We start from the raw sequence: 69,695 nt of genomic DNA on the forward strand, positions 1-69,695 counted from the left end.
GTTACTATATAGTTACTATATAGTTACTATATAGTTTACGGCTCCTTCTCACTATATAGAAGGGTCTGGCAACTTCTGTTTCAGTGTATCTGAAGAAGTGTGCATGCACACGAAAGCTCATACCAAGAACTAACTTAGTTGGTCTTTAAGGTGCTACTGGAAGGAATTTTTTCTTTCTTTACGGCGTTTCTTTCTTTCTTTCTTTCTTTCTTTCTTTCTTTCTTTCTTTCTTTCCTTCCTTCCTTCTTTCCTTCCTTCCTTCCTTCCTTCCTTCCTTCCTTCCTTCCTTCTTTCTTTCTTTTTTCTTCTTTCTTTCTTTCTTTCTTTCTTTCTTCAGATTAATAACCAACAGAGGAGACAGGAAGAAAATAGAGCACATAAAACATAATATAATGTGTTAAGTATACTATTAAATGTAGAGTTAGATTAACCCGAAGTACTACAGTGGTACCTCGGGTTACATACGCTTCAGGTTAAAGACTCCGCTAACCCAGAAATAGTGCTTCAGGTTAAGAACTTTGCTTCAGGATGAGAACAGAAATCGTGCTCCGGCGGCGCGGCGGCAGCGGGAGGCTCCATTAGCTAAAGTGGTGCTTCAGGTTAAGAACAGTTTCAGGTTAAGAACGGACCTCCGGAACGAATTAAGTACTTAACCTGAGGTACCACTGTACTTAACCCGAAGTACCACTGTATTTCTGGATTAGCGGAGTCTGTAACCTGAAGCGTCTGTGACCCGAGGTACCACCATAGCTTTGAACGTTCCCCTTTTTTAAAGGGAAATCCCATTATTCCGAATAGGATTCCTCGCAAGAAAAGGGAAAAATGGACAGCTAAGGGTACCACTGTAAAGTCCAAAATGCTCCCGTGAAAGCCAGACGGCAAAACCCGGCAGAACGTCTGGCGGCAAGCGAAAGCCGGCGGCAAAGACCCCAGAGGAAAGTGGTGTGTGTGTGGTGGCAGGGAATCTCTGTAGGAAAACGTCTGTCTGGGCCCTGCAGGGGCAGCGTGGCATGTGGCCAGCCGTGCCCATTTCTAGCGTCGGCCCTGCAAGCCCCTTGCGCCTTTGGGGCGACTGAGCCAACATGCAAGGAGATGTGTTGAAACGGAACCACACACAGGTGCGCAAAGCGAAGGGACCAAAGGCTCGATGGGAGGAGATAAACAGCTTGGCATATGTCGAAATGTGTGTGTGTGTTGTGTGTGTGTGTGAGCTTCAGGGTTCGGCACCTGTGCCTTTGCCACCCTGCCCCTCCCCTGTCCGTGCCTGGCCATGCAGATTTATTTAAATTTCCCCCAGCCCTGCGATTCGCAGAGGTTATAGAAGCCAGGTGAGGACTGTTCCCTGAGACAGAGCCATCTCTCGGCTTGCTGCTCTTGTCAACTTCCAGTCTGACTTCCCTGAGGCTGGTTCTCTCCCAGCCAAGGGAAGGTGGCAAGACAGGTTGCAGCGCCAGGAGATACCCCAGGAACGCCTTCCAGAGCTCTTTTGACGTCTGGAGTTTCGGCTTTGCGGAGGGAGCAAAGACACCGCAGGTAGGCAGAAGGATTCACCTTCAGCCCAGGAATTCCAGATCTATAAAAGCGGGTAACCTGAAAGCCTTTTTTTTAATATAACTTTTTTATTCAAAATTAAAACAAAACATATTATCCAGAAACAGATCATCCTTATTCCCCCCATTTTTCCTCCCTCCCCCCCACAGAACCCACCCACCCCCCAATTTCCCTCCGTTCCAGTCTTTGATTTCTCTAGAAATGCTGTTTTCTGCATGTTACACAGTTGTATAGATCCCAGTGGCGTAGCGTGGGGGGTGCGGGGGGGGGGCGGCCGCAGTGGGCGCAACATCTGGGGGTTAGGGTTAGGGGGCGCAAATCCACGGGTTAGGGGGCACAAATTACTTGCCTTGCCCCGGGTGCTGACAACCCACGCTACGCCACTGATAGATCCTCAAACTATTTAGCTGATTATTATCAATAAAAAGTTTGTGAATGTTTCTTCAATGCCAGCCAAGGAGTCCAGTTCGCTTTGTTGCGTCTTCAGATACTTTTTAGGGTTCCCATTCATCTTTAAAGTCACAGTTATCCTTGTCCCGTAGCTTGTATGTCAGTTTTGCCGGTTCTGCATAGTCCATCAATTTTTCTTGCTGTGATTCTTTAGTTGGGGTTCTGAAAGCCTTGTTTTGTCTGAAATCCCGCAAGGTGTCAACGCCCCCTCTACTGCTTCGGCTCTCTGCATATACCCTTTGCCACTCTGCGCATGCTCAGGGGAAATCAGGCTCTGGTTGCTCTGCGGAAAGATGCTCCTTCCATCGATGTGCATGGAAAGTGATGTGCAGGTGATGGATTGGTAGTAATAATAATTTATTATTTCTACCCCGCCCATCTGGCTGGGTTTCCCCAGCCACTCTGGGCAGCTTTCAACAGAATATTTAAAACACAATAATCTATTAAACATTAAAAGCTTCCCTAAACAGGTAGATGAATGCTGGTTTTATAAGCAAGGGTTGGATTTGAAAGGTGCACGTTCTTTTCAAACAATCCCCGTTTTAGAAGTTGCAAAGCCATTGGGCTCTGCTTGCCTTGCTCAGAGTAGACCCATTGGAATGCGAGGGATGAAGTCAAAAGTCCGTTGCTCTCAGTGGGTCAACTCCAAAGTTCGGGCTTCATCAAATGCAACTTGTTCTTACTTCTGTTCCTTGTATCTTTGCAAAGTTCAAGGGGGCAGGTCTCTGCCCCAAAAGGCTTACAATCTAAAATGCAGCACTCTAGGAAGCCGCAATTTAAGAGGATGGAGGTGTCAAACTGGCTGGTTGCAATTTGAAACTTTTCGAAGAGTTGGAAGCCGACTCGAGTGCAGGAAAGAGTTTCAATCATGAAATGAGCAAATTGCTTTAAAAAAACCTCACAAGCTATGCATGCTTTTAAGAATCACATTCCTATATCACTTGCTATTGAGGTGACAGATGGGTTTTCATTTAAAGAAGAACCTTTCAGATTTTACCGTCCGAAATATTTCACAGACTGAAACACAGGCATCCTTTGAAATCTGCACTTCTCTGAATTTTGCAACACAATTCCTTCACCAAGTAAGGTGTTGAAAAATCGCACAAACTGGGGCAAACTGTATGTAAAAACGCATAGACCCATAAACTTGGGAGGGACTGTGAGGGTCATTCAGTCCAAACCCAGCATATTCGTAAAAATAACATGCAAAAAAGGGCATTATATTAGGAGAAATTGCTTTGCAAAAATATAAATATCAGCTAAAATGGCAAGCAAACATAGGTATTCTAGGATAAATGCACACCTGCTACACCTGACTTGGCAGTAAGCGTCATTACACAACAGATGAAACATGTACAGACAGTTTCTTCTTTCTTTATGCTTCATCTTGTTCTTGTTGTTTAGTTGTTTAGTTGTGTCCACCTCTTCGCGACCCCCTGGACCAGAGCACGCCAGGCCCTCCTGTCTTCCACTGCCTCCCGCAGTTTGGTCAAACTCATGCTGGTAGCTTCGAGAACACTGTTCCACCATCTCGTCCTCTGTCGTCCACTTCTCCTTGTGCCCTCCATCTTTCCCAACATCAGGGTCTTTTCCAGGGAGTCTTCTCTTCTCATGAGGTGGCCAAAGTCTTGGAGCCTCAGCTTCACTATCTGTCCTTCCAGTGAGCACTCAGGGCTGATTTCCTTCAGAATGGAGAGGTTTGATCTTCTTGCAGTCCATGGGACTCTCAAGAGTCTCCTCCAGCACCAGAATTCAAAAGCATCCATTCTTCGGTGATCAGTCTTCTTTATGGTCCAGCTCTCACTTCCATACATCACTACTGGGAAAACCAGAGCTTTAACTAGACGGACCTTTGTCGGCAAGATGCTGTCTAAGTTTGTCATTGCTTTTCTCCCAAGAAGCAGGCGTCTTTTAATTTTGTGGCTGCTTCTACAGAAGCCTTAATTTTATTCTGTGCTCCCCAATTGGACCCATGGCTACTCCTGACTCCCCAGATTGTTCCAGCGCCCCCCAGGTGCCCACTTTGGGCAGTACTGTTTCAAAGGATGCTTTGATTCAATAATAATAATAATAATAATTTCATATCAAGGTTCTTTCAAGGCTGAATGCCCCCACAGGTGCAATGCTCAGACTCTCAACTCAGATTTTGCCAAAGGTCTTAAGGCTTATATGTATGGTTTTGTTGTTGTTGTTGAGTCGTTTAGTCATGTCTGCCTCTTTGTGACCCCCTGGACCAGAGCACGCCAGGCACTCCTGTCTTCCACTGCCTCCCGCAGTTTGGTCAAACTCATCCTGGTAGCTTCGAGAACACTGTCCCACCATCTCGTCCTCTGGCGTCCCCTTCTCCTTGTGCCCTCCATCTTTCCCAACACCAGGGTCTTTTCCAGGGAGTCTTCTCTTCTCATGAGGTGGCCAAAGTCTTGGAGCCTCAGCTTCAGGATCTGTCTATGTCTGGTTAGAATAGGCCAACTGAATTTGCCAGCAAGTTTCTCCCACATTTTGTCTTCTGAAGTCTTCCACCACCCTCCAATATACTGGGCAATTTTCTATTTAAAAAACAAATTTATTTTGAAATTTATGGACTATGCAGAATTAGATAAGATGACAGGAAGGATCCGAAAGCTGCGGGACCAGAGATTCTCAGAGGACTGGAGTAACTATTTGAACTATTTGAAAAGCAATTGCAATAAACAGATTACGCTAATAGGACTGCAAGAAGTTTTGTAAGGAGGACGTTGCAAAATATTGCAATGAAGATCATGAGGAGAGTTATTTGTTAAGGATGATTAAAAGTAATAGAGAAATTAAGAAATGTAGCTAAAGTGATGAACATTGAAAAATCTTCAGATGCGAAGTGCAAAACATTGAATAAAATAAGAAAATATGTTAAATGATTGTTGGAAATGATATGTTAATTTAAAAAAAAATATTTGGTTTTTCAAATTAAAGTTTTACAATCACAAACATACAACACACAACATAAAAACAAGATTCCAAAGAAACTTCTCCCTATTATTAATCATTATTAATTATATGATTAATCATTAGTCATTATTAATCATTTCCTCCTGTATCTTTTATAATAATCCAAATCTTTTACCTCTCCATTACATCCAAAACCCACCATTAAACTACAAGCGTTATTCCAAATCCTACCTACAATTTTAACTGCAATGGTTTTTTAAGGTAAATTATAAATTCCCCCCATTCCTTATTAAAATTTCTGTCTTCCTGATTTCTGATTCTTCCGGTCATTTTTGCCATTTTGGCATAAATCCATCAATTTAATCTGCCATTCTTCTCCGGTCAGAACTTTGTCCTCTTTTATCTCTGGGCCAATAACATCTGTGCAGCCGTAGTTGCATACATAGCCTTCTCTGTTCTGTTTGGATTTCGGCACCTAATTTTCTATATTACACTTTCAGCAAAGCTATCAGTCTTCCGCAACTCATCCCAGATGCCACCAACAGCATCTTTCATCCTCATATTGAGGTCAGGGATGCGGAACTTGCTGTTGCAGGGAAGGTTATAAGAAGGATAATAATTTTAATTTTTATACCACACCCATATGGTTGGCTTGGCAGTGTATTATAATTATATAACAGAGGGCCTTCTCGGTGGTGGCGCCAGCCCTGTGGAACACCCTCCCATCAGATGTCAAAGAAATAAACAACAACCTGATGTTTAGAAGACATCTGAAGGCAGCACTGTTAAGGGAAGCTTTTAATGACTGATGTTGTAATGCATTTTTAATCTTTTGTTGGAAGCCACCCAGAGTGGCTGGGGAAACCCAGCCAGATGGGTGGGGTATGTACAGTGGTGCCTCGCAAGACGAAAAGAATCCGTTCTGTGATTCTCTTCGTCTAGCGGTTTTTTCATCTTGCGAAGCAAGCCCATTGACGGATTAGCGGGTTAGCGCTATTAGTGGCTTTTAGCGGCTTATCTGTTGATCGGATCAGCTGATAAGCGGCTTAGCGGCTTAGAAAAAGGGGGGGGGAGGAAAAAAAACCCAGCAGGAACTCGCAAGACATTGTCGTCTTCCGAAGCAAGCCCATAGGGGAAATCGTCTTGCGAAGCACCTCCAAAACGGAAAACTCTTTCGTCTAGCGAGTTTTCCGTCTTGCGAGGCATTCGTCTTGCGGGGCACCACTGTATGTATGTATAAATAAATAAATAAATAAAATAATTACAGTGGTACCTCAGGTTACATACGCTTCAGGTTACATACGCTTCAGGTTACAGACTCTGCTAACCCAGAAATAGTGCTTCAGGTTAAGAACTTTGCTTCAGGATGAGAACAGAAATCGTGCTCCGGTGGCGTGGCAGCAGCAGGAGGCCCCATTAGCTAAAGTGGTGCTTCAGATTAAGAACAGTTTCAGTTTAAGTACGGACCTCCAGAACGAATTTAGTACTTAACCTGAGGTACCACTGTATCATCATCATCATAATACCACCTTTCCTCACATGATCTCAGGGCCATTCACAAGGTAAAACCACAACGGACGCCCAAAAAATTTACCGTACTTCGGTTTCCATTGTGGCTCTTCGAACTCGGAAAGGCCAGAGCTCAATTTCTCTTCCATCACCTCAGCTGTTTTCTTTTTAATATTGTTCTTGTTTTTTATTTATTTGCGTTTCTGATATAATTCCCTATCAACAAAAGATAAACAAAAACGATGCGAAAGGAAAAGAATATCTGAAATAAAATAAGAAGTAGCGTTTTCGGATATCAAAGAATAGACAGAAAAGAGACTTCCCACCCTCTCCTTCCATGATTCCCTTTTCCCCGCTTTTTCTGCCCCCCCCCATCTATTGCAACTACTTTTTAAAACTTTAGTTATTTCTTACAATGCTGAAACTCTTACCATGTGGCTAGGCCACCTCATCTGTTTTCAGACAGAATCCTAGAATTGTCCGACCAAAGTGGGACGGCTTCTAAAATGGATGGATTATGCAAAATCGGCTGCAAAACTAAGAGATCGAAATGATGAACTGTGGAAAATTGGAGGCATTTTCCCCCCTGTTTCCATCGGAAAAATGTCGGAGGGTATGCAATATGAAATCGCGAGCAGGGTTCGAGATACGAGCGGCAGAGCAAAGACAATAAGATGGAGTTAGCGGGGTTACCAGCGAGTTGAATGCAGCAATAAAGGATAAGAATTAAAACGTCAGGGTGGGAAGTAAGAATGAATCATGGAAGCATAGAACTGTAGAGTTGGAAGGGACCCCAGCGGTCATCTAGTCTAACCCCACGTAATGCAGGGATCTCAGCTTAAAGCGTCCATGACAGATGACCACCCGACCTCTGCTTATAAACCTCCAAGGAAGGCGAGTCCACAAATGTGTGAATGATATACTGTAGGTGAAGTCAGTTTGTTAAAACCTTTGAATAATCTAATAAACAATACTAAAGGTAAAGGGACCCCTGACCATTAGGTCCAGTCGTGGCCGACTCTGGGTTGCGGCGCTCATCTCTCTTTATTGGCCGAGGGAGCCGGCGTACAGCTTCCGGGTCGTGGCCAGCATGACTAAGCCACTTCTGGCGAACCAGAGCTGCACACGGAAATGCCATTTACCTTCCCGCCAGAGCGGTACCTATTTATCTACTTGCACTTTGACGTGCTTTCGAACTGCTAGGTTGGCAGGAGCAGGGACCGAGCAACGGGAGCTCACCCCGTTGCGGGGATTTGAACTGCCGACCTTCTGATTGGCAAGCCCAAGCACCTCTGTGGTTTAACCCACAGCACCACCCGCATCCCTAATAAACAATAATATCCCTTTAAAAAAGAACCGTAGAGTTGGGAGGGAATTGCGAAGGTTAACAAGTCCGACCCCTTTGCAGTGCAGGAATATTTTTGCCCCATGCCGGGCTCGAACCCACGAACCTGAGATGAAGCGTTCTCTATTGACCTAGCCATCCCACTTCGCAGGTTACAACGCACACTGGCCCGCAGGTTCAGCTGGGCACAAGGCGTTGTTCCAGCTTTAATTTGAAGAGCAGAATGAGCACAGTCCTATGTGCGTTTGTTGTCCCGAGGACCAGAATGGTGCAAGGCCAGTGAATGTTCCCTTGAGTCAGCAGGGTTTGCTGAAATTACCGTATTTTTTGCTCTATAAGACTCACTTTTCCCCTCCTAAAAAGTAAGGGGAAATGTGTGTGTGCGTCTTATGGAGCGAATGCAGGCTGCGCGGCTATCCCAGAAGCCAGAACAGCAAGAGGGATTGCTGCTTTCACTGCGCAGCGATCCCTCTTGCTGTTCTGACTTCTGAGATTCAGAATATTTTTTTTCTTGTTTTCCTCCTCCAAAAACTAGGTGCCTCTTGTGGTCTGGTGCGTCTTATAGAGCGGAAAATACGGTATACATTTCAAGGGTTGAAAACATGCTTCGGACCCCATCGTTTTCATCCTTACAACAGCCTGGGAAAGCAGACCAGGCCATGTGGTCCCTGCCATGGCAGGTGGAAGGGAAACAGGACAATTGGAGGTTGCAAGAACAGATGTTCTCAGCTAAGGCATGACAGCAATCTCTCCTGGGTTGATGTTATCACAGTCTCAGTGAGGCAAGGGATGGGTTGATCTGTCAATCCCAATTTCTGATTCCCTCCCCCATCTTAAATCCAGTACTCCACACTTCCACATCAATCTGAGATTTTATTTTCCCTCGCGAAAATTCATCAGCACCGTTTTCTCCAAGCCTTTGCAATTTTGCTCCGTGTAAACGTTTTCGCAAAGCGTAACGCAATGGATCTGCTATTTTGTTTTCACTCATTTCCACACGCGCTTTCACCCCGGAATATGCCTTTTTTAGACGCATCCCTTTGGCTGGATAATTTCACGGCAAAATTCGGAGAAGGGCGGATTTCAAAAGAGGCTGTGTTCGGGTTTGTGTATCTTTCTGCACAGCAGTTGCCTTTAAACGGGGACGGATTCGAATTCCTTTCCCCTCCATCTTTGAGAGTGTGAACTCTGCCCTGCTCTCCTAAGCACCTTGCAATTGGCCAGACGAAACCGACTGCATGGCAATAAAATGTGAATTGCCACCAATTTGCGCTTAGCTAGCTCTACAAAACTCGTTTACAGCCACCCCTGCCCACCGCCTTCATTACTGTGGAGAGGGAGGCAAGAGGCGTGGGAGAATCTCTTATCTCAATGCAGTGAGAGAGAGAGAGAGAGAGAGAGAGAGAGAGAGAGAGAGAGAGAGAGAGAGAGAGATTCTTGCATAATTCCAGGAATATATAATCTGAAACAACGGCTTGTCTTTTCCTTTGCCGATTCCAGGTGTAAGGGAACTGCAGGCTACCACCCTGGCCTGCAAACCTTTTCCCCAAACCATGCCCACCCACCAGGAATGCCAGCTTTGCACCGTAACTGTGGGTGCCCAGAGCCAAATTTTGTGGGTGCCTGGCCCCTTGATGGGGATTTTGTGGGTGCTTGGGCCCACAGGGAGTTGGCACCTATGCCTCTCACCCCTGCTCATCACGGCAAACGCGATGCCAGGCGTCGTTGTTGTTTAGTCGTTTAGTCGTGTCCGACTCTTCGTGACCCCTGGACCAGAGCACGCCAGGCCCTCCTGTCTTCCACTGCCTCCCGCAGTTTGGTCAAACTCATGTTGGTAGCTTCGAGAACACTGTCCCACCATCTCGTCCTCTGTCATCCCCTTCTCCTTGTGCCCTCCATTTTTCCCAACATCAGGGTCTTTTCCAGGGAGTCTTCTCTTCTCCTGAGGTGGCCAAAGTCTTGGAGCCTCAGCTTCAGGATCTGTCCTTCCAGAGAGCACTCAGGGCTGATTTCCTTCAGAATGGAGAGGTTTGATCTTCTTGCAGTCCATGGGACTCTCAAGAGTCTCCTCCAGCACCAGAATTCAAAAGCATCCATTCTTCGGCCATCAGCCTTCTTTATGGTCCAGCTCTCACTTCCACTCTCACTGCCAGGAGTCAGATGGGTACAAATTGAGGAAGGGGCATAGCTCAGCGGGACAACACCTTCCTTGCAAGCGGAAGGTGGAAGAGACTTCTCCCCGAAATTATGGAGAGCCTCTGTCAGTCAGTGTAATCAACCCTGATTTAGTTGGACCAAATGTTCAGTTTCTGCATAAGACGGCTTCCTAATGGTCTCGCTCAGGAGGTAGTGGGCTCTCCTTCGTTGGAGGTTTTTAAGCAGAGGTTCGGTGGCCATCTGCCAGGGTGCTTTAGCTGAGATCCTTGCGTTGCAGCGGGTTGGATTAGAGGACCTTTGGATGTCTACCATTCTATGATTCTACGTTCCTACAGGTAAAGATTCCCCCTTTTTTAAAAGTAATATTTATTAAAGTTTCATAAACAATCAAAAGCTTCAAAATTTAAACATAGAATACAAAAACCAAAAAAGCTACAAAAATGAGAAAATACAAAACAAAACACATAGAGGTACACAATAGAGAACACTTAACAAAATAGAAAAAAGAAGAAAAAACACCAAAAATCAAAACAGAAAAAAGATTAGTATTTTCATATCTTATACTTCATTCACTAGTTTCTTGACCTCCTCAAACCTCCCTTTTTGTATTCCAGTTCAGATATTTAGTTCAGCAAATCCTTACCCTCTATCATTTATCCTTACTCAACATCTTAACCTATAATAAATATATGTTTTCCACCATTATCAATCCATATTTACATATTCTTATTAATCTTTTAACCAACACCGCTTGTTTTCAATCCAACATCCCTTTAACATTCATTAATTTTACAGTATTTCTGTAGATAGTCTTTAAATTTTTTCCATTCTTCTTCCACCGCCTCTTCTCCCTGGTCCTACAGGTAAAGATTCCGAGGGACAACCGGGAACTCACCTTGAGCTCCCGGTCATTCTTTTGCTCGTTCCCACTGGTCCAATCATCTCTTAAAAAAATAATAATGATATTTATTAAGAATTTTAAAATTACAGAGAAAACAAAGAGAAAAAGAAGGGGAAAAAAACAAGAGAAAAACAAACAGCAATCAAACAATACAAATCGATAAAAAATCAAAATCAAAAAACAGAAACAAAACACATAACACATCAAAATCAAAATCAAAAAAACAAAGATAATCCACAAAAATTTAAAAACAGATCCAATATTCCCAAATCTTTAACTGTCATTACCTTATTTCATCGACCTCCTCACACCTCCCTTTTTTGTATTCTAGTTGTTAATTTATCACAGCAAATCCTTCCCATTTTTCATAATATTCTGTCATTAAATTACCTTAATCTATTTTAACCTTATCTTACTATAAAAAACCCTAAAACTTAAAACTTAAATCTTATTTATACCAATTTCTCATAACCATAGCATATTCTTGCATAGTTCTTTTTAACATTTCTGCTAAAGCCAAATAATTTCATTCCAACATTTTTCTGATACTCATTAATTTTACAAAACAATCCTAAATAATTTTTTTTAAAACTTTCTTCCAATCTTCATCCAACGTCTCTTCCTCCTGGTCTCGGGTTTTGTCAGTCCTTTCTATCCCATCCATCTAGTTCATTAACCTGGTAATCTTATGTCCGAGGCCCTTAAGTCTCTTCCATGTCCCTTCCGCAGATCTTCTTCATATTTATACCTGGACTTTACTTTATCTGCTGGTCCTTTCACTCGTGGAAACTCCAACTTGGCGGTATTTTTGTCCCTTCTCGACAGATCAGCCCCTTTTCCATAGTCCACACTGAACTCCATGTGGTATTCAAAAACATGTTTCAAGGTCCCTCCAGAGTTGAGGACCCCCACAACCCCAAACTCCTCACGGCCCATTGCCAGACTTGAAAAGTCAAGACATCCCTGCATAGGGGGGTCTATCCAGCCCCCCATCTCCAAGCCAAGCAAAACTCCAAATCTGGCTTTTTCCAAGTTCGTTTGTCAGATCCAACAACTCATGTTCCTGCTGGGCCGCAGCTCCCTCCATCTCTGCCATCCGAGGTCCAGCAACAACCTCCTCCCTCATCTGATCTGTCAGAGCACACTCCTGAGTTGATTCCTGGGTGGGTTCTATATAGATACCCACTACCTGTCCAAAATTTCTAATCGCAACAGTCATCAAATCCGTCTTCTCATGTAACTGTTCCAATAAAGCATTTGTCTTGCAGAAAGCACGCACCAGAGCCTCTGAGTACATTGTTATGCAAGGTCAGAAGTCTGTTCCCACGATCTTAATCTATTGCAGCTGCAAAGCTCCCCAGTTCAAATTTAATAACAGTTTCACAAGCTCCCTCTAGGGGAAGAACTTCTATTTGTATCCATCTCTTTTCTTCTTCTTCTTTTTGTTAACAGCAGATCTAACAACAAAGTTTCCTTTTTCAAATATTTTGTCAATATTTGTTCCTTTAAAATGCGAAAGAGAACAATGGAATCACTATGTTTCTCTTCTTTTAACTGTCTGTCAAAAACATTTGTCTATAGTCAATGAACTTCCCAAAAACATCTGTCCTGACACCCCGCTCCCAGGTTCAAGACGGTGGAAAATTACTTTTCTTTCACTCTCTTCTGCAGGTTTAAACAATCCGAAAAAAATCCCCCCTCTTCTCCTGCTTCTGAAGGGGGTTCAGTAATTTTAGATGATGAAAGTTGATCCTTTACAAACGATTTTCTAAACTCTAGTTTGCCATGTCTTTGCTTTAATCTATCTACAAGAAACGGAAGGCTGACTTCCTGTTTAGACCTTCCCGCTTCAGTGCCAAATTAAGAAGAATTTCTTAATCCAATTTTCCATTCTACTCACAGATCATTGTTTAAAGCCCAATTGTCCAAATTTGATCTGCTCACGGGTAGTTGTTTTTGTAGCCAAATTGTCCCAGGAAAAAGGTAGCGCTCTCCGGCAACGGCTATGCGGCTTCGCTACATGGAAGAAGCAGTTGACTCTCAGCACCGCGCCACTAGCCCCTCTTCGCTCTGGAGCCCGTAATTGGGTTCCTTTTATGAATTGAGGGGGCGCGAAAGGTGCCTGCCAAGTCCCATGGTCACAGGCTTCATCCGCCTGTGATTTTTAAAGGGTCCCCGCTTCGCCGTAGCGGAACAGACCCGTTTTCCATAGAGCCAGTCCCTCCGGATCAGAGGGAATCCGCCATTACCGATGGCGCCACCCCGGAAGTGGTCCAATCATCTCTTTCTTCCCCTCTGCCTGATCCGAGACCGAGATCCATGGGACCAACCCTCTCGCACAGATTCTCTTTCTCTCCTTGCCTGCTGCCACTTCCGTCCGTCAAATTTCTCTGTCCCTATGGGCAGTTGCATGGCTTTTGCCTGGGATGTTTCCAGATCCGTGCATTAAAGATCTGTGCTGGATACCAGTCTATTGCTAAGCTAATTTCAAGGCGTTACTGTTCAGGTCTTAAACAGCCTGCAACCTGCCTTGCCCCTCGTAAACCGGCCAAACCGCTGCACTCCTCTTCTGACCATCTCCTGGTCCCGTGTCCCTATGGAGGTAAAAAAAGGTAAAGGTAAAGGACCCCTGAGGGACGCGGGTGGCACTGTGCGTTAAACCACAGAGCCTAGGACTTGCCGATCAGAAGGTCGGCGGTTCGAATCCCTGCGACGGGGTGAGCTCCCGTTGCTCGGTCCCTGCTCCTGCCAACCTAGCAGTTCAAAAGCACGTCAAAGTGCAAGTAGATAAATAGGTACCGCTCCAGCGGGAAGGTAAAGGTGTTTCCATGCACTGCTCTGGTTCGCCAGAAGCGGCTTAGTCATGCTGGCCACATGACCTGGAAGCTGTACACCGGCTCCCTCGGCCAATAAAGTGAGATGAGCACCGCAACCCCAGAGTCGGCCACTACTGGATCTCATGGTCAGGGGTCCCTTTACCTTTTTAAAGGACCCCTGACAGTTAAGTCCAGTTGTGAACGACTCTGGCAATAAAAGCCAACCTCTCAGTTATTGAAAGCCCTGCTTATCCCAAATGCTCCATGTCTCTTCTTCTAAATAGTTTGGCTTGCCAGGTATCAAACACATAGGCTTTCAATCCTATCGTGACAGGCTTGACAAAGCAAAGTTCTGCTGAGATTGTTGAGATTGTTGACACGGCCAACACTGCATTCTCTGTTATCAGCGTTGCAGAGATGCCTCTTGCAGAAAACGGCATTTTGCCTTTTTGGAGGATTACACCGAACTCCTGCCAAACAGACGCCCCACTTGAAAGCTTGTGGGGGAATTAATCCGAGAATGACACGCAGTACAAATTCAGCCCCGTTATTGTTAAGAAATTGGGGAGGACAGATTTCACTTTAACCTACAATTGTCACGTCCTGTTGGACAATCCACTTGTTGTTTTTTAGCCGTGTTCGACTCTCCCTGACCCCATGAACCAGAGCATGCCTTGGAAACTCCCACTTTCTTCTCAAAAATTCTCCCTGAGTTTTCTTGGCAAAAGACTGGAGTGGTTTGCCAGTTCCTTCTCCAGGTGGATCACGTCTAGTCTAAACTGTGGGTAGGCAAAGTAAGGCCCCGGGGGCCGGATCCGGCCCAATCACCGGACTATATTTTGGAGGGGGGGAAATGAACGAATTCCTACGCCCCACAAATAACACAGAGATGCAGTTTAAATAAAAGCACACGTTCTACTCATGTAAAAACACCAGGCAGGCCCCACAAATAACCCAGAGATGCATTTTAAATAAAAGCACACATTCTACTCATGTCAAAACACGCTGATTCCTGAACGGTCTGCGGGCCGGATTTAGAAGGCGATCCGGCCCCCAGGGGTACCCCTGTTCTAAAGCTGTTGTCGCGCGAAGAAACACTCTTTTGTTTTCGTTTTGGATGCTTATCGTTAAAATGCCTTTAAAAAAAAGCTTCAGGTTTCTTTAGGAATGTATATTTTAGCATTTATTTATTTTTAAGTTCCTCATATATCATGTCCCAATTTTTTTTGATTTGGGGACCAGTCCACCACATGTGGAATAAGGTTCCTTCATTTTCTTTGCATCTTCCCGGCAGATTCTTGTACATCAGCTCAGAGCCATCGCCGGGCATCAAAGTGTGTGCTGCAATATTTCAGAGGGAAGGAGATATGGAAAATCTGGATAGGCAGGTTATTTTTCTCCACCGCAACGCTCTGTAGGTACTAAGGTGTTGTGTTTTTCTTTTTTTAAAGGTGTTGCCAGCATGCCTAGTATATTTGCCTACCAAAGCGCTGAAGTAGACTGGTGCGAAGACAATTTTGCGCAGTCAGAGTACATTGCAGAATACTACAACACGGTAAGCCGCCGTTCTGTTTGCCCTCATTTATTTCATCTTATTTATTTATTCAATAAACAAAATGTACTTGTTCACCAGGACCTGGCGAGGATGTGCTGAGAACCTTGGCTATGGTCTAGTGACTAGACTCTAGACTCTAGTCAAGCAGATCCGAATTTTCAGATGCTCCCTTGCAAATGAAATGAAAACTCAGGGTTCCATCGAGGCATCAGAGATGCTTTTGTGCTCTGGGCGAGGAGGAACCAAGGCCGTGAAGCAGCTCTCAGAAGCTGTACATGTTTTCTTCCAGACAATACAGTGGTTAATAATAATAATAATAATAATAATAATAATAATAATAATAATAATTTATTATTTGTACCCCGCCCGTCTGGCTGGGTTTCCCCAGCCACTCTGGGCGGCTTCCATAGAAACCCCAAAACACTAAAATATCATACATTAAAAACTTCCCTGAACAGGGCTGCCTTAAGATGTCTTCTGAATGTCAGGTAGTTGTTTATCAGTTTGACATCTGATGGGAGGGCGTTACACAGGGCGGGCGCCACTACCGAGAAGGCCCTCTGCCTGGTTCCCTGTAGCTTTGCTTCTCGCAAAGTACCTTGGGTTAAGTACGTAACTCGTTCCGGAGTTCCGTTCTTAACCTGAAACTGTTCTTAACCAGAAGCACCACTTTAGCTAATGGGGCCTCCTGCTGCTGCCGCGCTGCCGGAGCACGATTTCTGTCCTCATCCTGAAGCAAAGTTCTTAACCCGAGGTAATACTTCTGGGGTAGCGGAGTCTGTAACCTGAAGCGTATGTAACCTGAAGCACATGTAATCCGAGGTACCACTGTATTTTGATTTCAGAAAGGCTTTTGACAAAGTGCCCCATGATATTCTCGCGAGGAAGCTGGTAAAATATGGGTTGAACGAGGCAACGTTTAGGTGATTGACTGACCAAACTGAAATATACTCAGAGTTGAGTGTTGATTTCATGCTCTTCATTTCAGCTCATGGTAAACAGTGAGCGAGTGCTTTCCCCCCAAAACCTCTGGCTATATATACATTATTTTCACAATGGGTCCCCTGTGATTGGCTGATTCAACTCCCCTCCTGGAGCCGGATTGGGCAGCTCCTGCAGACCAATCAGGTTGCTGCCTTCTAGGATCCCGCCTGTCTATTGTTCTAGGATCCAAGCTGAGTGCATAACACAAACCCAAAGTTTTCTTTGTCATCCTGGGAAAAAGTGACAAGTGAGGTGCCATAGGGTTCTGTCCTGGGCCCGTTGTTGTTCAATGTCTTTATAAATGACTTGGATGAAGAATTGAGGGGGTGCTGATCAAATTTGCAGATGACACCAAACTGGGAGGGGTAGCTAATGCCGCAGAAGACAGAATCAGGATTCAAAATGACCTTAATGGATCGGAGAACTGGGCGCAAGCTAACAAAATGAATTTCGATAGGGACAAATGTAAGCTACTGCGCTTAGGCAGGAAGAAGCAGGTGCACAAATATAGAATGGGGGACACCTGCTTTACTAGCAGTACATGTGAAAAGGATCTAGGGGTCTTGGTGGACCGCAAGCCGAACATGAGCCCGAAGTGTGATGCAGCAGCAAAAAAGCAAATGCTATTCTAGGCTGCATCAACAGAAGTCTAGTGTCCAGATCAAGGGAAGTCATTGTCCCGCTCTATTCTGCCTTGGTCAAACCACACCTGGGATACTGTGTCCAATTCTGGGCACCACAATTTAAGAAGAATGTTGACAAGCTGGAAGGTGGGCAGAGGAGGGCGACTGAGATGATCAAGGGTCTGGAAGCCAAGCCTGATGAGGAACGGTTGAAGGAGCTGGGAATGTTTAGCCTGGAAAAGAGATGGGGAGATATGATATCTCTTCTTCAAATATCTCAAGGGAAATGGGAGCAAGCTTGTTTTCTCTTGCTCAGGAGGGGAGGACTTCAAGTTACAAGCAAGCAGATTCCGACTAAACTGAAGGTTCAAGCCAGGCATAGGCAAACTCCGGTCCTCCAGAGGTTTGGGACTACAATTCCCATCATCCCTGACCCCTGGTCCTGTTAGCCAGGGGTGAAAGGGATTGTAGTCCCAAACATCTGGAGAAGAAGAAGAAGAGTTTGGATTTGATATCCCGCTTTATCACTACCAGAAGGAGTCTCAAAGCGGCTAACATTCTCCTTTCCCTTCCTCCCCCACAACAAACACTCAGTGAGGTGAGTGGGGCTGAGAGACTTCAGAGAAGTGTGACTGGCCCAAGGTCACCCAGCAGCTGCATGTGGAGGAGCGGGGAAGCGAACCCGGTTCCCCAGATTACGAGTCCACCGCTCTTAACCACTACACCACACTGGCTTTCTGGAGGGCTGGAGTTTGCCTATGGCTGGTTTGAGCTGAAGGTTTCCTGGGTCCGAGTCGTCGCGGCCATTTGCACCTCGAATCCGGACCGGTAGCATATTGCACCAGCCACACACGGACCGCTTCCTGCAGAGACTGAATATTCCGATTGCAAATTCCACGGTGAGAAAGGTGCAAAGGTGAGAAACCAGAGGCCTTTCTCCTGGGCATAGTCGGCCAATTGGTGCCAAAGAAGGATAGAACCTTTTTCATGTATGCCACAGCAGCAGCAAGAATACTTATCGCAAAGCATTGGAAGACGCAAGATTTACCCACCTTGGAAGAATGGCAGATGCAAGTGATAGACTATATGGAACTGGCAGAGATGACCGGCAGAATCCGAGATCAAGGAGAGGAGCAGATGGAAGAGGATTGGAAGAAGTTTGAAGCTTACCTACAAAAAAGTTGTAAAATTTATGAATGTTGAAGGCTCTGAAAATGAAATGAAGGGGTTCTAGCGATTAAGATAAATAAGATTATAAAGGGATGGATAAAGGTCTAAAAGGAATATTAAACGATCTTGCTGAATTAACTTTTAAAGTAGAATACAAGAAGGGAAGGCGGGTGGAAGCAAAGAGAATAAGGTTTTGAAAGTTATTAATAACAAAAGAGTGTTCTTTTTTATGCTAAATTTTTCTTTTGTATCTTTCTTTTTTTCTGTTTCTTTTTGTTGGAATTCTTGATGTTTGTTGTTTGTTTTTTCTCACTTTTGTTGTTTTTTATGGATGTTAACTTTTTGGAAAATTTTAATAAAATATTATTGAAAAAAAAGAAAAAGGAAATATTGCAAAGGTGCATCCAAGGTAAATAAACTCCCCTCTCCCTCAGTCCCGAAGCTCCAAATTCTGGCTCGATGCCCGAAAAGGAAGGAGGGCGTGGTGTTTGCTTCAGAACTGCTTCTCCTGGCACAGAGAAAGTGGGGCGCCCATTTAAGCAGCTGACCACCCACACACCTTCACAGAGATCCAGAAAATAAACCGGCTTTACCTGCTCAGATTCTGGAGTTGGCTGGCTGGCGTCTGCCCCACGGCAAGGCTTGGGGAGGCAGGAAGAGGGCAGGGACTCCAGCAGCCCCTGACTTCACCTCCTCCTCGCTGCGATCTCGCGTTTAGGCTGCAGGCGCACAGCAGAGGCATATCTGAAACACCTCCACCGCAGCTCCCCAACCCCTGCCTCAAAGCAGATAACAGGGAACTGTGATGCGCTGACGTGTTTAAACCAGAGAAAAGTCACGTGAAGCATTTACTAAAGACCGGGAAAAGAAAACGCCGCTTGCGACACTCGGCTTGAGGAGCGACGGTAACGTTGCTTGGGAGAAAGAGTTTTCGCTGGGTGTTATCTTGGAGTGGGTGGGTGGGTGAAATAACATTTACCGTATTTTTTGCTCTATAAGACTCACTTTTCCCCTCCTAAAAAGTAAGGGGAAATGTGTGTGCGTCTTATGGAGTGAATGCAGGCTGCGCAGCTATCCCAGAAGCCAGAACAGCAAGAGGGATCGCTGCTTTCACTGCACAGTGATCCCTCTTGCTGTTCTGGCTTCTGAGATTCAGAATATTTTTTTTCTTGTTTTCCTCCTCCAAAAACTAGGTGCGTCTTGTGGTCTGGTGCATCTTATAGAGCGAAAAATACGGTATATCGAGCTGACGGACAAAGAATCGGAAGTTCTCTATATTTCTTCTTTCTCTGTTTCCTCTCTCATGTTCCTCCTGTACATTCTATCTTTCTAGCTCCCACCTCTCTTTTTGTTTTGTTTTTTGTTTGCGCTTTTGTTTAGATTAACGTTTTTGTTTTGATTTTTTTTTTTAAAAAAAAGTTTGATAATAATCTTGACATCCCTTTCCCCCCTAATTCTAATGAGATCTATTTTTGAAAAGGAGCTGGGATGGGTTAAAGGTGCTGGGAAATGGAGCTTTGTAAGGGACGCGGGTGGCGCTGTAGGTTAAACCACAGAGCCTAGGGCTTGCCGATCAGAAGGTCGGCGGTTCGAATCCTCGCGACGGGGTGAGCTCCTGTTGCTCGGTCCCTGCTCCTGCCAACCTAGCAGTTTGAAAGCACGTCAAAGTGCAAGTAGATAAATAGATACCCCTCCGGCGGGAAGGTAAACGGCGTTTCCGTGCGCTGCTCTGGTTCGCCAGAAGCGGCTTAGTCCTGCTGGCCACGTGACCCGGAAGCTGTACGGCCAGGAAAGCGAGTTGAGCGCCGCAATCACAGAGTCGGGCACGACTGGACCTAAAGGTCAGGGGTCCCTTTACCATGTTTACTAAGGGGTAAACATGGCTGAAGTATACTCAGCGTTGAGTATTGATTTCATGCTCTTTATTTCAGCTCATGGTAAACAGTGAGCGAGTGCTTTCCCCCCCAAACCTCTGGCTATATACACATTATTTTCACAATGGGTCTCGTGTGATTGGCTGATTCAACTCCTCTCCTGGAGCCTGATTGGACTGTTCCTACAGGCCAATCAGGTTGCTGATTCACTTCCTCCTGGAGCCGGATTGGGCGGCTCCTGTAGACCAATCAGGTTGCTTCCTTCTAGGATCCTACCTGCCTATTGTTCTAGGATCCAAGCTCAGTACATAGCAGTGGCATAGCGGGGTTGCCAGGACCCGGGGCTGGCGAGGGTTGGTGGGGTGGGAGGCTGAGAATCAGACAGCATACACATGTGCATACAACCGCTTCACTGCGTCCGCATCACCGAGAAGATCACAGCCACAGAGATAAGAAGAGTCGTTCCATTGTCTGGAAAGGTCACTTCCTGGTTCGCATGGAGAAGCCATTTTGAATGGAGTCTAGCTGTATTGTAATATGGTCTGAAGCTCAACATCAAAAAATGAAGATCGTGGCCACTGGTCCCATCACCTCCTGGCAAATAGAATGGGAAGAAATGGAGGCAGTGAGAGATTTTACTTTCTTGGGCTCCATGATCACTGTCTCCCTTCCAATTTGAAACCATACCGGACCTTGCTTAGCTTTGCAAATGTGCTAGCACTTTTATGGCTGTGCCACTGGGAGAACCAAAAAACCCCCAGCGCTCCTCAAAAGTTGATTGCGAACGGATCTTAATATACATAATAAAGAGCTAATTGTTTGATTTCGGATGGCCGCTGGAGCCACAATGGCTTGCTTCTGGAGACAGACCTTAGCAGAGCCCAATTTTCTTCCAGATATTCCTAGGGTTTGGGAACCGACTTTACTAGAAAACATGACCCAAAAACTATGTGTTTCTGGGGGACAAATAAAATAATGGATAGATTTGTAGAGGTCATGTTTGATTTTATTACACATGCCAGAATGTGGCCTGTCCCCTGCTTATCAGTGGATTTGGTTAATTCACAAATATTCTCTTTAATTCGCTTTTCTTTCTTTATTCTTAACAATGCTTTTTTCCCCTGGGGGTACGCATGCCCCTAAACATTTTGCAAATCTTTGTACTTTTGTCCATTCACTGTATTTATTTCCCCCCTGTTCGAACTATAAAATGGTGATTTTCCTGAGTCAAAATGAGAGTACCCCTAAACATTTTTTAAAGGGGAAAAAAGCACTGATTTTTAATAAGGGGGTGTTGTTGTTTTTTGTTTGCTTGTTTTTTTGAAGTTGATGGTTGCAACCAAGCGATTCAAAGTGTGAAACGTTCCAAATTACACGTTAAAAACAAGAACGACAAGAAAACTCTGTTCGCTGCTGTTTTGCAGATCAGCAATGTTGGTTTCTTCATCCTGCCGCCAATCATGATGTTCCTGAACCCACAGTACATCCAGTACCGACCAGTTCCCATCCCGGGTCTTACTATCATGTCAACATTGATTGGTATGTTCCCTGGGAGAATCAGAAGGGAAGGAATTTATTTCTTTACGCAATCATGGCATCCCGAATTATACATGCCCAGAAATGGAGAGACGGAACAATGCCAGCAAGAGGAGGAATTACAAGTGAAATGGTAGAATTAGCAAACGTAACTTATAGAATAGGGATGCGGGTAGCACTGTGGTCTAAACCACAGAGCCTAGGACTTGCCATTCGGAAGGTCAGCGGTTCGAATCCCCGCAATGACGGGGTGAGCTCCCGTTGCTCGGTCCCAGCTCCTGCCAACCTAGCAGTTTGAAAGCACGTCAAAGTGCAAGTAGATAAATAGGTACCACTCCGGTGGGAAGGTAAATAGCGTTTCCATGCACTGCTCTGGTTCGCCAGAAGCGGCTTAGTCATGCTGGCCACATGACCCAGAATCTGTATGCAGGCTCCCTTGGCCAATAAAGAGAGATGAGCGCTGCAACCCCAGAGTCGTCTGCGACTGAACCAAAAGGTCAGGGGTCCTTTTACCTTTAACTTTTAGAATAAGTCCTTTCTTTTAGCAGATCAAGATGATCTCAGGTTCTGGCTTGCACTCTTTACAAAGACGTGAGGAATGAGATTATAACCCCTCTTTTATTGTCCATTCCGGGTCGCCCAACCACTGCCCCAGTGTCCTTTCTCTTGGCAGATCAAGATGAGAAGGTGACAGCAACGGTGGCAAGGTTTTTAGCTGGGGCAATCAGAATAAGATCCACTATTTGATTCGAAACCCTAAAATGTATTTTATATCATTGGCTTTTTATTTCTATTCTTTGTATAGCGTATCGTTGTTTTATTGCTACGGCCGATGGCTGGCGCAAATAAAGACTCATTCATTCAGGTGACAGCAAAAACTGCAAGGTTTTTTAGCGGAGCCAATTAGAATGAGATCTATTATTTTACTAGAGGTTACCGCCCACCCACTTCTGTGGCACTTTTCTGCTAGGGTGGTGGCACCTCGGTAAAACGACTTCTTACTGTTTGTAGGAGAGTTTTCCCCGGAGGCAGAGGACAAGAGCAGGAGTCATACTCAAATTCACAGTCAAGAGCTTCTTTATTGCTCGACTGGTTGCACAAGCATTTCTGTTCCTATTATATACGTTCTTTCTATATCTCTGCAGCACGGTATAATCTCAGTCCAGTAATTTGACACAGCAAAGCTCACAGGATCAGCAGCACACATCGTCCTACTTCCAACATGGTGTCAGCATATGTGTTGACAGTGTGTGTGTGTGTGTGTGTGTGTGTGTGTGTGTGTGTGTGCTTTCCACGTGCGAAAAATTGCAGCCTGCAACTTCCTCCCTTTATTTGCACCTCCAGTTGACAACAATCAAGCCTACACTCTAAAGAAAATTCTGGAACCCTCTTTAAAGCTTCCAGGAACGTTTGCCTGTTTCTTAAAGAACGTTTCCCTAACATATTTGATCCTTGATGTAAACCTCCCAAAATGTATCTTCTATACAGTCATACAGGAACACAGGTGGCGCTGTGGGTTAAACCACAGAGCCGAGGGCTTGCCGATCAGAAGGTCGGCGGTTCGAATCCTCGCAATGACGGGGTGAGCTCCCGTTGCTCGGTCCCTGCTCCTGCCAACCTAGCAGTTCAAAAGCACGTTAAAGTGCAAGTAGATAAATAGGTACCACTTCGGCGGGAAGGTAAACGCAGAAAACAGTGGCAATTTGTTGTTGACAAAGGACAGCTGGACATAGAAAGGGCCCCATTACCTTCAGTAGCTTAGGGCCTCATCAAATCTAAATCCGGCTGTGGTCCAAATCCTTTTTTGAAACTTGAAGGCTTTGGTTCAAGTCCTGCCCTTTAGAGCAGAAGAAAACACGCTTTTCCCCTCTTCCATGTGACAACCTTTCAGATATTTGAAGATGGCTATCATAGATCTCCTTTTGAACCCCTCTTTCAGTGGCCGCGCCTTGGTTTCTGAATGTTTTGGAAGTAGAACAGACCCCCAGAATGGATTCTGTTTGACTTCCAAGGTATGACTGTATAAAGGTAAAGGGACCCCTGGCCATTAGGTCCAGTCGTGACCGACTCTGGGGTTGCGGCGCTCATCTCGCTTTATTGGCCGAGGGAGCTGGCGTACAGCTTCCGGGTCATGTGGCCAGCATGACAGCCGCTTCTGGCGAACCAGAGCAGCGCACGGAAACGCCGTTTACCTTCCCGCCGGAGCGGTACCTATTTATCTACTTGCACTTTGACGTGCTTTCGAACTGCTAGGTTGGCAGGAGCAGGGACCGAGCAACGGGAGCTCACCCCGTCATTGCGGGGATTCGAACCGCCAACCTTCTGATCGGCAAGTCCTAGGCTCTGTGGTTTAACCCACAGCGCCACCCGCGTCCCTATATAGCTTGTTTAGCTTATACGTAAATCCGGCGCTGATTCAGACTAAACATCAGAAGGAACTTTCTGGATGTAAGAGCCTTTCAATAGTGGAAACTGTCTCTCCCGGAAGCTGCCGGGCTCTTCCTCCTTAGAGATTTTTTAAGAGAGTTTGGATGGCCACCTGTCAGCGCTGCTCCAGCCAAGATTCCTGCATTGCAGAGGGTTAGAATCCTAGAACTGTAGAGTTTGAAGGGAACTCCAAAGATCATCTAGTCCATGTAGGAATCTCAGCTGAAGCATCCATAACGTTTAGCCCTCGGGGTCCCTTCCAACTCTACAATTCTGTGGTTCTACTATTCTTCTGGGAGCCCTAAGTTCTGGACTCCCAGAACTGTACGGTTGCATGGGACCTCGTGGGCCATCTAGTCTGACCCTCTAAAGAAAGGACCAGCCGCAGCCCCGTGGGAGAGAACCTGCTTTGAGTGCAGAAGGCGCCAAGCTAGATTCCCCCTCTTTTCATCCTGCAGGTCTGTTCTCCGGCTACTTCCATATGACTCTCAGCTACGCAGGGCAGATGCTGGACGAACTCTCCATCCTCTGGGCAATCGCTCTCTGCTACGCTTTCTGGTTGCCTGTTCACTATTACCCATCGTTCATCAAAAACAGGTAAGTGGGGGGAATAAGGGAACTGCTGGGGCACCTGGAGAACCAGGCAGAGGGCCTTCTCGGTGGTGGCGCCCTCCCTGTGGAATGCCCTCCCATCAGATGTCAAAGGAAATAAACAACTATCTGACTTTTAGAAGACATCTGAAGGCAGCCCTGCTAAGGGAAGTTTTGATGTTTTATTGTATTTTTAACATTCTGTTGGAAACCGCCCAGGGTGGCTGGGGAAACCCAGCCAGATGATGATGATGATGATAATAATTTATTGGTACCCCGCCCATCTGGCTGGGTTTCCCCAGCCACTCTGGGCGGCTTCCACAAAGACCAAAAATACACTAAGATATCACACATTAAAAACTTCCCTGAACAGGGCTGTCTTAAGATGTCTTCTGAATGTCAGGTGGTTGTTTATCTCTTTGACATCTGGTGGGAGGGCGTTCCACAGGGCGGGCGCCACCACCGAGAAGGCCCTCTGCCTGGTTCCCTGTAGCTTTGCTTCTTGCAATGAGGGAACTGCCAGAAGGCCCTCAGCGCTGGACCTCAGCATCCGGGCAGAACGATGGGGGTGGAGACGCTCCATCAGGTATACTGGGCCAAGGCCGTTTAGGGCTTTAAAGGTCAGCACCAACACTTTGAATTCAATGATGAGCAGGGTATAAATTATTATTATTATTATTATTATTATTATTATTATTATTATTATTATGTCTCTGCAGCCCTCCAGATTGCAAATAGAACTTTTTCCAACACACTTTCTATTCCTACGAAAACAAACAAACCCCAAACCCCACATGCATAAACATTCCAATGGCTGCAGAGAGATCCCGGACTATTAAGAGCACTAGGTGTCCTGGTTCAGTAAAGACAGGCTGATCTTTGCTAACTCATTCTGTCAAGTCCACAGCACCTTTTCCACACACTTGGCTTCGTTTCTTCCTGCCGACGGGAGAGGGCGCATAGGAATCTTCCCTCCTGTTCTGTAAAGGTCCCTGAGTTCTTCAGCGCTCAAACTGTGTCTTTTGTCATTTTTTATTTTGACCTGCTTAGGGATCAGTTCACGTGGCTGGTGGGCGTCGTGACTGTCTTGAGCACCCTGATGTCCTTTGTCAAGCCGACCCTGAACGCTTACGCCCTCAACTCCGTCGCCTTGCACCTTTTATACATGAGTAACAAGGAATTAAGAAAGTAAGTTGTGGGCAGAGAACCCTGCAAGCGTTGAACAGGCAATTTTAAGGGCCCCCTAGTGCAGAGTCCGCCTCCCACTTCAGTAACTTCACAGATAAGAATTAGCAAGCAGTTTCTATTTTAGGTAAAGGTAAAGGGACCCCTGACCATTAGGTCCAGTCGTGGCCGACTCTGGGGTTGCGGCGTTCATCTCGCTTTACTGGCCGAGGGAGCCGGCGTACAGCTTCCGGGTCATGTGGCTATTAGGACTAAGCCGCTTCTGGCAAACCAGAGCAGCGCACGGAAACGCCGTTTACCTTCCCGCCGGAGTGGTACCTATATATCTACAGTGGTGCCCCGCAAAACGAATGCCTCGCAAGATGGAAAACTCGCTAGACGAAAGAGTTTTCCGTTTTGGAGGTGCTTCGCAAAACAAATTTCCTATGGGCTTGCTTCGCAAGACGACAATGTCTTGCGAGTTCCTGATGGTTTTTTTTTCCTTCCCCCCCTTTTTCTAAGCCGCTAAGCCGCTTATCAGCTGATCCGATCAGCAGAAAAGCCGCTAAAAGCCGCTAAAAGCTGCTAATAGCGCTAATCTGCTAATCCTTCAATGGGCTTGCTTCGCAAGACGAAAAAACCGCTAGACGAAGAGAATCACAGAACGGATTCTTTTCGTCTTGCGAGGCACCACTGTACTTGCACTTTGACGTGCTTTTGAACTGCTAGGTTGGCAGGAGCAGGGACCAAGCAGCGGGAGCTCACTCCGTCATCGCGGGGATTCGAACCGCTGACCTTCTGATTGGCAAGTCCTAGGCTCTGTTGTTTAACCCACAGCGCCACCTGTAGCATCTTAGAGACCAACTAAGGTTGTTCTTGGTATAAGCTTTCATGTACATGCACACTTTTTAAGATACACTGAAAGAGAAGTCGCCAGACCCTTATATATAGTGGGAGGGTGGGGTGGGGTATTTCTCAGGAGGGTAGTAGGAGATGGGTGATTGACTCAATGGGTATGGTAAACCTGTTGACGACTGTTAATGAGTGCAGGTTTACCACACCGATTGAGTTAATGCAGTCATTAACCGTAGTCAACAGGTTTTTATTCTTATCCTTAATTTCTGCATTGTACTTCACGCGGGTGGCGCTGTGGGTTAAACCACAGAGCCTAGGACTTGCCGATCAGAAGGTCGGTGGTTCGAATCCCCGCAATGATGGGGTGAGCTCCCATTGCTCGGTCCCTGCTCCTGCCAACCTAGCAGTTCAAAAGCACGTCAAAGTGCAAGTAGATATATAGGTACCACTCCGGCGGGAAGGCAAACGGCGTTTCCGTGTGCTGCTCTGGTTTGCCAGAAGCGGCTTAGTCCTGCTGGCCACGTGACCCGGAAGCTGTACGCCGGCTCCCTTGGCCAATAAAGCGCGATGAGTGCCGCAACCCCAGAGTCGGCCACAACTGGACCTAATGGTCAGAGGTCCCTTTACCTTTAGCTTTACTTGATGCTAAAAATCCAGCTCCATTTTATTCCCCCCAGGCCTTTGGTTGATCTTATTGAAATTCGACACCCTTTTAGAATGTGGCTTTTGGGGGGGGGATGTATTGAGTTACTGCTTTCGGTTTGGTTTTATATGTTGTGGTCTTCTTGTGAACTGCCCCAAGACCTCCCGGTCTAGGGCAGTGTATAAGTTAAATTAATAATAATAATAATAGGTAAAAGGTAAAGGTAAAGGACCCCAGATGGTTAGGTCCAGTCAAAGGTGACTGTGGGGTTGCAGCGCTCATCTCGCTCTCAGGCCAAGGGAGCCGGCGTTTGTCCACAGACAGCTTTCCGGGTCATGTGTCCAGCAGGACTAAACCACTTCTGGTACAACGGGACACCGTGATAGAAACCAGAGCGCATGGAAATGCCGTTCACCTTCCCGCCACAGTGGTACCTATTTATCTACCTGCACCGGTGTGCTTTCGAACTGTTAGGTTGGCAGGGGCAGGGACCGAGCAACAGGAGCTCACCCCGTTGTGATCATAGTTATAATGCCCCTTTTGTCAATGTAACCCCTCCAGCCTCAGGCGAGTGCGCCAACTATTCCTGACTGCAACCTTTTCCGCAGGTGCAACAACGTCCGCGTTCACCGTCTCATCAGGACCATGATCGTGTGGTGGTGCATCGCAATCACCTGTTGGCTGACGGATAAGTTTTTGTGTAGCATCTGTCAGAGGGCCAATTTCGCCTACCTACACAGCATCTGGTAAGAAGGACCTGCTCTTGGCTGCCCTGGAGGGCTAGACGAAATGGAACGGTCTTCATTTATTGGGTAGTGGTGTCAGAAGCCAGCTGAACGTTGGCAAAAGCTTTGGGGTGGTAAGCACCGCTGGTACAAGGGAGCCCATAACCTAGCCATCTCGGTCATCTCTTGATGAAGCAGTTGCCTGAGGCAGCAAATGAAGAAGAATCTTTATTTGCTTTGGCCACTAGACATAAAAAGGTAAAGGTAAAGGGACCCCTGACCATTAGGTCCAGTCGTGGCCGACTCTGGGGTTGCGGCGCTCATCTCGCTTATTGGCCGAGGGAGCCGGTGTACAGCTTCCAGGTCATGTGGCCAGCAGGACTAAGCCGCTTCTGGCGAACCAGAGCAGCGCACGGAAACGCCGTTTACCTTCCCGCCGGAGTGGTACCTATTTATCTACTTGCACTTTGATGTGCTTTCGAACTGCTAGGTTGGCAGGAGCAGGGGCCGAGCAACGGGAGCTCACCCCGTTGCGGGGATTCGAACCACCGACCTTCCGATCAGCAAGCCCTAGGCTCTGTGGTTTACATAGCAATAAAATAAAATAAAATGTACTGCAGATTCAGTGGTACCTCTGCATATGCACACCTCTAGTTGCGTATCCTTTGGGTTTTGCATGCGGCAAATCCAGAAGTATTTTTTCTGGGTTTCGCCGCATGCGCAGAAGCACTCTATGTGCAGCGCATGCGCAGAACAGGCACCTCTGGTTGTGAATTCCTCGGGATCTGACCAGAGCTCCAGAATGGATCCCGTGTGCAACTGGAGGTACCACTGCAGAGGTAAAAACTTAACTGTAGAAAATACATTTTGGGGGTTTCATCAAATGCTTCTCAGTGGCAGCAAATGCTTCTCAGAGGTTGCTCCCAGTCTTAGGAACTCTCTCCCTGGAGAAGCCAGACAGGCTCCTTCCTTGATGTCTTTCTGCCAGGGACTTCTCGGTGGTGGCGCCCGCACCGTGGAACGCCCTCTCATCAGATGTCAAGGAAATAAACAACTATCTGACTTTCGGAAGACATCTGAAGGCAGTCTAGTTTAGTGAAGTTTTTAGTGTTTGATGTTTTATCGCTTTATTATTATAGTCGTACCTTGGTTCTCGAACGCTTTGGTACTCGTACGTTTTGGCTTCTGAACGCCGGAAACCTGGAATTGTTCTGGTTTTCGAACGTTCTTCGGAAGCTGAACGTCCGACGTGGCTTCTGCTTGAATTCAGGAATCTCCTGCAGCCCATCAGAAGCCGCGCCTCTGTTGTCAAATGTTTCCGGAAGTCGGGCGGACTTCCGGAACGGATTACTTTAGAGAACCAAGGTACAACTGTATTCATATTCTGCTGGGAGCCACCCAGAGTGGCTGGGGAAGCCCAGCCAGATGGGCGGGGTATAAATTATAAATGCTGGTGATTATTATTACAGTGGTACCTCAGGTTACATACGCTTCAGGTTACATACGCTTCAGGTTACAGACTCCGCTAACCCAGAAATACTGCTTCAGGTTAAGAACTTTGCTTCAGGATGTGAACAGAAAACGTGCTCCAGCAGCGCGGCGGCAGCGGGAGGCCGCATTAGCTAAAGTGGTGCTTCAGGTTAAGAACAGTTTCAGGTTAAGAATGGACCTCCGGAACGAATTAAGTACTTAACCCGAGGTACCACTGTATTATACAGTCATATACCTCGGGTTAAAGTTGCTTCAGGTTGAGCCTTTTCGGGTTGCGCTCCATGGTGACCCAGAAGTAACGTGTTACTTCCGGGTTTCGCTGTTTGCGCATGTGCATTCGCTCAAAATGACACCATGCGCATGCACAGAGAATGCAACCTGCGCAGACGCACAGACGCATTTTGCGTTCGCTTCAGGATGCAAACGGGGTTCCGGAGCAGATCCCGTTCGCATCCAGAGGTACCACTGTATTTCAAAAAGTAAAAAAGCAAGACACCCGTGGCAGCCCTAGACAACATTCTTTCCTTTTTTAAAAAACTCACAGGCATCTTTCTATCGTCGTTACCATTTTCTACTGCGCCACCACGGTCGTCTACTTCGATGTCTTCTACGAACTCCCTAGCTCCGAGCCCGACGTGGTTTACTGGCCCAGCGAGGATAGCTTCTTTTCGCTGCCATACATCAACCTCCCAAAATTCAAGAAGACGTGCTAAGGGACTGCGAGACCGCTGAGGATAACAGGAGCCCGGCACTGATCCTACGGGTTCGACCCATTACGACGACTGAGCCCTATGCTAGTTTGGCCGGCGAAAGGCTTCGCGCCGCCAAACCCTTGTTACCTGGGAGACCGCGCATGCAAATAGCTTTGTCGCATGCCTTGTCGCCCAACCCTGTTGCGCAGCGAGTTTTCCCGCCAGCCCGGCCATACTGAACGGGATGCCTCCGTTATGCGACCTTGAAACTTGCCCTTTCCCCAGAGAATGGCGGACACCGTATTTAAGCTATTTATAGAGGACGTGTGGAGGGAATGAGAGAACGAACGGACCTCTCGCTTTATGGACGTTCTGCGCATGTTCACCACTGCCTTGCTCCAACCTGTATTAAACTGCACTTTGAAAGAAAGAAATCGGCGTGTTCATTTGTACCGAAATGTTGTTTGCTCTCAAAACGATGCGTTTTAAAACACAACATAGTCTCCAAAAAGAGAGAGAGGGCATTTTGATACTTTTTCATTTTTTCAGCACCATAGATGTGCAAAATCTGATGTATAGTTCTGGTTCGGTCTGGACATTAACCTGAGAGATGTAGATCATTCCTGCTACAGGGTTGGTGTTTCACAAGCTAGTGTTTTGACACAATAATTGCACGGAATAAATCCATGGTGGGTTTGTTCTGATTTGTTCATTGCTATAACAACAACAATTTATTACCGTATTTTTCGCCCTATAGGACGCACTTTTTCCCCTCCAAAAATGAAGGGGAAATGTGTGTGCTTCCTATGGGGCGAATGCAGGCTTTCGCTGAAGCCAGGAGAGCGAGAGGCATCGGTGCGCACCGACCCCTCTCGCTCTCCAGGCTTCAGGAAGCTATCCGCAAGCCTTGCAAGCCCGGGGGGAGTTCCCGCGGGCTCGCAAGGCTTGCGGGCAGCAGCCTCAGCCCGGAGCACGGGGCGCCCTCCGGAGGACGCCCCGTGCTTCGGGAAGGTGTCCGCAAGCCTCCCGCGCCTGGCGGAAGGTCCTGCCGGGCGCGCGAGGCTTGCAGGCAGCAGCCTGTTCTGGGGCTGGGGTTGGGGGAAGCTCGGGCTTCCCCCGCGCCAGCCCCACACCTGGGGGGGGGATTATTTTTTTTCTTTATTCCCCCCCCCAAAAAAACAGGTGCGTCTTATGGGGTGGTGCGTCCTATAGGGCGAAAAATACGGTATTTATACCCCACCTGTCTGATTGGGCTTCCCCAGCCACTCTGTTGGTGGCTCCCAACAGAATATTAAAAACACAACAACACATCAAACACTAAAAACTTCCCTAAATTTTCCCCATCACTCCTACCTTACTTTACCTTTACAGACAATACCATCCCAGGGTGAAACAATGACCAGATGGTTTCCTGTACAACTTAAGAAAAGAAGACTTCATATGCTCAGAGGCACTTTGCCCAAAGTTGTTGTTGTTGTTTTAAATAAAATATAATGACTTCTTCCTACTCAAGAAAAAAAAACACAAATTCTGACTTAGGTACAGTGGTACCTCGGGTTACATACGCTTCAGGTTACATACGCTTCCGGTTACAGACTCCACTAACCCAGAAATAGTACCTCGGGTTAAGAACTTTGCTTCAGGATGAGAACAGAAATCGTGCTCCGGCGTAGCAGCGGCAGCAGGAAGCCCCATTAGCTAAAGTGGTGCTTCAGGTTAAGAACAATTTCAGGTTAAGAACGGACCTCCGGAATCAATTACATACTTAACCCGAGGTACCACTGTATCAGAATTTTGCAAAGGTAAAGGGAACAAGCTCACGCTCATTTTTATTTCCGTCCCCCACCACCATACTCATTCCCCCCAACTCTCCCTCTCGCATCTCTGAAGGATAGCTCAGTCGGGAAAAGTGAGAGACTCTTCATGTCGGCGAGGTTGCGGGTTCGATTCCTGCACCTCAGGGGGTGGGTTTAGATGACCGTGGGGGTCCCCCTCCAACTCTACAATTCCAATGCCCCTTCTCTGCCTCAGAACTTGAGTGGGCCAACCTGGAACGCTTTCCCGAGTAACCATCCAAACAGAACTTTTTCTCCGTGGCGACGGCTCCAGGAAGTCAGTCCTCGGGCAAGCGCCCCTAGGCAAAAGGGGTCCAGATGGGCAGACTGCCCTTCAGCTCAACGGAGGGATTATGCAGCAACCGAAACTGTTTTACCCCCAACATGAGACGTATACCCCTCGGCCTTTAGAGAGACCCGACGGACAGTCAAACCGGCCCTTCCCGGCTTTTGTTCTCCCTGAAAACCTTGCCTCCGTAGGTAGGATCGGTTTACGCCAGCGGGGTTTTCTTACCTTGTTTTTTTCTGGGATGAGGCCAACCCCACATCTAAGGATGACAGCCCGTATGGCAAGTCCCCCATGGGGGTGCTTGGCTTGTTGGCTCAACAGCATATTATGGGAAGACAGGTTTCCCCCTTACAACTTCCTTTGATACTAATTTTACACCCCATATTATTGCAAGGGCAGGGACACGGGTGGCGCTGTGGGTTGAACCACAGAGCCTAGGACTTGCCGATCAGGTCAGCGGTTCGAACCCCCGCAATGACGGGGTGAGCTCCCGTTGCTCGGCCCCTGCTCCTGCCAACCTAGAAGATCGAAAGCACGTCAAAGTGCAAGCAGATAAATAGGTACCACTCCGGCGGGAAGGTAAACGGCATTTCCGTGCGCTGCTCTGGTTCGCCAGAAGTGGCTTAGTCATGCTGGCCACATGACCCGGAAGCTGTACGCCGGCTCCCTCGGCCAATAAAGCAACCCCAGAGTCGGTCATGACTGGACCTAACGGTCAGGGGTCCCTTTACCTTTATTATTGCGAGGAGGTAACCTTTCCTTCGGTCGCGGCCTCCCCATCCCAAGCCAACCTCAGTCCCTATTTTCCTTTCCCTTCTCTCACATCGCTAGCAATGGCTCCTGTGCCCTCGCAGGCCTCTTTCCCCCCTTGGTGTTCATATTTTGAGGATAAGTGTTCTCGCACATGGCTGGAGCAACATTGCTGAAACATGCGCCATCTTGGTGCGGGAGGAAGTGTGCTGCCGCCACCGCAGCACAACACATTCCTTCAGACCCATGGCTTTTTGAATTATATTCTGATTATTGGGGTGGGGAATCAGGATTGGGTTTTTGTGCGTGTGTGAATTCCACGTGGAATAGTGCCCCGATATCTAGCCGTTGCCGAAATTCGGTCGAGCAGCACAGCTACTACGAAGCGCGCCACAAAATTGTGCACAGATGCTCGGCAGCTTTCGGGTGCACAGAGCGTCCGAGAGCAAAGGGCTGTGGAGTTGCTTCTGAGCTGTTGCAAAACTCATGGAAGGAAAAAGAAGGAACCCTCAATGCAAAACACACACACACACACACAGAGAGAGAGAGAGAGAGAGAGAGAGAGAGAGAGAGAGAGAGAGAGAGAGAGAAGGGCTCACCGAAAAGGCACAATGCATTTGAGTTTCAGGAAGGCAGATTACAAAAGGTACAGCCAAACCTCGGTTGTCAAACGGAATCCGTTCCGGAAGACTGTTTGCCTTCCGAAATGTTCGACAACTGAGGTGCGGCTTCCGATTGGTTGCAAGAGCTTCTTGTACTCCAGCGGAAGCCGCACCGGACGTTCGGCTTCCGGAAAACGTCTGAAAACCGGAACCGAAACATTCCAAAACGGAGCCATTCGAGAATTGAGGTTTTGACTGTATAGCAGTGTTTCCCAACCACTGTTCCGCGGCACACTAGTGTGCCGCGAGATGTTGCCTGGAGGGAGGCGGGCGAGTCGGGCGGCGAGAGGCGGGGCGGCGAGGAGAGGCCGCCCAGCGCGGGGCTCTCGCCGTCTGCCTGCCTGGCTGCCTGCGAGCTCGGCGGGCAGCGCCTCCGTCCGCAGCGCCCGCCTCGCGGCTCTCATTCCCTGCCCCTGCCAAAGCTCACCCAGCCAAGCCGCGCTCTCCTTCCTGCCTCGCTTTGCTGCCTCCTCCCCCCCACCCCCAAAGCTTGGAGGTTCCCCGGCAAGGGGGAGGGAAAAAAATTGAAACTTACACTTTCGTGCGTCCCTCCCGGCGTGACGCTGCGCGCTGACGTCACGGGGCTGTAATGGTGGTGTGCCTCGAGATTTTTTTCATCAAACAAGTGTGCCTTTGCCCAAAAAAGGTTGGGAAACACTGCTGTATAGTATAGCAAACTGACGTGGGTGGCGCTGTGAGTTAAACCACAGAGCCTAGGGCTTGCCGATCAGAATCGGAAGCCACGATTTGGTTTCCGAACGTTCAACCTCCGAGGTACGGCTGTATTTTCACCCGAGGAATGTTGGAGGGCATGGCATCGTTGCTAAGGGGTGAAACCCAAAGGGGTTGCTCAGCTCTTCGGAGCCCAACCGGAAGTAGAGGAGGAGATTTCCGGGAGACAGAGAGGGAGAAGCGACACAGCCAGCAAAAACGGAGGGTAGAGCATGAATTTTTTCTGTGTGTTGACGTTACAGGGACACCCAGTTTGTACCACCCCCCCAGCCAAGAGAAAGAGCTATTTGCAACACCCCCGGCAGGTAACGCTTACGTGGTGCGTAGAAAGAAGCAACTCTCGCGGGCACGTGGGTGGGCCTTTGCGGATTGTGGCCTGTAAATCTCGACTCGGGACAGGGCGGGACGATGCCTGGCTAGGTTTCCGACGGGCTAAAGCTGAGATTTGGTCGGCAGCTGTTGCTATACGAAAACCGAGCCGATTGCCGTTCCGCCACCTGCTGCCAAGTAATGGAATTCATCACTTCAAAGTACATGAGCATGATTAGTTTTGATTTTCCTTGCCGTTGGGATGGGACACAGAAGCCCATCTGCTGCACATGGAGGAATAATAATAATAATAATAATAATAATAATAATAATAATAATAATAATAATAATAATATATTTATATCCCACCCTCCCCAGCCGAAGCCGGGCTCAGAGCGGCTAACAACAGTAAAATGATACAACATTCTAAAATCATTTCATTATAAAATCAGTTCAGATCAGATTAATGGCAACCATTGGGCTAGAGGTCTGTGGGGATTACCAAAGGAGGGGGTCAGGCTGTGTCAAAGGCCTGGCGGAACAGCTCCGTCTTGAAGGCCCTGCGGAAAGATCTCAAGTCCCGCAGGGCCCTAGTCTCTTGGGACAGAGCGTTCCACCAGATCGGGGCCACAGCCGAAAAGGCCCTGGCTCTGGTTGAGGACAGCCTAACCTCTCTGTGGCCCGGGACCTCCAAGATGTTTTTGTTTGAAGACCGTAAGGTTCTCCTTGGGACATACCAGGAGAGGCGGTCCCGTAGGTACGAGGGTCCTAGGCAGTATAGGGCTTTAAAGGAAGCCCCGGGTTCGAATCTCTCGAGGTAGGGAACAGACTCCTTCCTTGAAACCCTGCAAAGTTGTTACCAGTCAGTGAAGACAAACACTAAGCTAGCTGGACTTAAGGCCTGGCTCAGAATAAGCCTGTTTCCCAGTGTTAGAAACTCAGATATATAAGCTATGCGCCAAATGGTTGCAGTCACCAAGATGGAACGCCCAGAGTTGCCATTTTGAGGCAAGATGGCTCAAAAGCAGCGGTTCTCAACCTGTGGGTCCCCAGATGTTGTTGGACTGCAACTCCCATCATCCCTGAGCTCTGGCCTTGCTAGCTAGGGGGGATGGGAGTTGTAGTCCAACAACATTCTCCTCCTATGATGAGGCTGCATTTTAATATTTTCATGTTGTATATTAATCTTGTTTTTTAAGTTGTATTTCAATCAACTTGTTTTTATTATTGCTTGTTAGCCGCCCTGAATAAATAAAAATTATTATTATTATTATTATTATTATTATTATTATTATTATTATTATTATTATTTGAAGTGGGATGATGGGATGACGGAGTGCAAGATGGAGCCAGGCACTGCTCTCCATTCTCCATCCAGACAAGCAGGTGGTATCACCAGAGGACAGCTTCTAGTGGTGTGTGGCCTGGACAGAACCCCTAAGACCATAGAGAGAGGGATTGGGGGGCTGCGCCAAGGTTCTGCCCCTCAACTAATTAGTAATAATAATAATAATTTATTATTTATACCCCACCCATCTAGGTTGGGTTTCCCCAGCCACTCTGGGCGGCTCCCAACAGAATATTAAAACCACATTAAAACCTCAAACTTAAAAAAAACTTCCCTGAACAGGGCTGCCTTCAGATGTCTTCTAAAAGTCAGGTAGTTGTTTATTTCCCTGACATCTGATGGGAGGGCATTCCACAGGGAGGGTGCCACCACTGAGAAGGCCCTCTGCCTGGTTCCCTGTAACCTCACTTATCGCAGGGAGGGAACCGCCAGAAGGCCCTCAGGAGATGGACCTCAGTGTCCGGGCTGAACGATGGAGGTGGAGACGCTCCTTCAGGTATACTGGACCTCAGGCCGTTTAGGGCTTTAAAGGTCAGCACCAACACTTTGAACTGTGCTCGGAAACGTACTGGGAGCCAATGTAGGTCTTTCAGGACCGGTGTTATGTGGTCCCGGCAGCCACTCCCAGTCGCCAGTCTAGCTGCCGCATTCTGGATTAGTTGCAGTTTCTGGGTCACCTTCAAAGGTAGCCCCACATAGAGCGCATGGCAGTAGTCCAAGCGGGAGATAACCAGAGCATGCACCACTCTGGCAAGACAGTCTGCGGGCAGGGAGGGTCTCATCCTGCGTACCAGATGGAGCTGGGAGACAGCTGCCCTGGACACAGAATTGACCTGCGCCTCCATGGACAGCTGTGAGTCCAAAATGACTCCCAGGCTGCGCACCTGGTCCTTCAGGGGCATAGTTACCCCATTCAGGACCAGGGATTCCCCCACACCTGCCCACTGCAGTCAAAGGAAGTGGCAGCCAGCCTTGCCTTGGTAGATTTGAGCAGGACACATGTTGGAGGGTGCTCCTTGTCTGCCCCTCATTTTCCTCTCTCCTCACCCCCTGCCAGGCTTCCACATGGCTCCGTGCGGTTGCTTCTTCGACCCCCGGATCTACCGCATTGAGTGGGCTACGGCCAACTTCGTCCAGCCCTCCGTGTACAAACTCTCTGGCGCGCCGGGCCCGCAAAACACCTACCTGCTGGACGGCCAGAAATACCTCAAGAGCCCTGTCCAGCCGGTTGCATACCCGCCCTACCAGCCGGTCGCCAGCAACCCCCCGTTTGTCTTGCCCTTCTTCAAGCCTGAGGGGCCCTCGACCCACTTGGCGGACCACATGGGCTTCATGGGGAGCCCTGCCCACGGCTCCCCCTTTGCAGAGGTGGTCTCTCTCCACAGCGAGGGCCCGGGGCAGAGCAAGGAGCGCAAGCTTCTCTCCACGCTCCCTGGGTTGAACCCGAGCGAGCGGCCAGCCCTGGCAGCGGCCTATGAACCCCTGAAAGACTGCCACAACTTGGCCTTCCAAGCTTTCAAGGACTTCCAAGCGGACGAGGCAGACAACGTCCGGAACCCAGATTTTGCAGAGGACCCCCCAGCCCCGCCGAACGTCTCTCCTGAAGACCACCAGGCCGTCCTCAGTGCACCGACTGCAGACATCATGCCCGAAGCGGAGTCTTGCATGGACCTGGAGAGCATCATTGCGGCTGGGAACGCATTGATAGAGGAGGAGGCGTCCTTCAACCTTCCGGAAAAGGTCCTCTTAGAAGATGCCATGAAGTTGTTTGACTGCTCCCCGGTGAACTCAGACACAGAGGCCTCGTTGGACGGCTTGGGCAACGGACGCCACAGCCGGCACTGGGGAGACAGCCAGAGGGACAGTTGCTTCTCTGGGGAGGATTCCACCAGTGACATCCGGTCCCTCAACTTGCCCGACGAGCTGTTATCTTTCGATTACAGCGTGCCAGAAATCCTCAGTGCAGTGACGAGCCTGGACTACCTCTACGACGTGAACGCTTTCGGGGAGGAGTCACAGTGGGAGGCCCGGCCGCCCTCGCAGCCCCCCCTGCAGCACGAGTCCCACATGGGCCTCGAAGAGAAAGCGAAGAGCGGTGTTGCCAAGAAAAACAAGCCTGCGGCCGGCCAGTCCAAGGCGGCGTCCGTGCAGGGAGGCGACGGTGAACCCCAGGGACAGGATTCCACCTCACTGGGAATCTGACCAGTGCATCTAACTGGACAGGGGGTTGTGCCACTAGATCAAGGATGGGGACAGAGTTCCTGCCATTTTGTCTATTAAAAAGAGAGAGAGAGCTTTTTAGAACTCGAACTGTGTGCCTGTCTCTCCAGGAGGACTCGCTATGTATCTTTGCAAAGTTAAAACTGCATGGAAACCTGGTTTTAGGTCACGCAGGTAGAACTGTAGTCGGTGGGGGGAGTCAAGGTCTTCGTTGTGTTCGGACTACAGTGGTACCTTGGTTGTCAAACGGTTTGGTTCCCAAACAAATCAGCTCCCGGACGCCGCAAACTTCACTGGGTGTTCCAGTTTGCAAACATTTTTTGGAAGCCAAACTTCTGGTGTGACTTCCGATTGAGTACCGGAAGCTCCTGCAGCCAATTGGAAGCTGCGCCTTGGTTTTTGAACGGTTTTGGGAGTCGAATGGACTCCTGGAACGGATTAAGTTTGACAACCAAGGTACCACTGTATGTGTGAAGCTGGGACTTGGGAATAACTCACAAGGTGTCAAGAGAAGTTAACTCTTTATTCAAAGAATCCAAAACAGTGCAGGCCTAGTGGTCCCAGCAACACTTCCCAGTAGATCTTTTCCCAATGAGGCAGTTGCGAGGACTGCCGTTCTCTAAGGCTCCTCCTCATCCAATTCCTTCCCAAGCAATCTGAGACGTCTCCATCTTGCCTGCCTCTGCTCTGCGCTTTTCATACCTCTTCTGGTTCTGGGAGACCACAAGGAGGGGAGCTGGTTGCAGCAGGAGAGGGAGACCCCCTGGCTTCTTCAGCAACCTGCCTCATCTCTGCCTCTGGGCCTCCCTCCTGTTTCAGCTTCTGCCGCCGAGTCTGGACTTCTGTCTGCCACAGACTCTCCCTGCTCCTTAAAACCTGTTGCCCTGTTGCCCCGTCAGATTATGACACCACCTCCTCCTTCCTTGGAATGTCAAAAGCTGTTTCGTTCCCCTCCACCCTTGCCCTCCTCCTACGCCCCCACCCACCCAAACACACATCCTTTCGTCATTTTGTCTTTGTCTCATCTCTGTTTGTTGTGATACCCCGAGCAAGACTTCGCTTTTTATTAGCACCAGCAGCCTCTGCACAGGGGTGTCAGGCCTATTTAATCTCCAGCAGATCTTGCCCCCATGAAGCAGTTGCTGAAACCTTCCAACACTCATCTAAGTCTCCTCCTCTCCAGAGTTTCCCCCAAGCAATCTAAGACAGTGCCCACATGAAGCTAACCTTTCCTCTGCCCATTTCATCCCTCTCCTGGTTCTGGGAGACCAGAAGGAAGGGGAGCTTGTTGCAGCAGGACGGGGAGAGGCCCAAGATTCTCCACCAGCCTGTTTCTCAGCCTCCTTCCTCTCCAGCCTCTGCTTGCACCTCTGATTCTGCACTGCTCTCTGCCACAGACTCTTCCCGCTCACTAAATCCTGTCACCTCTCCTGCTTCTGCTCCCTCTGACCACTCACCAATCCCCGGGCTCTGAGTCTTCTTCCCTCGGACGTTCCCCAGCTGGTTCCTAACGCCACTTCTCTGTACCCAGCCAGTTTGTGATGCTACAGCTCCCTGTATAACAGGCCAAGGGTTGTGTGTTCCAAACGCACACTTGGTGTGCCGGTCCCGTGAGTTACCCAAGAGGCGAGGTCCAAGTCTGCTTCCCCCCTACCCGGCTGAATACAAGGACTAGGAAAGGATGTTGGTTTGCTAGTCAAATGCCTCTTGGCACAACAGGAAGTAACATTCTATAAAATTGTAAGCAGTAAGAGGAAGGGAATGGGAACAATAGGTGAGGGTTACAGAGCGGGGGCACACAATTTTAAGCTTAAGTTACAGCTGGAGTAGGCTGAAGCACCTCCTACCACATCCGCCCTGAAATCTACGGGGAATAGGGCAGCATATACTGGTAAACTGAATAATCTCAGTTGTCACAGCTAATGGTTAGGGACGACGGGAGCGGTATTATGACTTCAGGAGGACCACATATACCCTAGCTTCACACTTTGTTGTTGTCGTTTAGTCCTGTCCGCCTCTTCGTGACCCCCTGGACCAGAGCACGCCAGGCACTCCTGTCTCCCACTGCCTCCCGCAGTTTGGTCAAACTCATACTGGTAGCTTCGAGAACACTGTCCCACCATCTCGTCCTCTGTCGTCCCCTTCTCCTTGTGCCCTCCATCTTTCCCAACACTAGGCATTGGCATTTAGTGCACAGGTCGGTTGTGTATGTAGAAAAGGCTCCATTTTTATTTCATTCACTTTCTAGTTAACTGTGCAAGTTATGGTTCCTAGCCAAAATGCATGAATTAGGAGGTTATATTGGGACGCGGGTGGCGCTGTGGGTTAAACAACAGACTAGGTCTTGCCAATCAGAAGGTTGGCGGTTCGAATCCCCGTGACGGGGTGAGCTCCCGTTGCTCGGTCCCTGCTCCTGCCAACCTAGCAGTTCAAAAGCACGTCAAAGTGCAAGTAGATAAATAGGTACCACTCCAGTGGGAAGGTAAATGGCGTTTCTGTGTGCTGCTCTGGTTCGCCAGAAGTCATGCTGGCCACATGACCCGGAAGCCGTACGCCGGCTCCCTCAGCCAGTAAAGCGAGATGAGCGCCGCAACACCAGTCGGCCACGACTGGACCTAATGGTCAGGGGTCCCTTTACCTTTATTGGCATCAAAACTTTCCCCAGAAACTGTCTTTACCCGATGGTGGCCTGCTCCCCAACCCTTCCTGCTCCCTCAGTGAGAAATGTCTCAACGCCTTCGGAAGAAGAAGAAAAAGAAGAGTTTGGATTTGATATCCCGCTTTATCACTACCTGAAGGAGTCTCAAAGCGGCTAACATTCTCCTTTCCCTTCCTTCCTCACAACAAACACTCTGTGAGGTATGTGGGGCTGAGAGACTTCAGAGAAATGTGACTAGCCCAAGGTCACTCAGCAGCTGCATGTGGAGGAGCGGAGACGCGAAACCGGTTCCCCAGATTACGAATCTACCGCTCTTAACCACTACACCACACTGGCTCTCTTCGGAATGTGGTTTCGGAAGAAGCCCACACTTCATGCCGGCCAATGGCTCAATGGGCCATGAAGGAAAACTGGCACTGTGCAAGATCTGTGGGAAACAGAAGAGGCCACAGTTTTTAAGTCCCAGCTTCTCACATGGCCCGCCTGCAGCCAAAAGCAGCTTAGGTCCGTGCCCAAAAAAGTGCTTCATGGCCACAGGGGCACATTTCATTGGGGCAACTTTGTGTGTGAGGGGTGGGGTGGGAAGAGGACAAGAGGCAGAAGTGGCCACACTTCTGTAAGTTTTACTTTCTTACGTTGGGTCATACCTGCATCGTGCATTTAAAGCACATGGCTTCCCCTACCCCCCCAAAAATCCTGGGGACCGCAGTTTAAGAGTGCTGGGAATTGTAGCTCTGCAAGGATCCTTTGTGGTTCATAGTGCAGGTGTAATAATAATAATTTATTATTTATACCCCGCCCATCTGGCTGGGTCTCCCCAGCCACTCTGGGTGGCTCCCAACAGAATAAAAAGGCAATAAAACATAAAACTTTAAAAGCTTCCCTAAACAGGGCTGCCTTCAGATGTCTTCTAAAAGTCAGGTAGTTGTTTATTTCCTTGAAATCTGATGGGAGGGCATTCCACAGAGAAGGCCCTCTGCCTGGTTCCCTGTAACCTCACTTCTCGCAGGGAGGGAACCGCCAGAAGGCCCTCGGAGCTGGACCTCAGTGTCTGGGCTGGACGATGGGGGTGGAAACGCTCCTTCAGGTATATTGGGCCATTTAGGACTTTAAAGGTCAGCACCAAGACTTTGGATTGTGCCTGGAAGCGTACTGGGAGCCAATGTAGATCTTTCAGGACAGGTGTTATATGGTATCGGTGGCCGCTCCCAGTCCCCAGTCTAGCTGCCGCATTCTGGATTAGTTGTAGTTTCCGGGTCACCGTCAAAGGTAGCCCCACGTAGAGCGCATGGCAGTAGTCCAAGCGGGAGATAACCAGAGCATGCACCACTCTGGCGAGACAGTCCGTGGGCAGGGAGGGTCTCATCCTGCGTACCAGGTGGAGCTGGAGGACAGCCGCCCTGGACGCAGAATTGACCTGTGCCTCCATGGACAGCTGTGTGTCCAAAATGTCTCCCAGGCTGTGCACCTGGTCCTTCAGGGGAACAGTTGCCCCATTCAGGATCAGGGAGTCCTCCACACCTGCCCACCTCCTGTCCCCCCAAAACAGCACTTCTGTCTTGTCAGGATTCAACCTCAATCTGTTGCCGCCATCCATCCTCCAACCACCTTTCTCTTCAATCTCTCCTCTCTTCTAATGTGCATCCCTCTCCCCCTGATACCTCCAGTGGGTATTGCCTTTGCCTTCAAGACAGGACCAGCCGCAACCAAAGAGTGCCCTGCCCTCTGCTCAGCTGCCAAGACCCTCACTTTAAAAACTGCACAATTCCCAGCTTTGATGCGTTCAGCCTGAGCTAGTTGTGGGACCCCCAAGAACGACACCTGTCTCACTTGCAACACCTCGGCGCGCAGAATGGGGGCGCAATGCACATCCGGCCAGCGGGGCGGGCGAAATCCCTTCCGCCACGGAGCAATTTAAAAGAAGAACCACAACAGGCTATGTGCCACATTGTAAATTTATTTGGCAAGTAGGGGGAAGCACGGGGGGGCAGACCAGAGGCCCCCCCAACTTCTGCCTCCCCACGAGGCGCAGTGGAAAGGAAAGGGGTCTTTCAGGGAGGCAAGCAGAGCTGCATCACAGTGGTAATCTAGGGAACCCTAGAGGAGATGGCTGGGTTTGGGGCTGTCACGGCCAACCAAGCACCCGGTCTCCGCGGGTTCCGCAATCCATTCAAAGAGTCAGTTAAGGCCAAGAGCACGAGGATACGAGGGAGAGGGGAATTGAGAGAGAGAGAGACAGACAGACAGACAGACAGACAGACAGAAAGCTCCACGTTCAGGGCAGAAGGGGCCAGGCACCCCCCCCCCATCGGAAGGGAAAAGCCGGCTGCTGATTCCCTTTGCCGCAACTGGGCCAGCTTCTGCCCGCGCAGCTGACCAGGCAGCCGCCAGGGACCCCGTCTGTGAAGACAAGTAAACGTTAAGAGGAGCTAAGAGGCACTCGGATTGTGGAGGAGGTGGAAACCCAGCCTTTGGGGGTTTCCAGAAAGCTTTGGAAACTTTTGCTTCCGGAGTTGGAACGCGAGGGGAGTTGGGCGTCTCCCGCCGTGCCAACTCTTATTAGATCTCTTGCAGCGAGGGGCCGGGATCGCTGCGTTCACGCTTCACGAGGGGCTCGCCGGCGCACCGGGAATCCGCCTCCGCCTCGCTGCCCAGGTCGCTGTTGTCATCTGCGGGGAGAGAGGAGAGACAGAAGTCATAGGGCTGTGTCCAGCAGGAGTCGCGACTCGGAGCGGACCCACTGGAAGGACTGGGCACGGCTGACTTCGGTCCACTCATTCTAGCAGGTTCACTCCAAGTTGAGCATAGCTGAATACAAGCCGCAGGGTCCGGGTTGCAAGACCCTGCAGCTGCCACCCCCCCCTTTCTCCAATGACCCAACGGCCCCACCCACCCCAAAACGGTTTATCAACGTATTGTTTTCTGCAAGCGCCTATAATTCATGTACTGTGAATTGAGAAGCAACGCATTGGAGAACCAACAGCTAATCCACTTTTTGTTGTGTCCGGGAAGCATCCTGGCAATAGTTACTATGACTTGCATTAATTGCTTTGATGGATTGGTTGTTTGTCCAGCAATTGCTGCGGGTTGGACTCTACAACCCCATGATTCCATATGCTATTGTGTCGGACATTATGGCGGTTGTCCGTCAAGGGCACCGCAGTTCTCGTGAGCTGCTTTGAGCTCAGCCTTTGTTGCTGGAGAAGCAGGATAAAAAGGTAAAGGGACCCCTGCCCATTAGGTCCAGTCGTGGCCGACTCTGGGGTTGCGGCGCTCATCTCGCTTTATTGACCAAGGGAGCCGGCGTACAGCTTCCGGGTCATGTGGCCAGCAGGACTAAGCCGCTTCTGGCGAACCAGAGCAGCGCACGGAAACGCCGTTTACCTTCCCGCCGGAGTGGTACCTATTTATCTACTTGCACTTTGGCATGCTTTCGAACTGCTAGGTTGGCAGGAGCAGGGACTGAGCAATGGGAGCTCACCCCGTCATTGCGGGGATTCGAACCGCCGACCTTCTGATCGGCAAGTCCTAGGCTCTGTGGTTTAACCCACAGCGCCACCCGCAAATATTTAATCAACTCAGCCCCAACCCCCTCCCTACCTGTCCCATGACCGGAAGGAGCAAAGAGAAAAGGAGATCTGAGGCAAAAAAATACCTTTATCGAGCAAGGCTGGAGACATGGAGGCGAGGTCACTGAACTGCAAGAGAAAATGGGCGGGGGGCATTTGGTTGTGAGCGAATCTGGAGAACGCCCCCCCCCCCGCTTTGCTCATCAATTCCCCACTGCTCCCTTGTTAAACCCCCCCCCCGAGCTGTGGAGCGTCCAAAGCTGCTCGTGGGTCAAAGCTCTTGTTCTGATGCACAAACGCCCTGAGCGATTCGGGTCCGGCATACTTTCAGGACCGCCTGAGGCCAAGCAGCTTGATCTCTGAGACCAGTGCCGGATTAAACCCTTTGGCGGTCAAAATCACGGGGGGCTCCCTCGCAAGTTATCTCCCGATTTATTTTTATTTTATTTTACTGACTGACAATTCTAATAAGCCAATTTTATTACACAAAACGAACATCACTTATTTTGATCTGTTGTCGGAGTGGGAGGGCCCTAGGTAAAGGTAAAAAAGGTAAAGGACCCCTGGACGGTTAAGTCCAGTCAGAGGTGACTATGGGGTTGCAGCGCTCATCTTGCTTTCAGGCCGAGGTAGCTGGCGTTTGTCCGCAGACGGCTTTCCAGGTCATGTGGCCAGCAGGACTAAACCGCTTCTGGTGCAGTGGAAACCAGAGTGCTCAAAAACACAGTTTACCTTCCGACCAGAGTGGTACCTATTTATCTACTTGCACTGGCGTGCTTTTGAATCGCTAGGTTGGCAGGAGCTGGGACAGAGCAAAGGGGATTCAAACCACCGACCTTCTGATCAGCAAGCCCAAGAGGCTCGGTGGTTTAGACCACAGCACCGCCCGCTCCTAAGCTAAACCCATATAACTCGTAGCAAACTCATTCTTTTCTCAGGCGGTTTAGAAACTTCAGCTGGCGCAGGATTCAGCGGGCAGACTGCTTACCGGGGCAAGGCAGTTCAAGCCTATTGTGCAGCCCTGTGGGTGCACCAGGGCAACTTCCTAGTCTTTGTCTCCTCTCGGAGGAGGCTTAGAATCATAGAATCATAGAGTTGGGAGAGACCACAAGGGCCATGGAGTCCAACCCCCTGCCAAGCAGGAAACACCATCAGAGCACTCCTGACATATGGTTGTCAAGCCTCTGCTTAAAGACCTCCAAAGGAGGAGACTCCACCACACTCCTTGGCAGCAAATTCCACTGTCAAACAGCTCTTACTGTCAGGAAGTTCTTCCTAATGTTTAGGTGGAATCTTCTTTCTTGTAGTTTGGATCCATTGCTCCGTGTCCGCTTCTCTGGAGCAGCAGAAAACAACCTTTCTCCCTCCTCTATGTGACATCCTTTTATATATTTGAACATGGCTATCATATCACCCCTTAACCTCCTCTTCTCCAGGCTAAACATGCCCAGCTCCCTTAGCCGTTCCTCATAAGGCATCGTTTCCAGGCCTTTGACCATTCTGGTTGCCCTCCTCTGGACACGTTCCAGTTTGTCAGTGTCCTTCTTGAACTGTGGTGCCCAGAACTGGACACAGTACTCCAGGTGAGGTCTGCCACTGCAGAATACAGTGGCACCATTACTTCCCTTGATCTAGATGCTATACTCCTATTGATGGACACAGTACTCCAGGTACTTAACCCACCCTCACCTCTCCCATCACGGCGATGGGCGTCTCCCCCGTCGCTTGAGCCACGCGATGCTCCACCAGGTAGAACATGTACTCGTCGTACAGCAGGCGGATCAGGTGAAAGGAGCCGAAGCTGGCAGCGCTGCGCAGGGTGAGGTCTCGGATCACCATGGAGCTGTCGAGGGACAACACACACACAAAACCCGCTATCAACGCGATGCAGAGTTAACTTGCTGCATCACGCAGGGGGCCGGAAGGAAAGCGGCCGGGGGTTTGACCCCGGGTGGCAACAGGGCCTGACCTGTAGAAGGACCACTTCAGCAAGAACTGCCGGGCTGCCTTTGGGAAGCCGGCCCCTCCCTCGTGATGCTTCAAGACCTGGGTCACCACGTTGTCCAGCCAGCTTGCCCACTGGTCCAAGGAGCTTTGCTGCTGGAGGGTCAGCTTGAAATCCTGCTCCAGTTTCTGCACCAGGCCCTCCTCGCACTGGCACACCCACGAGGCTTGCTCCTGGACCGGCGAAAGAGAGGGAGAGAGAGAGAGAGAGAGAGAGAAAGAAAGAGAGAAAGAAAGAAAGAAAGAAAGAAAGAAAGAAAGAAAGAAAGAAAGAAAGAAAGGAAGGAAGGTGTACATATACAGTGGTGCCCCGCAAGACGAATGCCTCGCAAGACGGAAAACCCGCTAGACGAAAGAGTTTTCCGTTTTGGAGGTGCTTTGCAAAACGAATCTCCTATGGGCTTGCTTCCCAAGACGACAATGTCTTGCGAGTTCCTGCGGGTTCCCCCCCCCTTTTTCTAAGCCGCTAAGCCGCTTATCAGCTGATCCGATAAGCCGCTAAAAGCCGCTAATAGCGCTAATCCGTCAATGGGCTTGCTTCGCAAGACGAAAAAACCGCTAGACGAAGAGAATCACAGAACGGATTCTTTTCGTCTTGCGAGGCACCACTGTAGTTAGGCTATCCCTGTCCAGATAGGGGCGTAGGTGGGCCACCAGCCCAAGCTCTATGCCAGGGGTCTGCAACCTTTAAGACAAAAAGAGCCATTTGGACCCGTTTTCGAAGAAAAAAAAAACTGGGAGCCGCAAAACCACTGCGACATTTAAAACAAATATATCTCCGGAGCCGCGATCTGACAGCGGGCGGGAAGGTGACGTCGGGACGGTGTGTGACTGACGCACGCACCGCCCCCATGCGACGTCACAGCCAGTACAGCGCCCGCCACAGTGGAGAGTGTCGGGGCGCACAATGCGCCTCCTCCCCTCGTTAGTATCCGCCCCGGAGCCGCGGCAAAGGTGTAAAAGAGCCACGTGCGGCTCCGGAGCCGCGGGTTGCAGACCCCTGCTCTATGCCAATGAGACCACCTGAGCCTCGAGCGACAGCAAAGGATCCAGGAGGTTGGCCCAGATTACCCTTGGAATCCCTTCCAGCACTATGATTCTATGACACCGTGCTGCTCCGGCTCACCTGGACGTTAGCAAAATCCACCCGGTTGAGGTCGCTCAGCATCTGGTTGATCTGCGAGGTGTTCTGGAGGACGGCGCGAGCCGCCTGCGCCAGGTGGTTGAGGGAGGTGTACCTGCGGAGAGTCTGTGCAAAGGCGCTCACCACACCCACCTGGCGTGTTCAGGAGGTGGTGACAGGGATCGGGGAGGAGAGAGAGAAACAAAAAGGGAGGTTAAACTCAGAGAATGTGAAGCACAGAGCGGATGAAATGCGAGATGTGAGGTTGTGCTTCATTTATTAGTTAAATTTATACAAAGGTAAATATAAAAATATGGGGGGGGGGGACGGGTGGCGCTGTGGTCTAAACCACTGAGCCTCTTGGGCTTGCCAATCAGAAGGTCAGCGGTTCAAATCCCCGCAACGGGGTGAGCATCATTCTCTGTTGTGTGGTGTTGCTATACAATTAAAGAAAAAAGAAAAATTTCCAGATGAATTTCAATCAAAAAGGTCCTACTCAGCACCTTAAGATGCGGGTGGTGCTGTGGGTTAAACCACAGAGCCTAGGGCTTGCCGATCGGAAGGTCGGCAGTTTGAATCCCCGCAATGACGGGGTGAGCTCCCGTTGCTTGGTCCCTGCTCCTGCCAACCTAGCAGTTCGAAAGCATGTCAAAGTGCAAGTAGATAAAGAGGTACCGCTCCAGCGGGAAGGTAAACGGTGTTTCCGTGCGCTGCTCTGGTTCGTCAGAAGCAGCTTAGTCCTGCTGGCCACATGACCCGGAAGCTGTATGCCGGCTCCCTTGGCCAATAAAGCAAGATGAGCGCTGCAACCCCAGAGTCGGCCACTACTGGACCTAATGGTCAGGGGTCCCTTTACCTTAAATATGGGGTTGGGCTTCATTTATTTGTTAAATTTATACAAAGGTAGATATAAAAATATGGGGGGACACGCGGGTGGTGCTGTGGTCTAAACCACAGGGCTTGCCGATCAGAAGGTCGGCGGTTCGATTCCCCACGACGGAGTGAGCTCCTATTGCTCTGCCCCAGCTCCTGCCAACCTAGCAGTTCGAAAGCACGCCAAAAGTGCAAGTAGATAAACAGGCACCGCTGTGGCAGGAAGGTAAACGGTTTTCTCTTTTTGAAACTTCGGAAAAAGTTTTTGGGTTTTTTTTAAAAGGAAATTTGTGCAGCCGGAAAATCCTCTTTCAAAAACCCCTGGCAGTCGCCAAGGGTTTGGATAAGTGAGGGTAGGCTCTGAGGAAGCAGGGACCGGTTCTAAACGCAGCTGCCCCAAAGCTGTTCAGACTGTAAGGAAGGAAAGGGATGCAACTTGCTGCATCCACTGCTTACCTTTGTCTGGACGATCTGCTGGGGAAAGTCGCTCATGGCGTTTATTAGCCAGCCTTCCAAACTTTTGGCGAAGTTGCGGATGGCCTGGGTCAACGTGCCTGCGGGGACAAAGCGAGGTCTAGACAGAACAGCCTCGTCAGGCTGGCAAAACCTTCACAGCACCCCACATTCCCCCCTCCCTCTTTAAATTCTAAAGTTTCGCCCAAGTAAGCAAAATCTGCACAAGATCGACAATAGCAAGGGAGGAAACGAGGCCAGGATGCTGCCAGTGAAGTCATAAGTGAAGAATAAGGGATATAGAATCCTTCTGAATAATGCGGGGGGGGGGGGCGGTGAACTTTAATTCAGCCGAAGAATATGAAAATGCAATCAAGTAGATACTAAAATGTAGTAAATTCATCGCCACGTAATGTAGGGTTACCAGACGTCCCCATTTCCCGGGAACAGTCCCTGGATTTGCGAGTAGGTCCACGTAGAACGCATGGCAGTAGTCCAAGCGGGAGATAACCAGAGCATGCACCACTCTGGCGAGACAGTCCGCAGGCAGATAGGGTCTCAGCCTACGTACCAGATGGAGCTGGTAGACAGCCGCCCTGGACACAGAACTGACCTGTGCCTCCATGGACAGCTGTGAGTCCAAAATGACTCCCAGGCTGCGCACCTGGTCCTTCAGGGGCACAGTGACCCCATTCAGGACCAGGGAATCCTCCACACCTGCCCGCCTCCTGTCCCCCCAAAACAGTACTTCTGTCTTGTCAGGATTCAACCTCAATCTGTTAGCCGCATGCACATGAAAGCTAATAATAATAACAATAATAATAATTATAATTATAATGCTGCTCTGCCCCCTTAAGGAGCCGGAAATGTGAAACAGGTGAAAATAATTTAGGCACTTTAAGTGGATGAAAAGAGCAAGAGGGAGCCTTGAGAGAAAGGGAGAGGGAGGGAGGGAGACAGAGAGAGAGAAATAGATTTAGCGGTGTCCTCCCCACTCTGTACTCACTGGGAACAGGCCGGAGAACATCTGGGATGAGGATCTCCACAAGCGTCTGGTACAAGATGTGGTCGCAGCCCCGCATCCATTTCATGATGGGGACGTATTTGCACATGGCGATCAGCTTGTGCCTCGGGACAAGGGCGTCGCAGGGCTCTTCGCTGCACGAAAAGGAACAAGGGTGAGGGTCAGCAGCCACGGCAACTGAAATCTGAAACACGGGGGGCAGTCGGGGTGGACCCCTGGGTGGTTAAGTCCAGTCAAAGGCGACTATGGGGTTGCGGCGCTCATCTTGCTTTCAGGTCGGGGGAGCAGGCGTTTGTCCGCAGACGGCTTTCTGGGTCATGTGGCCAGCAGGACTAAACCGCTTCTGGCGCAACGGGACACCGTGATGGAAGCCAGAGCGCACAGAAACGCCATTTACCTTCCCACTGGAGTGATACCTATTTATCTACTTGTACTGGTGTGCTTTCGAACTGCTAGGTTGGCAGGAGCTGGGACAGAGCAACAGGAGCTCACACTGTCACGGGGATTCGAACTGCCGACCTTCCGATCGGCAAGCCCAAGAGGCTCAGTGGTTTAGACCACAGCGCCATTCGCATCCCATGAAGGCAGGAAGAGGGACAACAGAGGAGAACAAGCTAGGGATGCCAGGCAGCTTTTTGAGCTAGTGTTGGAGCGAGGAAGTATGGGGATGCACAGTGAGAAGCCGCACCCGCAATGATATCCTTGCAAAACATAGTTTGCACATTAGGACTGAAACATTTTGACTCCCCCTCCAAAAAAACCCAATTTCCTGTATCATAAAGGGGTGAACTCCTGCTTAGAAACACTGAAAAAGGGACCAATTCTTCTCCGTTGTGAAAAAAGGTCACCCCAAAATGAAAAGTTGGAATCACTGTGGAGAGGTACCTTGGTTTACAACCATAATCGGTTCTGGAGGTCCGTTTGTAAACCAAAACAGGTTGTAACCCAAGGCATGCTTACGCCATTGGGTCTCCAAAAACAATTTGTTCGTAATAAAAAAAATATGGGTTGTAATCCAAAAAAAGGTTGCAAACCGGGACACACACTTCCGGGTTTGACGTGTTTGTAATCCAAAACATATGCAAAACAGACTGTTTGCAAACCAAGGTACCACTGTATATGTAACTCGATGAAAATGACTTCAAGAACTTGTCAGAAATATTGAAACCATACGCAACCCTGATTTATTCTAAGCCATAAAAAGTGATGTACTATGTGAAAACATTGGCAGCATTAAGATAAATTCAACAGTGCAACTAAGTTTTGACGGGTGCAATAATGGAATACTGAATGGTTTAGATTTTCTAAAATACGCAGGGATTTATGATATGGAAAATGAACCATGGAAAGAGAAGAGGGGAAGTCCCTGATATCTTAAAGATGCTTAAGTTAGTATTTTAAATTGGAAAACTGAAAATTTAATTAACAAATTAAATATTATCTGTACAAAGCGTCGTACGTGTCTTAGAAAATCTGCAAGCTGTTTTTCCTGTATTATAATACACAATTATGATTATCATGCATAATTACATAATGTATTATGCAGTTACATATACAAAAATCAATTCATTGATTTTGGGGTGACCTTTCCCCCCCAAAAAAGATTTAGAAGCGACAGTTCATTCCTTTGTTTTCAGGCCAAAGTTCGTCTAACTAAGCTGCAGGAACACGAGGTTGTTAAAAAAAAGAAGTTATAACCGTATTGCACAAAGCGGCAATGTAACGAGTCACTCATTCCGTCAACACACTTTTAAGGCCAAGGGCGGAGAATTCTCATGGCCAGCTGAGGTCATGACTGCCACGACACGTAATGCAAAATACAAGCATTTTGCAAACTTCAGCCGGGAAGCTTCAGTTTCATTATTTATTGAGGGGGTGGGGAGATGATAAACTGCTTATCGATCGAGTTCTTACAGACACGGTGTTGGGGTTTTTTTTGCTCAGGAGGCACAGAATCCCTAGAAATGGCTGTAGGTTTTTGACTGTGAGATGAAGTAGGGAATCTACTCTTCTTTAATATGTAGAATTTTCAACAAAATTGTTGTTCTTGTGGGAGGGCGAGTTGCGCAGCGTGGTGGTTTACCTGGAAGGGACGGCAGCAGAGGCCGATTCGCTCGAATGGGACTCCGAGTTCCAGAAAGATTGCCATAGCTTCTCGATGTAAGGGAACTGTAGGCTCATCACGACATCCACATTCGCCTGGGGAGAGAGAGGGAAATGTAGCGCGGCAAAGCCCAGAAATGGAAGTGTGAGGGAACTGACATCGGAGCGAGAGGCGAAGGGGAGGCTCCCAGATGATGCTGGCGAAGGACCCAGCAGCAGGGGGAGAAACAGCTCAGTGGAGGGGGAAGCCAATCAGCGCAACACCAGGGATAAAGGGGGGCAGACGGGGGAATTGGAGAGAGGGCTCCAGGACTCTTCACTGGACATCAGTGAGGAGAGCCCACGTCCTCCGCTACCCATGCCTTCCCTGCGCAGAAGACTCCCGCGCAGTGAGAGGAGGAGGAGACTGGGTGTCAAACAACTTTTATGTTGGAAGAGGTTCAAGAAACGCCCACTGACGGATTCTGCCAGTGACTGAGGCAGCCACGATGAGAAGGGGCTGTGCAGTCAGAAAGGTTTAACAAGGCAAATTAACCGAGAAAGGCACCAGTTTACGCACGAGTAACTCATACCCATTACAGGAAGCAAGAAGAGATTACGACGAAAGAAAAATGGCAAACAAAATTAATGGACTACGCTGAATTAGATAAAACGACAGGAAGGATTCGAAACCTGTGGGACCAGAGATTTACAGAAGATTGGAAGAAATATACAGTGGTACCTCGGGTTAAATACTTTATTCGTTCCAGAGGTCTGTTCTTAACCTGAAACTGTTCTTAACCTGAAGCACCACTTTAGCTAATGGGGCCTCCTGCTGCTGCCACGCCGCTGGAGCACGATTTCTGTTCTTATCCTGAAGCCAAGTTCTTAAAATGAAGCACTATTTCTGGGTTAGCGGAGTCTGTAACCTGAAGCATCTGTAACCCGTGTATAAGGCTAGGTTTTTAAACAAAAAAAAAATAGGTTTAAAATTGGGGCTCGCCTAATAGTGGTGAGGGGTGTTTTCTTAATTTGGAGTCCCCCAAAACAGGGGACGTCTTATACATAGGAGCGTCTTATACACAGAAAAATACGGTATGTAGATGAAATACGGCACCCTTTTATAAAACACTTTACTAAGAACCCTGAAGAATGGCAACCGCCTTTGGCAAACTTAACCAGATTGATTAGTCTTGGGCGCCGAGCTACGATTTTCGTTTTTGCATCCTTTTCTCTCTCTCTTTGTAAGTGTCATTCACTGGCGATCGATAAACCTGCTTTAAAATCACCTCGCAATGCCGCCTGTAGAGGACCTGAAGAGTCTTGACGTCGCTCGCGTCGATTCCCTCCTGCAGGAGCACGTTTTCCAGATCGAGGGCTGGGAAAGCAGGGAGGATGTGGGTGACGTCTGCAGGGCAGGGAGAAAACATTAGGGGGAAGGAAGAAAATTGTGGCATCTGGTGGTATTTTTTTGGGGGGGAACTATTATTATTATTATTATTATTATTATTATTATTATTATTATTATTATTAGAATTTATATGCCACCCTATAACCAGAGGTATCAGGGTGGTTCACAGAACAAAATCAAAATATAAAGCCACAAAATATATAATCAAAATAAAGACAACAACCCAATAACATCCCCCCCCTCCAAAACCCCACATTTTAAAAGGGAATAGGATGTCAATCAAATTAACTAAAGGACTGGTTAAAAAGGAATGTTTTTGCCTGGCGCCTAAAGGTGTATAATGAAGGCGCCAGGCGAACTTCCCTGGGGAGAGCATTCCACGGACGGGGAGCCACTGCAGAGAAGGCCCCGTTCTCGTGTTGCCACCCTCTGGGACTTCTCATATTAACATTTGTTTTTTTTACCCTAAAGTTTGAAAGCAACTAAGATGAGAGGGTGCCTCTATCTATACTGTAGGCACCCTATATATAGAAAGGAGCAAACCAGTGATATTTTAGGGAGCAGGCTAGCAGGCGGTGTCCATTACTTACATCACAGGAACCTACACAACACAAAACACTGTTGCTGTATGTAGGTTTTATTTTATTTTTTATCTTCTATTTTGGAAATGTACATCCTTTAAATTTTCTGGGGGCCCCCAAGAGAGTGGGGCCCTAAGCTATAGCTTGTTTAGCTTATACGTATATCCGACACTGTATATACACACATTAGGGACGTGGGTAGCGCTGTGGGTTAAACCACAGAGCATAGGGCTTGCCAATCAGAAGGTCGGTGGTTCGAATCCCCTTGACGGGGTGAGCACCCGTCGCTCGGTCCCTGGTCCTGCCAACCTAGCAGTTCGAAAGCACGTCAAAGTGCAAGTAGGTAAATAGGTACCGCTCCGGCGGGAAGGTAAACGGCGTTTCCGTGTGCTGCTCTGGTTCCCCAGAAGCGGCTTAGTCCTGCTGGCCACATGACCCGGAAGCTGTACGCCGGCTCCCTCGGCCAGTAAAGCGAGATGAGCACCGCAACCCCAGAGTCAGTCACAACTGGACCTAATGGTCAGGGGTCCCTTTACCTTTACATACGCACATATATTTATTTATACAGACACACACACATCATTATTGATTCCCTAATCACAGAATTACGGAGTTGGAAGGGACACCCAAGGATCATCGAGTCTGACCCCCCACAATGCACGAATTCACAGGGATTGAACCTGCAACCCTGGCATTAGATAGCTCCTCACCAATGAACTGCTGGTGGTGCTGGCTCTGCGCAGCAACGGATTGCTCGGGCGTGGAGTGAAGGCTGCTGTTCGAACCGGCCTCCGCCAGGCCGTCCAACTTCTGCGAAGGTCTGTACCTGTGGTCGGGAGGGACGAAAGCATCAAACTGAGACTTCCACTTCTTCAACACCGCTCCAAATCTCCTCATCACTTTGGATTATTTCTCTCCTTTTTTAAAGGATCCGATTTCTTTCCGCAGGGCTTGTAAGACAGAGTTGTTCCACCTGGCCTTTGGCTTGGAGCTAATTTGATTCCCTCCCCCTCTTTCTTTTTTCTTTTTCCTTTCTCCTCCTGTGATGAGGCTGCATTTAAATATTCAAGATCTCAAAGTAGCTGTTTTACTACAAACGAATTTCAGAAATAGACTGGAAAGAGAAGCTGCTGAATTGCAACTCATTACCAAACTTAAAACCATGGAGAGACCTGGTCTGAACAAAGACATTGGATTCTTATCTCATTATACATGACTAAGCCATTTTTCACCTTCTCACCCCTTGCCTTTTCCTGTAAGACCTATTGCAGTCGTTAAGAGTCGTCAACAGGCTCATCTCAGCTACCTGCCAATCTCCCATTCCCACCACCCTTCTGAGTAATACCCCTCCCCACCTTCTCACTATATAGAAGGATCTGGCAACTTCTGTTTCAGTGTATCTGAAGAAGTGTGCATGCACACGAAAGCTCATACCAAGAACTAACTTAGTTGGTCTTTAAGGTGCTACTGGAAGGAATTTTTTTATTTTGAATATTTTAACGTTTCTATATTTTAATGTTGTATTTTAATCTTGTTTTTAAGTTGTATTCATTCAACTTGTTTTTATTATTGCTTGCTAGCCGCCCTGAGCCCGGTCTTGGCTGGGGAGAGGGGGGTATAAATAATAATAATAATAATAATAATAATAATAATAATAATAATAATAATAATAATAATAATAATAATTATTATTATTATTATTATTATTATTATTATTATTATTATTAAAGTCACGGCAGACATCTGTTGAGGCATTTTGAGCTGGCATTTCTCCTAATGACACACACTTCTTTTTTTTTGCAAGCATCGCTAGCGCAGTGCATTCCTGCATGCAGTTTTCGCTAATGGACACGTTTTTAGACACCTCAAGCACGTTGTTCGGTTGGGAAAATGGCAACATTCAAAGTGTGTATTTCGAACGACGGCTGCATCTTGGTTTGAGCGCTGCTTCTGAGCAAATGGTTAAAATGTGAGCTCAGGGGGCCTTCATGGCCAGTGGCTACAACCAGGAACACTCAAAAAAAACCCCCAGAGTTTTGTTTTACTTCTTCTCAGGAATTGAGAAGACAAGAAATTTCTAAAAAATGTTTACAATGTAGATACAAAACCATTGTAAACATTTTTGTTTACAAAAATTATTTTGCAAACATACTTTTTGTTTACAAAAATTATTTTGTAAACAAAACCAAAATATTAGCAGGATTTTAAACACACTTGTAATGTTAACAGAATGTATAGCTAATCTAGGAAGATGGAAAATTGGAGAAGTATCGATATGCGACAATGGCCGCGAGAGTTCTAATAGCACAAGGATGGAAGACTGAAGAAACCCCAACTAAAGAATCATGGCAAGAAAAATTGATGGACTATGTAGAACTGGCAAAACTGACATATAAGCTACGGGACAAGGATAACTGTGACTTTAAGGATGAATGGGAACCCTTTACAAAGTATCTGAAGACCCAACAAAGCGAACTGGACTCCTTGGCTGGCTTTGCATAAACATTCACAAACTTTTTATTGATAATAATCGGCTAAATAGTTTGAGGATCTATACAACTGTGTAACATGCAGAAAGCAGCATTCTTAGAGAAATCAAAGAGTGGAACTGAGGGAAGTCGGGGGGTGGGGGTCGGTGGGTTTTGTGGGGGAGGGAGGAAAAATGGGGGGGTGGAATAAGGATGATATGTTTCTGGATAATATGTTTTAATTTTGAATAAAAAAAGTTTTTAAAAATATATTAGCAGGATTTTGAACACACTTGTAATGTTAACAGAATGTATAGATAATCTAGGAAGATGGAAAATAGGAGGAGTATCGATATGCAGTTGAAAGCAGGACCCGTGGAAGGGATGGGGAGAAGTCAGGAGATTCAGAGTAATCTCAGTAATTAGATTTGGAAATGGTTTTGTTGTATGTTTATATTTTTGGAAAATCAAATACCTTTGTTTCTGGTGGATGGGCTGCTGCCTCATCGCCATATACTGAGCATCTTCCTGCAAGCGGTTGAGCGGGGAGTCCGGCTTGAGGCGGATACCGTAGTAATGGTATTTGGAATTTCCCCTGAGAGGGAGAAGATCGGTTAAGTCAAAATAACAACAACCTACCGTATTTTTCGCTCCATAGGGCGCATCAGACAATAGGGCGCACCTAGGTTTTTTTTTGGGGGGGGGAATAAAGGGGAAAAAATTATTCCCCCCCCCCAGCCCCAAAGAGCAAAGAAGCCAAGACAGTGAGCGGGATCCATCCCACTGGCTGCCTTGGCTTCCTCTTTAGCCGGGCACAACCTCTCCAGCTGCACGCGGCTTTGGCAGAAGCCAAGACAGAGAGGGATGGGTCCCGCTCGCTGTCTTGGCTTCGTTTTTAGCCATGGGACTGGGGCGGGGGAAGCCCGAATTTCCCCCGACCCCAGAGCGGGTCCGGGAGCGGGGGTGAGGTTGCGTGCAACCTCGCCTTCGCTCCCGGAGCTTGCTGCTATCCGCAAGCCTTCTGAGCCCGGCGGAAACTCCCGCCGCGCTCCGAAGGCTTGCGGATAGCTGCCTGAAGCCTGCATTCACTCCATAGGACGCACACACATTTCCCCTTCATTTTTGGAGGGGAAAAAGTGCGTCCTATACAGCGAAAAATACGATAACCAGCAACTTGCAAGTCTAGGGTTTTCATGCCGCCAGGTTCTGCGTCTGAAGTCTCAGAGCACCCTTCGTAGAAAGTTCTGCTATACCAAGTCAGACCCCTTGGCCCATGTTGACTGGCAATGCTTTCACGGGCTGGCAGGCGCGCTCCGGAATTTCAATCAGGACAGGGTTTCCAGTGCTACCTGGAAGCGGCTCTGTGGCATTTCAGACAGGAGAGGCCAAACAAGTGCTTTCTTCCATCGTATTATTATTACAATGGTTGCCATCAATTTGATTTGAACTGATTTTGTAACGAATTGATTTTAGAATGCTGTATTATTTTACTGTTGTTAGCCGCTCTGAGCCCAGCTTCAGCTGGGGAGAGCGGGATATAAATAAAATTTTATTATTATTATTTTATTATATGCTGGATGAGAGCCTCCCTGCCAGCGCACTGTCTCTCCAGAGTGGTGCATGCTCTGGTTATCTCCTGCTTGGACTGCTGCCATGTGCTCTACGTGGGGCTACCTTTGAAGGTGACTCAGAAACTGCAATTAATCCAGAATGCGGCAGCTAGACTGGTGACGGCCGCCGAGACCACATAACACCGGTCTTGAAAGACCTACATTGGCTCCCAGGATGTTTCCGGGCACAACTAAAAGTGTTGGTGCTGACCTTTAAAGCCCTAACAGCATTGGCCCAGTATACCTGAAGGAGCGTCTCCACCCCCATCATTCACTGAGGTCCAGCTCGGAGGGCCTTCTGGCAGTTCCCTCCCTGTGAGAAGTGAGGTTACAGGGAACCAGGCAGAGGGCCTTCTCGGTGGTGGCTCCCTCCCTGCCGAACACTCTCCCACCAGATGTCAAGGAAATAAACAACTATCTGACTTTTAGAAGACATCTGAAGGCAGCCCTGTTAAGGGAAGCTTTTAACGTTTGATGTTTTATCACTTTATTATTATTAGTAGTAGTAGTAGTAGTAATATTCTGTTGGGAGCCACCCAGAGTGGCTGGGGAAACCCAGCCAGATGGGTGGTGTATAAATAACAAATTATTATTATTATTATTATTATTATTATTATTATTATTAGCAATTGTCCTTCCTTAACCCTCCCCACCCAAGCAGGATTCTAGTCCTCAGGCTCAAAAAACAAAGGGCTGGCTTTAAATAATGAAGGAATAGGTTTCTGTCCAGTCAGTTTGAAACGGGACCCAAAATCCACTTTTATTTCCTTTTCCAAGGGAACATTTCTATAATGCTTTAACTTGAGCTCTTGAGCCAAAACCCAGCTGCATAAACAAGTGCTCAAAGCTCTCTCCCTTATCAGTCCATGAAGGCCGGTAATGACGGATGGCCTTGTCCGTTCCAAAGTGGAACAGGGATGACACGTCTGGGCCTTATCTTACATCCTGACCACAGACCTAGTCCAGGAACAGCGCCAGGAGTTGGTGACCTTCTTACCCCAAAATAAGAGTGCCAGAACAGGAATACCCTTATATGGTCAGAAGTACAGGAAGGAAAACTCTTTTATGGTTAAGAGCACCGGAACAGGAACATCTGTGATGTCAACTTACGTGTATAAGCTTACGTGTCTGCACTCCTGGGGAAGGGGGCAGAGGGTGCCTGGAGAATATATATACTGCATGAAATTTCTCATTTCTTTGGACTTGCTGTGAAGTGACCACGCAAGTGCCTTTCTGCTGCTCCGGAGAGCAGAAATAAAGAACTCTTTCTCTGAACGAACCCTCGGTGTCATTTGACTTCCTTCTTCCCGTCCGGGAGCAACGCAGAGCCCACCAATCGGTAAAGTCTAATAAGGCTACAATAAGAACGCTGGAAGTAGCCTTACGCCAAGTCAGATAATTGGGTCCATCAAGCTGGGCACTGCAAATACTGCCTTTTTGCAGCTCTCATGGGGTCTTTCGCGGCCCTGCCTAGAGACAATGGGGGTTGCACAGGCTTGGAGAGTATGCCCTCCAGCGCTGAGCTGCAGTCCCTGGAAATAAAGCTAAGTTTCCAGTCCTCAGGGTTTTGAAGGGAGATTGGGCCCGGTGTTTGCAGAGGCCTCTTTTTTTTTGAATAATTTTTTAATTAATTTTCAACACAAATATACAATTTTTTAATCCAAATTTTCACAAATTTATCTCATTTAGGACTTCCTTCAGCTCCTCTATCATCCATATTTATCTCTCAATGACACATTTCTTATGTTTAATATTGCTGTTAGTCTTCCCTTCCCCTAACTCTTTCTTTTTAACAATATATCTCCAATTTCACAGTGCTTCTTGAAACCCCACTAGCGTTGTTTGAACATCACATATACTTTTCAGATACAGTGGTGCCCCGCAAGACGAATGCCTCGCAAGATGAAAAACTCGCTAGACAAAAGGGTTTTGCAGTTTTTGAGCTGCTTCACAAGACGAATTCCTATGGGCTTGCTTCGCAAGACGAAAACGTCTTGCAAGTTTGTTTCCTTTTTCTTAACACCGTTAATACAGTTGCGACTTGACTTCGAGGAGCAACTCATAGAACGCGGTGTGGTAGCCTTTTTTTGAGGTTTTTGGTGATTTTTGAAGCTTTTCCAAAACATTTCCGACACCGTGCTTCGCAAGACGAAAAATTCGCTAGACGAAAAAACTCGCGGAACGAATTAATTTCGTCTTGCGAGGCACCACTGTATTCCGTAAATTTTCCCTGCAGAGGCCTCTTAAGCCCCCTCTGCCGCAACCCCGCCTGCCCTGCAAACCTTGTGCCAAGCCGACGGGTCCTCAGTCCCATGAAGACGGAGCGGATCAGCTTCCCGAAGGACGCGGCGTTCACGGGGTCCAGTTTGTGCTCTTGGCAGTGGCGCAGGTAATGGTTATAGAGAGAGCTGCGGGGCAGGCTGACCCCTTCGGCCGTCTCGTAGTTGTCCAGCAGCCACTGAAGCTGCAGGTTTCATTTTTTAAAGGGAGAGAAGGGGGGAGAGAGAATTTAAGAGGGTTTTGCATGCTGGGTCCCGCTCGTTCGCACGCGCACAGCTCCCACAGAGGACGCAACTGGAACCAAACGTAAAAGAGAGCACTAGGGTAGCTCAGTTGGTTAGAGAGTGGTGCTGATGACCCCAAGGTTGTGGGTTCGATCCCTGTATGGGACAGATAATATTCCTGCGTTGCAGGGGGTTGGGATAGATGATCCACAGGGGTCCTTCCAGCTCTACAAATCTATGATTCGATTCTATGAACCTCTCCCCCTACCACCAAGCAAACGCGCAAAAGGCAGCGGTCGTCTTTTGCAAACCGCTTTGAGGGGTGTATAAATTTGGCAAAGAACAGCCTTTGCCAAAGGTGTCATGGGCCTTGAAGACACTCAAACTCAGGACACAAGGGAGAAACGTGCTAGGAGGAAGGCACGCTTGGCAAATCTACACCGTGATCAGCTCCCGCCCGGAAACTGATGTCCCCACTGCGGAAGGACGTGGGGATCCAGAATTGGCCTCCACAGTCACTTACGGACTCATTGTTAAGACCGTGTTTAGGGAAGGCAATCTTACTCGGCTACGAGGGATCGCCGAAGAAATTTCATGCAATAAAATAAATTCTACTACGGTCTGATCGCAGGTCCCCAAAATGGTTGGGTAGGCCAATTTTTTCTGTTGTTGCAAGGGACGAAACCTGAATTTGTTGTGGGAAAGCCACTTCCGCAATAAACATAGGAGGTGGGGTTGCGGGCGTCACGCCCCTTCCCCACATTCGTGGGGGCTGGCTACAGCCCCCGCGATACCTAAGGGAATCCCCGCCCGTGTCATACCCCGGGCCAGCCAATCAGCTGGCTCCGGGGGCGGGGCCTCAGCTATTTAAACCTGCCGCAGCCGAGGCTCCTCCTCTTTTCCTCCGCTGCTGCAGCAGTTAGGCATTGGTAGGGGTACTGTCCTATTGTTATGCAGATGATGGGGGGGAGGTAGCGCCATCACCTTCCCCCAAATCAAAGGGTAGTCCGGTAAAGGATTCCGGGGGGCGTGGCCTTGTCCTAAGCCTAGGGAGGTATGGGCCCACGGCACGCCCCCGAGTGGTGACCCCAGGGGAAGGCCTAGTTGACGTGCCTCAGCAGGACTCCTCCCCCTGGTGATTAACCCTTCCGGCTTCTAGCCGGTTAGTAGTTAGGACCAATGCCTAAGCCAATACCGCTCAATTCCTGTACAGTGGTGCCCCGCAAGACGAATGCCTCGCAAGACGGAAAACTCGCTAGACGAAAGAGTTTTCCGTTTTGGAGGTGCTTCGCGAAATGAATTTCCTATGGGCTTGCTTCGCAAGACGACAATGTATTGCGAGTTCCTGCTGGTTTTTTCCCCTTTCCCCCCACTTTTTCTAAGCCGCTAAGCCGCTTATCAGCTGATCCGATAAGCCGCTAAAAGCCGCTAAAAGCGCTAATCCGCTAATCCTTCAATGGGCTTGCTTCGCAAGACGAAAAAACCGCTAGACGAAGAGAATCACAGAAGGGATTCTTTTCGTCTTTCGAGGCACCACTGTAATCAATAAAGTTGTGGCCTAATTCGACCCACTGACCTGAATTCTTGTGTCCTGTGTCTTTATTTCATTGGGGGGAGGCGGGAACTCGCCACGCAAAACGGCAGCTTAGCGGCGGAGCAAGTACGATCTTGAATGCAGAAGCTTCAGTCCCTACTGGGGCATCCAACTGGGCCCCCGAAACCATTCAGGGCCAGACTAAAACCTCACACGCCCCCCGCGCCCTCCCAACTCATGAACCGATGAAGCAGAGAACCTCAACCCTGCCTAGTGCTGCTTTGCCAATGTTTCATGCAGAAAACATGCTGGCGAGGGGCTGGCCTCTCTACCCACTGTTCAACTTTGCCAGGTTGGCGGGAGGGGGGGGGGAGACTGGAGGGACAGAGGAAGGGAGATGAAGATCTGGGCTGCCAGGCCAAAAACAGTTCCCCAGCCCCAGCCTAACATGCTATAGGACTGCTTCAGACAGACCTAAGTTCAGAGTCTGCTCGATAACACACACGCTGCAATACACCGCAGCTCTTTCCTGCCCCGCAACTGTTGCGTTGCTCCCTGCTCTTCCTCCCCTGAACCCGACAACGGAGAGAAGCTACCAAAAGCTCTGTGAAGGGCGAAGGAGCATGCAGTTAACTTGGCAGGTAGCAAGAAGGGGCACCACTTCAGGACAGGAGAGAAAGAGGAGCCAAGCAGAGGACGTTCTGCTGCGACGGAAGACGGGGAAGGCTGCGGATAAGGGGGGCATTTCTGGAAGGAGCAGTGGACCAGAAGCAAAGCTTTGAAGGTGACTCGGAAGCTACAACTAATCCAGAATGCGGCAGCTAGACTGGTGACTGGGACTGGCCTCTGAGACCATATAACACCAGTCCTGAAAGACCTCCATTGGCTCCCAGTACATTTCAGAGCACAATTCAAAGTGTTGGTGCTGACCTTTCAAATCCATAAACAGCCTCGGCCCAGTATCCCTGAAGGAGCGTCTCCACCCCCATCGTTCAGCTCTGAAGGCCTTCTGGCGGTTCCCTCCCTGCGGGAAGTGAGGTTGCAGGGAACCAGGCAGAGGGCCTTCTCGGTGGTGGCGCCTGCCCTGTGGAACGCCCTCCCGTCAGATGTCAAAGGAGATAAACAACTGCGCGACTTTCCGGAGACATCTGAAGGCAGCCAGGAAGTTTTAAATGTTTTATATTTGCTGTTTTTCTATTATGTTGGAAGCTGCCCAGAGTGGCTGGGGAATAAATAAGAATATTATTATTATTTGCTGTGTTTTTATTATGTTGGAAGCCGCCCAAAGGTGCTGGGGCAACCCTGTCAGGTGGGCGGGGTACAAGTAATTTTTTTTAAAGGTAAAGGTAAAAGACTCCTGGACGGTTAAGTCCAGTCAAAGGCGGCACTCATCTCGCTTACAGGCCAAGGGAGCCGGCATTTGTCCACAGACAGCTTTCCGGGTCATGTGGCCAGCAGGACTCAACCGCTTCTGGCACAATGGAACACTGTGATTGTCCAGAGTGCATGGAGACGCCGTTTACCTTCCCGCCGCAGTGGTACCTATTTATCTACTTGCACTGGCGTGTTTTCGAACTGCTAGGTTGGCAGGAGCTGGGACAGAGCAACGGGAGCTCACCCCGTCGTGGGGATTCGAACCGCCGACCTTCTGATCAGCAAGCCCAGGAGGCGCAATGGTTTAGACCCCAGCGCCACCAGCGCCCCTGGTACAAGTGATTGATCGGTACCCAGCAGCACATACAAAGCAGTTAATATGCCACAGAAGCTTAATGTTTGTGGGCGTCAATGGGCAGCTTGGCCATTGCTGTGTCTTAGGCGGCCTGCCATCACACATGCAGAAGGTCCAAGATTTCAACCTTTAGGATCCCCAGTAGGGTTGAGAGGGAGACCCCTACATGGAACCCCGGAGAGCCCCTGCCAGCCAGTGCGGGAAACACTGAACTAAATGATTCCACAGCCTGGCTTGTCCATGGTAGCATCCCACCATTTCCTTTCAAATCAGCCCTTCGTTCGGAAGCACAGGGGCTAAAACAGGGGGCTTGGTTTATAGGGGGGAAACTGCAGCTCAGTGGCCCAGTTCACACATGGAAGGTCCTTGGCATCTCTACAATTCAACGATTGTATGACCCGCTCTGCCCGAAACTGAGGTCCAGCGCCGAGGGCCTTCTGGCGGTTCCCTCGCTGCGAGAAGCAAAGCTACAGGGAACCAGGCAGAGGGCCTTCTCGGTGGTGGCACCCGCCTTGTGGAACACCCTCCCACCAGATGTCAAAGAGGAAAGTAAGTACCAAACTTTTAGAAGACATCTGAAGGCAGCCCTGTTTAGGGAAAATGTTTAATAGGTTATTGTATTTTAGTGTTTTGTTGGAAGCCGCCCAGAGTGGCTGGGGAAACCCAACCAGATGGGCGCGGTATAAATAATAAATTATTATTATTATTATTATTATTATTATTATTATTATTAACCCTGCAGAGCGGCTGCCAGTCAGTGCAGACAAGGTAGATGGATCTGATTAGGTACAATTTTCCTATGTTGCATTTCAGGAGTGGGGAAGTTTCCCAGCAGATGGCGTGGTCCTTTCTGACCTATCTGTCTCTGCTGCCTTGCCTTGTGATGTGTGCGCCTCACAAGCTCAAAACCGGGGAGCACATTTACCGTATTTTTTGCTCTATTAGACGCACTTTTCCCCTCCTAAAAAGGGGAAATGTGTGTGCGTCTTATGGAACGAATGCAGGCTGCGCAGCTATCCCAGAAGCCAGAACAGCAAGAGGGATTGCTGCTTTCACTGCGCAGCGATCCCTCTTGCTGTTATGGCTTCTGAGATTCAGGATATTTTTTTCCTTGTTTTCCTCCTCCAAAAACTAGGTGCGCCTTGTGGTCTGGTGCATCTTATAGAGCGAAAAATACAGTAGGGGGTCCGTTGCACCATTCGCGGAACAAAAACTACCCTAGAAACGTCAACGTTTTCAAAAGCAGGGGGCGCACGGCTTGGCTTCTGGAAAAGAGCAGGGTCCGCAGTACTTCACTAATTGGGAACCACGGATTTAATGAATCGTTTGCAGGGCTGAAGTTTGCTCCTGGCAACCGGCGGTGGGGGAGATACGTGCTTGCTTTTCAAGTGCCGCAAGATGCTCGGCTTGTGCTTCGCTGCAGTAAATGGGATTCTGAAAAGCGCACAGAAGCTGGAAAACAGGGCGCCGGGGCAGGGGGTGGGTTGTCTACGGAGGGGCCAGGCAGGTGGGAGGCAAACTTACATGGCTGTTCAGCAAGCTGCTTTTGTGCGACGTTATGCCTTCATTTTTTTGGAGGTTTTCAATCGCCATTTCAAGCTGGAAGAGGGGCGGCAGCGAGGCCAAAGAGAGAGAGAAAAGAAGGGAAATCAGACATTCGGCAAACAGCCGGGGGGGGGGGGGAGACCCGCCTGAGCCAGTGTGAAGCCCTTCCCTCAAACAGGTGAAGTGGGGCGTGGGATCAGGCGCAGGAAAGCACAAATGTTACACTGGGGGGGTGGAAGGCATGCAAAAGAAGCCACACGGTGCGGGTGGTATTATTTGGGGGGGAGGGGGTGCGAAAGAGAAAGAAGCAGCCCCTTGCGCTGCAAATATAGGTTTATCGGGCATTTATCATTGATTTAGAAGTCACACATCTAAACAGGAAGGCAGTGGCGACTTGGGGGTTGAAAGCAGAAAGGGTTTCCTCGGACCCAGTGGAATTAATGGGCCCAAATTGGCCATGCTCATCCATTTCAATGGGTTCATCTAAAACCAGCATTGGATATCAGTCTTTCCGTTTCTGCCCTTTTTCACGCGAAAAAGGAATCTGCCATCACCCACCCCCCCCTTAAGACTTCTCTTCTTCAGTATTGCTCAGCTCCTTCAACTTTTCCTCAAAGCAGTCCGATCATAGCTGTCAACTGTCCCTTATTTGGCGGGAAAGTCCCTTATCCCAGCGCCGTGTCCCGCTGCTGTCCCTTATTGATGATGTCCCTTAAATTTCCCGGGTTTCAAAGAAGCAGCTCCTTTCCCTCCCTCCCTGCCGGCCAGGGAGGAGGGAGGCTCCAACTGTGTTGCTTGGCTGCGTTGCTCACCCAATAAGGAGTCTAAGAACGACTGGGGGGTGGAGCTTGCATGCCTTGTGCCAATCAAATCGGCCGCATTGCCTGGGGACTCGCCTTTGCTCAGCGCTTCCCAGCGGAGAGGTGACGGTGGTTTCCCTTGCTGCATCCCCTTTGCCGGGTTGCTGCGCTGTGGGAACCACCGCTTGGCTGCTGGTTGACTAAAATGCCTTATTTTGGCTGCTGATCCCTTATTTTCGAGGCTGCTGGTCCCTTATTTTCAAATCTGTGAGTTGACAGCTATGAGTCCAATCTGCACAGCTTTAAAGCCTTTTATTTCTCCCATCTTGAGGGGAGGTATATAAAAGGCTCAATGCACCGGATGTAAATGCAAAGTTTGGCAGTACCCCATGCAAGACAGGAGAGTTGCTTTTAGGCCCACCCCAACACACACACCTGAGTCCCAAATGTCCATTTATCTACTGCAGCAGAGATGCTCAACTTCTGTACTTCTACTCCCAGTGGACGCTGATCCACTACGTAAATGGGGCACTGGCCCCCAACTTGAACCATGTGATGCAGCGGCAGAAAAAGCTATTGCTATTTACAGAAGTACAGAGTCCAGATCCAGGCATAAAGGTAAAGGTACCCCCTGACCGTTAGGTCCAGTCGTGGACGACTCTGGGGTTGCACGCTCATCTCGCTCTATAGGCCGAGGGAGCTGGCGTTTGTCCACAGACAGTTTTTTCGAGTCATGTGGCCAGCATGACTAAACCGCTTCTGGCAAAACAGAGCGGCGCACGGAAACACCGTTTACCTTCCCGCCAGAGCGGTACCTATTTATCTACTTGCACTTTGAGGTGCTTTCGAACTGCTAGGTGGGCAGGAGCTGGGATGGAGCAATGGGAGCTCACCCTGTTGCAGGGATTCGAAGCGCTGACCTTCTGACTGGCAAGCCCAAGAGGCACAGTGGTTTAGACCACAGTGCCACCCGCGTCTACACTAGCTGGTAGCAGACAGATGAGTCTGAGATGAGTGTAAAGTAAAAGACAAAGGACCCCTGGACGGTTAAGTCCAGTCAAAGGTGATTATGGGGTTGCGGAGCTCATCTTGAGTTTAGGCCGAGGAAGCCGGTGTTTGTCCACTGACCTTCTGATTGGCAAGCCCTAGAGTGGTTTAGACCACAGCGCCACCCACATCCCTGCCCTCCTATTACTCAGCAGTGACACAGATGGGGAAGAACCCTAGACCAGGGGTAGGCAAACTAAGGCCCGGGGAGCCGGATGCGGCCCAAATCGCCTTCTCAATCCAGCCCACGGACGGTCTGGGAATCAGCGTGTTTTTACATGAGTAGAATGTGTGCTTTTATTTAAAATGCATCTCTGGGTTATTTGTGGGGCGTAGTAATTCATTCATATTTTTTCCCCAAAATACAGTGGTACATTGGGTTAAGTACTTAATTCGTTCCGGAGGTCCGTACTTAACCTGAAACTGTTCTTAACCTGAAGCACCACTTTAGCTAATGGGGCCTCCTGCTGCGCTGCCGGAGCACAATTTTTGAAGCAATGTTCTTCACCTGAAGCACTATTTCTGGGTTAGCAGAGTCTGTAACCAGAAGCATATGTAACCTGAAGCGTATGTAACCTGAGGTACCACTGTATAGTCCGGCCCACCACATGGTCTGAGGGACGGTGGAGCGGCCCACGGCTGAAAAAGGTTGCTGACCCCTGCCCTAGACTGGGTTGACTCCACCTGCCACCAACTCTGGCTCTGCCTACGAGTTCTGCCCTGCCAGTCCCAATGTCCAACAACCACCGCCGCCTTCCCTTGCGGGTGCCTGAAACACCCCCCCTTTCTCAGAATGCACCTCAATGTGACTTCAGGGAGGCGGCAGCGGCAAGCCCCGACGTACCGTGGCTGGGGAGGAGCGCGAGGTGTGCGAGAGGGCGTGCCTGGCACTCTCCATGCCGCTGTGGATGAGGTAGGCTCCCGAGCTGGACACGATCTGGCTTCCCCCGATGTCCATCGCGAGGCCCACCATGCCGTGCGAGGGGATGGTGGTGGGCGACGAGGGCCCGGTGCTCACCTGAGAGCTGCCTCCCTGCGCTTCGAAGTAGGAGGAGGCGCTGCTGGGGGCGTAGATCTGAGCTTCCGTGTTGTAGGAATAAGCGGCACGTCTGCCGGAAGACCGGGGTTGGGGTGGGGGGAAGAGGCAGGAGACAAAGAGAGAAGGGGTTTAGTTACGAACACATGCAGTCGGGCAGGAGGGCCTTCCGAGAGGGTCTGGGAAGACCTAAGGGTTTGAAAGTACTATCAAGAAGACTGGAAGAAACTGCCCGCGGACTGTCTCACCAGAGTGGTCCATGCTCTAGTTATCTCCCGCTTGGACTACTGCAATGCGCTCTACGTGGGACTACCTTTGAAGGTGACCCGGAAACTGCAATTAATCCAGAATGCGGCAGCTAGACTGGGGACTGGGAGCGGCCGCCGAGACCACATAACACCGGTTCTGAGAGATCTGCATTGGCTCCCAGTATGTTTCTGAGTACAATTCAAAGTGTTGGTGCTGACCTTTAAAGCCCTAAATGGCCCAGTAGACCTGAAGGAGCGTCTCCACCCCCATCGTTCAGCCCGGACACTGAGGTCCAGCTCCAAGGGCCTTCTGGTGGTTCCCTCCCTGCAAGAAGTAAGGTTACAGGGAACCAGACAGAGGGCCTTCTCGGTAGTGGCACCCGCCCTGTGGAACGCCCTCCCTTCAGATGTGAAGGAAATAAGCAGCTATCCTATCTTTAAAAGACATCTGAAGGCAGCCCTGTTCAGGGAAGTTTTTAATATTTAACGCTGTATTGTTTTTAATACTTGATTGGGAGCCGCCCAGAGTGGCTGGGGAAACTCAGCCTGATGGGTAGGGTATAAATAATAAATTATTATTATTATTATTATTATTATTATTATTATTATTGTTGTTGTTGTTGTTGTTGTTGTTGTTGTTGTTATTATTTTATAAAGACTATTTAGCTAAATATTGTATCATAAGATAAGCAGAATCACTTGAAAGTATCATATAGGCGTAGGATTATAGTAAGAATTAACTGTAAATATTATGGATTCAGATAATAATGAAAAGAGAATGAAGATAGTAAATTGATGGAGTTAATTTGATTAGAAACAGGATATTGGAGAGCTGTTACAAGGTGATTCATTGAAACTCAGTAAGGGGGGAATAGAGGAAGTCAGTTAACAATGTAAATTAAAATAGGACTTAAAGTAATAGGTGTTTACATGTTTGTTTTTCCTTTTTTAGTATTGTAATGTTTTTCTTTTTTCTTTGTGTGTTATAGTTGTTATAAATTTGGAAAATCAATAAAAAAATCTGGGGGGGGAGGGGTTTGAAAGTACTTCCCCCCCAAAACCAGAGTCCTTTCTGCTGGGGATTATTCAATATCTCAATATATCATGCAAAGTCCCTATCGTGATCTTGCTTCCATAATTTTTGACTTGGCCATATATTGCAAATCAGGGTGTGTGTTTGTGTGTGCTATGCAAAAATCACGATACGGGGGGCCGGGGGGGGGGAACCATGAGGCTTCATCCTTGTTCCAGACATTGTGATATATT

General features: G+C 48.7%; 3 protein-coding genes across 10 annotated transcripts in view; 2 read left to right on the plus strand and 1 right to left on the minus strand.

Annotated features, from left to right (window-relative positions):
* Positions 1–1,423: 1,423 nt before the first annotated feature.
* Positions 1,424–30,418, plus strand: ACER1 (alkaline ceramidase 1). 2 transcript variants are annotated; one of them, XM_081178020.1, is made up of 7 exons: positions 1,424–1,533; positions 15,106–15,209; positions 21,285–21,399; positions 24,282–24,420; positions 25,465–25,602; positions 27,685–27,822; positions 29,837–30,418. In XM_081178020.1, the coding sequence occupies exons 2-7, from the start codon at positions 15,117–15,119 to the stop codon at positions 30,003–30,005; spliced, it is 792 nt and encodes a 263-aa protein (XP_081034146.1). In that variant the 5' UTR covers positions 1,424–1,533; positions 15,106–15,116; the 3' UTR covers positions 30,006–30,418. The 2 variants fall into 2 exon arrangements, with proteins under 2 accessions (XP_081034146.1, XP_081034147.1); XM_081178021.1 differs by lacking the exons at positions 1,424–1,533; positions 15,106–15,209 and adding an exon at positions 18,740–18,891.
* A 1,649-nt stretch (positions 30,419–32,067) lies between these two features.
* PRR22 (proline rich 22) lies at positions 32,068–38,213 on the plus strand. 5 transcript variants are annotated; one of them, XM_081177958.1, is made up of 3 exons: positions 32,068–32,299; positions 34,495–34,557; positions 36,967–38,213. In XM_081177958.1, exons 1-3 carry the CDS (start codon positions 32,173–32,175, stop codon positions 38,109–38,111), a joined length of 1,335 nt encoding a protein of 444 aa, XP_081034084.1. In that variant the 5' UTR covers positions 32,068–32,172; the 3' UTR covers positions 38,112–38,213. The 5 variants fall into 5 exon arrangements, with proteins under 5 accessions (XP_081034084.1, XP_081034082.1, XP_081034080.1 ...); XM_081177956.1 differs by having other exon boundaries at positions 32,141–32,295; positions 34,495–34,571; XM_081177954.1 differs by having other exon boundaries at positions 32,141–32,295.
* Positions 38,214–42,727: 4,514 nt separating this feature from the next.
* RFX2 (regulatory factor X2) overlaps positions 42,728–69,695 on the minus strand; it is a 56,629-nt gene continuing 29,661 nt past the window's right edge. The window contains exons 5-18 of one of the 3 annotated variants that reach the window (XM_081177736.1): positions 68,164–68,254; positions 65,278–65,352; positions 60,269–60,450; positions 56,852–56,971; positions 54,619–54,734; positions 53,206–53,324; positions 51,918–52,033; positions 49,817–49,968; positions 48,814–48,911; positions 47,488–47,637; positions 46,327–46,535; positions 46,047–46,200; positions 44,444–44,486; positions 42,728–43,457 (exon numbers count right to left, since the gene is read on the minus strand). In XM_081177736.1, the coding sequence (XP_081033862.1) occupies positions 43,348–43,457; positions 44,444–44,486; positions 46,047–46,200; positions 46,327–46,535; positions 47,488–47,637; positions 48,814–48,911; positions 49,817–49,968; positions 51,918–52,033; positions 53,206–53,324; positions 54,619–54,734; positions 56,852–56,971; positions 60,269–60,450; positions 65,278–65,352; positions 68,164–68,254 (1,735 nt within the window). In that variant the 3' untranslated portion in view covers positions 42,728–43,347. Of the gene's footprint in view, positions 43,458–44,443; positions 44,487–46,046; positions 46,201–46,326; positions 46,536–47,487; positions 47,638–48,813; positions 48,912–49,816; positions 49,969–51,917; positions 52,034–53,205; positions 53,325–54,618; positions 54,735–56,851; positions 56,972–60,268; positions 60,451–65,277; positions 65,353–67,989; positions 68,255–69,695 lie in introns of all 3 variants that reach the window. The other 2 variants (XM_081177734.1, XM_081177735.1) reach the window with 2 other exon arrangements.

This window comes from Podarcis bocagei, assembly GCF_964188305.1.
Source record: "Podarcis bocagei genome assembly, chromosome: 18".
Classification (NCBI taxonomy): domain Eukaryota; kingdom Metazoa; phylum Chordata; class Lepidosauria; order Squamata; family Lacertidae; genus Podarcis; species Podarcis bocagei.

Bases quoted from the DNA above. Each gene is read 5' to 3' on its own strand.
- ACER1 (XM_081178020.1), top strand. From the start codon at position 15,117: ATGCCTAGTATATTTGCCTACCAAAGCGCTGAAGTAGACTGGTGCGAA. The intron at 15,210-21,284 runs GTAAGCCGCCGT...GCTGTTTTGCAG, and splicing joins TTGCAGAATACTACAACACG to ATCAGCAATGTTGGTTTCTT. The intron at 24,421-25,464 runs GTAAGTGGGGGG...TGACCTGCTTAG, and splicing joins CCATCGTTCATCAAAAACAG to GGATCAGTTCACGTGGCTGG.
- PRR22 (XM_081177958.1), top strand. From the start codon at position 32,173: ATGCAGCAACCGAAACTGTTTTACCCCCAACATGAGACGTATACCCCT. The intron at 32,300-34,494 runs GTAGGATCGGTT...TTGACGTTACAG, and splicing joins TGAAAACCTTGCCTCCGTAG to GGACACCCAGTTTGTACCAC. The intron at 34,558-36,966 runs GTAACGCTTACG...ACCCCCTGCCAG, and splicing joins ATTTGCAACACCCCCGGCAG to GCTTCCACATGGCTCCGTGC.